Source organism: Papaver somniferum, chromosome 1, assembly GCF_003573695.1.
Source record: "Papaver somniferum cultivar HN1 chromosome 1, ASM357369v1, whole genome shotgun sequence".
NCBI classification, from domain to species: Eukaryota; Viridiplantae; Streptophyta; class Magnoliopsida; order Ranunculales; family Papaveraceae; genus Papaver; species Papaver somniferum.
The window spans coordinates 97872074-97944162 of NC_039358.1; the positions used below are offsets into that span (position 1 = coordinate 97872074).

The 72089-nt window shown below is 37.1% G+C and overlaps 2 protein-coding genes, 2 long non-coding RNA genes and 2 other non-coding genes across 25 annotated transcripts; 5 read left to right on the top strand and 1 right to left on the bottom strand.

Annotated features, from left to right (window-relative positions):
- The first annotated feature begins 13829 nt into the window (after positions 1 to 13829).
- On the top strand, positions 13830 to 23764 carry LOC113295032. Of its 19 annotated transcripts, none has more exons than XR_003332777.1 (7): positions 13830 to 13966; positions 14133 to 14214; positions 14523 to 14592; positions 15597 to 21041; positions 21318 to 22259; positions 22443 to 22548; positions 23669 to 23764. It is a non-coding gene; the product is annotated as an uncharacterized LOC113295032 (long non-coding RNA). The 19 variants fall into 19 exon arrangements; XR_003332776.1 differs by lacking the exon at positions 23669 to 23764 and adding an exon at positions 22729 to 23020; XR_003332772.1 differs by lacking the exon at positions 23669 to 23764 and having other exon boundaries at positions 21318 to 21759; positions 22199 to 22259; positions 22443 to 23020.
- Positions 18065 to 18154, top strand: LOC113342209. Its single transcript, XR_003356511.1, has one exon. It is a non-coding gene; the product is annotated as a small nucleolar RNA Z101 (small nucleolar RNA).
- On the top strand, positions 19310 to 19382 carry TRNAQ-UUG. The gene has a single exon. It is a non-coding gene; the product is annotated as a tRNA-Gln (tRNA).
- Positions 23765 to 31624: 7860 nt separating the features above from the next.
- LOC113331513 lies at positions 31625 to 33148 on the top strand. Its single transcript, XR_003350998.1, has 2 exons — positions 31625 to 31763; positions 32645 to 33148. It is a non-coding gene; the product is annotated as an uncharacterized LOC113331513 (long non-coding RNA).
- A 7209-nt stretch (positions 33149 to 40357) lies between these two features.
- On the top strand, positions 40358 to 42072 carry LOC113295073 (mitotic-spindle organizing protein 1A-like). Of its 2 annotated transcripts, none has more exons than XM_026543434.1 (3): positions 40358 to 40500; positions 40931 to 41178; positions 41617 to 42072. In XM_026543434.1, exon 2 carries the CDS (start codon positions 40956 to 40958, stop codon positions 41172 to 41174), a length of 219 nt encoding a protein of 72 aa, XP_026399219.1. In that variant the 5' UTR covers positions 40358 to 40500; positions 40931 to 40955; the 3' UTR covers positions 41175 to 41178; positions 41617 to 42072. The 2 variants fall into 2 exon arrangements, with proteins under 2 accessions (XP_026399219.1, XP_026399217.1); XM_026543432.1 differs by having other exon boundaries at positions 41815 to 42072.
- A 328-nt stretch (positions 42073 to 42400) lies between these two features.
- On the bottom strand, positions 42401 to 47810 carry LOC113295070 (bifunctional aspartokinase/homoserine dehydrogenase-like). Its single transcript, XM_026543428.1, has 12 exons — positions 47625 to 47810; positions 47334 to 47496; positions 46771 to 46848; positions 46405 to 46520; positions 46161 to 46214; positions 44783 to 44870; positions 44571 to 44663; positions 44427 to 44467; positions 44138 to 44191; positions 43858 to 44021; positions 43012 to 43081; positions 42401 to 42777 (listed from the first exon to the last, which is right to left on the bottom strand). The coding sequence occupies exons 1-12, from the start codon at positions 47757 to 47759 to the stop codon at positions 42652 to 42654; spliced, it is 1182 nt and encodes a 393-aa protein (XP_026399213.1). The 5' UTR covers positions 47760 to 47810; the 3' UTR covers positions 42401 to 42651.
- Positions 47811 to 72089: the final 24279 nt, after the last annotated feature.

Genomic DNA, 72089 nt, shown 5'->3' on the forward strand with positions numbered 1-72089 from the left:
TAGTTTTGTTTTACTTAAGGACAAGTAAAATTCAGGTTTGGGGGTATTTGATGAGTGCTAAAAAGTGCATATTTCTATATATTTTTCTTGGCATTTAACTCATCTTTTGTGCATTAATTCTACATTTTATCCCATATTCTGTATTTTCATTGTTTTCAAGAATAAATATTTTTATTAATTAATTTTGCATTTTTAGGTAATAAATAAAGTTTGGATGAATAGCGGAGCGAAAAGAGCAGAAAAGTAGTGAAAAGCCGGGAGGAATTACACAAGGAAGCCGCGAAGAATGTTGTGCACAAGACCAAAAGGCTAGAAGTGGGCTTGAAGAGGAAGAATTGTTCTTAAAGAAGATATGGGCTTGGCATACCCAATATCCAAAACCCTCACCCAAGTCCATTTCCTATATCCATACCCGTTTCCCTTTCTAGCCGTCAGATTGGATCATCTCAGCATCCTACGGTCGCAGCATCGCCATTACATCAAAGTCTGAAGCTCCTGTCTAACACTACAGCACCTAACTCCATCTTGAGCCGTCAGTTTCGTTGTATCAGGCATCCAACGGTCGCTCATGATCTGTCTCCATCTCGCCGTTAGATCCGTCCCAGGAGATATTATCCCACGGCTCAGCTTCGCAAGACATCAAGATTTGTTGTACCCGCCTCACACTCGAACAACCTAACCCTATACCCAAAACAAACACACCCTAGCCAAAACCCATCGAGCCATCTCCTTCTTCCCCTCTTCTGCAACAGCGACGCTGTCTCCATCACCACCATCTTCTCCCCCAAATCACTCAATCACCACCATCTTCTCCCCCCAAATCACTCAACCACCACCACTCGAGCCATCATCACTTCTAACAACCAAGACCTACTTTTCTAGCCACTTATTACATCACCTCCTAATCGTTTCATCTCACAGGAACCCTAGGTTAGGAGTTGATGAAATAGGTAAGGTTAGAGGATAAATCGAAGGCATGGGTAGCATCAGCAGACGACAAGGAAGCATGGGTGAGAGCTATCAATCGTTTTCAGAGATTAGGTAAGGATTTTTTGTAAAACCCTAATTTCACTGATTTGGGGATTTTGGGAATTTTTTTGTTGTAACTATAAAAGGGTGTTAGGGGTTGTAAAATTCGGCATCTCTGGGCTAGCCAGTGAGCAATATTTGCAGTTCAATATTAATTTCGAAATTCATTTTCAATTCATCCATGTTGAATCTCTCTTATGCATAAAGGTTTAATGTGAATTGTATGTTGTGTAATGTGGAGCATGTTTATACCTGTTAGTATCATGATTACAAGCATGTCCATGTTCTAATTCACTTGCTAGGGTTTAGAGGAAGCTCTTGATCATATGCTAGGAATGTTAATGTATTTGTATGTTCTTTATTGAGCTGAATTGCCTTAGGATGAATGCTTAACCATTTGGGCTACCTGCTTGTGATCACCTGTGCTGTTAGAAGACAGCTGATACTAGGAGTGGAGCTAGGTCTTTGGCCAAGAATTCAATCCACTAGAGAGATTTCCTTAAGCTAAACTAGCTAGAGAAGCTAAATTCCTGTGATTAGTTGTGATGATTAAAGACAACTTATGCTAGGGGTAATTTGGTTAGGATAGTTAGTAGAATCCTCATTGTAGTCTTTCATGAAAGAACAAGACATACATTGCATCATAATTTCCTTAGCCTAGGGTCAAGTAGTGGAATCAAAAACCTTAGTACCTTCTTTTGAATTCAGATAACTTTAGAAATTTAGAAAACTTTAGCAAATCCTCCAAGCCCCTGTGGACAAACCTCTATTTACATTCTATCTTCATCAAGACCCTGTATACTTGTAGGTAAAACATAGGTTGTAGTTTTTAGGTCTCATTCCTTGAGCTACCACTAGCCGATTTGAACTTAAAAGCTTAACACTCGTTTTCATGTTCTAGACATTAATATTGAGTGACAATCACGTGATCAAATGAGTATAGTGTTAATTAGATAATTGATCAAATGTAAATCACTTCATAGAAATAAATTTGATTACACTTGAATCATAATTGACATAGTTTGTAAATGTAAAAAGTACAATTACTTGAAACTTCCCATGAATCGGCTGAGCCACAGTATGCGGACCAGTTTGCAAACTTATAGGCAATAACCGAGTTCCGGAGTCTACAGAACTTCTCAGTTCATAGAATGGTTTGCAAACTTATGCAATTACCGAGTTCCGGACTCTACAGAACTTTTCAGTTCACGTACCGGTTTGCAAACTTTGAAACAACTCAAAGTTCCGGAGTCTACAGAACTTTTTAGTTCACGTACCGATTTGCAAACTCAAGAATTTTGCCGGTTCCGGAGTTCACAGAATATTCAACTTGCGTACTAGTTTGGGTACTAAACTGGTTCTAGAACATATAACTGTTTTGGCTTGCATACCAGTTTGATTATTTTAACCTGGTTCCCTTACCACAGTACCACATGTAATACCGCTTCAGACATATAACAGTTTTTTCAGTTTGTAAGACTGGTAACACTGTCTTGTATTCTGAATATAGTAGTTTTATATTTCTCTAAATTGATTAAAAACATTCTTGAATAACATCAATGACACATATCACTGTTCTAGGCTATTTTCGAATGATAAATTTGAATCATGATTTGGTTCCGAACAATAAATTGCTCTCCACCGAATTTGATCAAGTATGAACAAATGTTCATTAAGCTTAGTCATTATATTTTGAGATAATTAGTTCTCGACTCGAAATTCTTGTCTATGCAAGCAAGTCTAATTAGTTATGCGACAATCGTCTCAAAGATAGAAAAGTGAATATAACTTGAGAAATAGGTGGTTCAGTCTTCACTTACCTTTTGTTGATGAAGTTCTCCAAAATCTTCGGTTGATCTTCGCCTTCAAATGGTAGAACGCAAATAATGTCTGGTTAGTTTCTCAACTCCACTACCGAGACTTAACTAAATGTAGACTAGAAATCAAGATATAGTTTTGACAACTAAATTTGACAACAAGCTTGATATAGCAACACTTGTGAGTTCGACCGAGCAATGCTCAAACAAGTTTCTCACTACTCAAAATATATAATGAAGTACCAAGTAAGAAATTATCGTTCCCATATAGATGACTTGGATTTTCGTTTATTTCAGTTTCCTATAAATAACAAGGGGGGTTTTCTGATTTCTATAAAAAGTAAACTAATATAAAAGCAAAACAAAGTAATAAAGCACACAAATCAAGGATGAGAAAATATTGGTCAAGGATTTCATCTTCATTCACAAACATGTTCTTGTCATAATAATTAGAATTGATATTTAATCTCTCATTATCAAAAGCCCTAGGATACCTTGATCGCAAGAATATCCCGCTAATTTCCTCTTGTCATCAAAAAACAAACTAAAAGATGTGAATATGAATTCTACCAAGGAAAAAACCAAACGTGTAAAAGCACTAATCAAGTTTAATTCCCGAGGAGCAATAAGATTGGTGAAATAAGGCTAATCAATGCAATTGAACGTGGAAATCGCACTAATTCAATTTAGCAAAGGTTATGATTCACATATGATTACAAGGATACATATCACTACAAGATATAACCATATTTGTGCTACTTGTATTCAAGGATTACACTTTTACGTATAATAAACCCTAAACTAGCATTAGATGTGATTACGAGTTCTACCAATTTGCAACTTGACAAAACAAACAAGCAATCATACATGCGATATTTGTTGTGAATCATAATCGATAATATGGAGACAAAACTAATATATCAATTAAAGAAACATATATTGTGTAATCAAACTATTCCATAACCAATAATAAAATTCTAGCTCATATTTATGGAGTTCATAACAAGAAGAAAGAGAAAGGTTTTCATGTTTCTAAACTTTAGAAAAGTAGTAGAAGAAGATATATCAAATTTGAGACAAGAGAGGTCCGCTTTTATATATTTCTCTTGGTCCACCAATTTCTAAGTCTCGGCCAAAGCTTAACCAAACGAACTCCGACACCCATATGGTCATAGACCAATACCACCATTTCCTCAAGCCCAATAGATTTTTGGCCTGTCAGTTCCGTAGAACTAACAGCCTATTCTCTTTGACCCAATCCACAAAAACAGTTATTCTTCCAACACCAGTTCAAGACTGATTTAGATCTCAACTATCTGCCATTGTCATCCAAAACTCAGCCACAACAATACCACCAGTGCGTTACTGGCTATTGCAGCTGCAACTCAGCCAACAAACCACATTCATCCATCGTGGTTCAATCCTGCAGATCAACATCAGGCCTAGCTCCAATTTCTGAGTCTTTTACGCACCAGTTATTCAACCGCAGTTGCTGCAGTCTATTTCCATCTTATCTCTAGCACCAACACCAAGCACAACCTATTCTTGCACTCATGTCTTCAATAACCTTTATTGCAGCTGCCTGCAACCATTTACCACTCACAACTTACTCTTCCCAACTCATTTCAACCTGATACTCAATCGAGCTCTTCAAGCTGAATTAAAACAAAACCGCTTATAAACACTTCCCACAGAACCTCTTCATTCATCTCTTGAGACCCATTAGAAACAAAAAATTCTTGTACTGCAGATGCACTTCAGGCCTGCCTGTTGTGCCACCAGCTAGATTCAAGACTTGATTCTGTATTCATTTATGTCTCAAGAACTGCAATTAGTCTCAATTTCAGACCACATCAAAACCCAGTTGTCCTATTCAATCTCACTAACTTCCATATCCTTCTTCTCTGCAAACCCTTGAACAACTCCATTGCAGCTTCACGATATAGCCATTTTTCCAGCGTCATTAACGACAGAAACACTCAATCGCCAAAACTCATCTCAAATCCAGCTCAACTTCTTAAAACCTCTTTTTAATTTCATCGATTTGTCGTTATTGACTCAACCCTAACATTAACTTCCTTCAAACCCATATCATCCAAATATGATGCCAGCCTCAGAAGCTTAGAAATCAACACAACCTTCTCATAAATCCTTGAGAAACAACAGTGAACTTGTTAGGGTACTGACCCCAACTTGTCATAAGCTCATGGGTAGAACTCAACTCTAAAACCGGTTTACAAGTTGAGGGATCCCATTGACTTATAAACTACCCAATTAAGCTCTATTTAAGCCATGTGGGACTAAGGTCCCAACATCCCACCACGCTTCCAAACCCAACGTCCTCGTTGGCCCACTCTATCGACACTGACCCGGCGATATCTTTTTTCTTATGGCGGCTCCAGTCGACTACCAGTATTCAATGTGCATGACAACCATGCACATACATAGCGCCCTCATACCTTAATCTAGCCTATAGGTCACCCCTTCCATGGAGCGGGCATGGGTCGTGGTGGTTGGCTCTGATACCAAATGTTAGGGTACCGACCCCAACTCGTCATAAGCCCATGCGTAGAACTTAACTCTAAAACCGGTCTACAAGTTAAGGGATCCCATTGACTTATAAACTATCCAATTAAGTTCCATCTAAGCCATGTGGGACTAAGGTCCCAACAGAACTGAGCTCGCCGACGTAATTTGATGGTGAAGGCACTGGTCGTAGATGAAGAGAAATGAAGAGAGAAATTGGTTTCTTCTCTTCCCAACCTAGATTTTAAGGTTAATGGAATTTGGAAATCTATTTAATATATACATCCATATTTTAGGATAAGGGAAGACCCCTGAATGGCCACCCTTTTGATAATTTCTACTTCTAATTAGGCAGTTGACACTTGCATGCTTGCTAGCTCCAGATACGTCAATGCCAAATGACTCCAAACAATGAATTGTGTATGTATTTCTTTTCTTTCGCATAAATGACTCTAAAACACCTATAAAACTCAAAACAAACGTAATAATACATAATTCTCCAGAAAACATAACAAAGAAAGCATAATCAATAGATAAATATCAAGGTGTTTTAGACACCTATCACCGCACCTGCTGAAAAACCTCGGTACTTCGTCCAGTTTTGAACACCAAACTATTTTAAACTGCTAGACACTAGTCTACTATCAGACTTTGGACCGGAATGTAGTTAAAACCGAATGAACCTCCAAGCATTTCAGGTACATCCGTGCTCCTTACGTCTCTTGAATCTCACAATCCTCTACGCAACGTCCTTTACCGCTTAAGAGTTTATTCAATCTAAGTGAAGACTTTTGACACCAATCTGCCTCTAACAGAATAAACCTATGTGATTTCCCTTTTGATCTTTCGATTCAGGTTTGGAAATATGTATGCAACAAATGAATTCCATCAAACCTCACGAATATGGAACACTTATACCCAGTCAGCTGAGAATCCTAGAAAAGAAATATGTATGCAACTCAGAAAGTGTTTGCTTGAGATTCAAGAAACCACTTTCTCAGTTTAGATGAAATTCTTATTAGGAATTCATGTAAGCATGTGAGAAGCTCGCCTTGAAACTACACATGAAAATATAAGAATATACATTATTGTACAGGGTTCTAGAACCATGTATAATGATAGTTCGTATTGGCAAATATGCCTTTTGAACTTTCAAGCAAAAGGCAAGATCATTAACTTTCAATACTTAAACCATGATTCATAAACACAATGTGATTTGGTAAACAAAGTTGTCTTAGAAATGTTTATGAGAATTAAAGCAATGTCAAACATTTTAGTGAATAGTTTATGAGTATTTGCTTGGTTTCATACTGGGTAGGTATGTGTAAGGATGCACATTCCTATGGACCAGTCCTGAACTCAGGCTGCTGGGGCACGCATACCGGGTATATGTACACATAGCCATTCACGAACTCATATCCCACAGGTAAGTGTACTGGGTATGCATACGTCCCTCACATTCACGAACTCAGAACCTTAGGGTACACATACTGGGTATGCGTACCTACACTATTCCGGAACTCGGATCACTAGGGTGTGTGTACTGGGTATGCGTACCTACCCCTTGTCCACAATTTTAGTAAGTTCTGAAAACTCTCTTTAAACATTTTGAAACATTCTCAATTGCCATAGACAATAAATATCATTGATTGAGCAATTTCCAAATGATCAACTTGAACTAAAAACAGTTCATGAACAATAAAATGTTCTTAACCAAGATTGCCAAGGATCTAGAACATTCATTGCTTGAATCGTATTTCGGGAGATTTATCAAGACAACATAGACTCAAAATATCTTCTTTCCAGTATTAAATATATCAAAATCATACGGCATAGTTTCATAAGAGAGAGTGGTAAATGCCATGAGTAAATAGGATGGTTCAGTTTTCACATATCTCTTTGTCGATGAAGTTCTCAAAATGTCTTCGTCTGATCTTCAGTCATCAATCTTCGAGGGTTACTCTGTGATATTTGATACTCAACTACCATACTTTATCCTAGTTCGAGACTTGACTTTAATAGACTAGAAATTAAGATATGGTTTTATGCAACTAACATTGACAATAAGCTTTAGACAACAAAGTTTACGAGTTCAACCGAGCAATGCTCTAACAATGCATGTATATATCCCAATCTAAGCCAAAACCATAAATCGTAAAGTTTCAGAGAAGCTTATCACCAAAATAAATATCAAGAAGAATAACTGTTAGAGCACTGCTCGGTCGAACTCACAAGCGTTGCTATCTCAAGCTTGTTTGTCAAGTTTAGTTGATCAAAACTATATACTTGATTTCTAGTATACTTATAGTTATATCTCGGATTAAGATAGAATGTGTAGTTGAGATTTAGACTTCACGACGTTCACCAACTGAAGAAGAAGATCTACTGAGGAGCTTGGAGGAACTTCATCAACAAAAGGTATGTGGAGAATAAAATTTATCTATCACTCATAAGTCTATTCTATTCTATCTTATAATGAGACTAATTCGTATAAAAATATACACTTTTACATTATACACATTTTATATTTCGAGCCAAGTTTATCTTGCGTATCTATTTCTCGAAATACGTGTTGGAAGTTTTTGCTTTAGTTATATTCATCGTATTCTTGACGAGTTTAGTTGGAAACAATTTATTTATTGGAAACTAAATATTAAGTCAAAAGATGATCATGTGAAAATTACCTTGAACATCTTATATGATTTGTGTGAGACAATCATTTGATGTTAGCCCGGGAAGTTTGTATTGATCATTCGATCACTTGAAAATTACTTGAAGCTAATGGTATGTGTAAGATTACCATTGTCGTCTTCCAAGGATGTTTCAATGATTGAAATGAGAGTTTAGAACAATTACCCATGTCTGGATACAACACGGTATGCATACCTAGTATGCGATCTGTATTGTGATGACTCAGCTCCATAACTCTTGATTGTGTACCTATTATGCTAACGGATTTACCTGAGAAGGTCCGGAACTCTTGTTTGCATAAAGGCTTGACTAGGCCAAGTTTCGGAGTTGTTGTTCGCGTACTTAGTTTTTGAACACAGTAGTGAAGTTATAAAATCGGTTATGTATGATTCTCATACTCACGAACTAAAATATTTATGATTTAAGGAATGAAAATTAACTTTGCAAACCGTGGCATAATGTTCATGAATTGATTCTTGTATAAGTAGTTTGTGCGATTTCGAATTAAGCCGACTTCGATTCAATTTGTTCATATATATTTGTATGAGGTAGTGAACAATTGAACAAATCTATTTGAAACACAATTAGATTCATTTGATTATGGGCTATTTTGCGTCCTCCCCTCCCAAGATTGCTAATTAGCGTTTCCTCCCCAAAAAGATTTAAATTAGTGTTTCCTCCTATCATTAAGTATTCCATCTATTACTCGGTTAGCTGAGTCAGCATCTGTGCACGCGTGGCATATCTTTTACACGTGTTTCTCTGTCATAAATTGTACGTAACTGACTCATCCATTAGTTTTCTCTGTTCTTCTTCTCCATTAAACCTGCAACCAGTATTCATTTTATTACTGAAAATAAACAAACTTGCGATTCATATTTCCTGTGGCTTATTCCATATGTGTAACCGACCCAATAACAACAACATTGGTACCGCCAACAATACCTACACCACCCAAAACCGCAGCACATATCAAATCTAGTTATATCTCAAATCAATTATAAGAAGTAATCAAAAAAATTAAGTAAATCATAATCAAGAACCTCTTTTACAGTATCAAAAATACTAAACTAGCCACTAGGAGAAACATATCGTCACTAGCAACACCGATTTCCATCACCAACAACATAAAACGTCACCACATACATCCATAAAATCACCACCAGTACCATCCCTACCAATTACTAATTCCATTACCAAATTTCATCGATAACGAACTTAAAAATCAAATTTAGTCCCCTTGTATCTTAATTGAACTCTAATTGAAACTCCAATTAAATCCTTAATTGAATTCAGCAAAAACCCTAAAATCTCATATGAACTATCTACACCACAATCACCGATTCTAACTGCCAACATGGTCAACATCAATACTTCCCACCGTTACCGGGAAAGTGTAAGGGTTGTCGTAGGCACAACAAATTAATAAATATATTTCTCACTAATTAATTGATAATATAGCGATGGTAAGAGATCTTTCCCACAGAGAGCTGTGTAATTGATAGGTTAATTGATCAGCAAAATAAAGTAAATAACAATGGGGGATTGGTTGTAAGGTGAATATGAAGACAATAATAAAGAAAAAAGATGATCAAGGAATCCTTCGTCGTTATCAAGTGTTAACATGATTAATATACTTATCTATCGTTCATAAGAAACATTCATCATCAACCGTAGAATAACAGCTAGATCAGTGTTATACCCAAAACTCCTCCAATCACTGGATACGGAAGTTCACGACTACCAGATTCTATCCAACGAACCACCAAGTAGTAAATTACTCAAGGTGTAATCCAATCGAACGCCTTAAGCTTTGTGAATTTAGGTTGATCCCAGTAGTTAAACTTTTAGATCAAGGTTTACTTTCTGGTGTTGTCTTCACACACGATTGCTCCACATAATCCATCTGTAAGGTCTCGCGATTTCTACTTGTGTAGAAAGTTAATCGACGATTACTTATCTCATAAATTATACTAGCGACAGAAAAATCAATAGACTAATCTAGTATGCATCCCAAATCAATCTAAGAATCACTCATAAACCCTATATATGGTAAAGACAAACGATGATGATAAAAACTCTCAATAACTTGTATTATTAATAAAGCTTCAAGCTTAGAACATTGAATTCATCCATAATCAACAAAGGATTTAACTACTCATATTACAAAGAAGATGAATAATTGTGGTTTCCCCCTAAAGGGGTAAATCCTAGGTTTTTATGTAGAACTTATGATATCAGATTGACCGATTCCATGACCTAATTCCTTTTTATAGGTTTACATTGCTTGACCATCAAGTATTTAGTTCGGTTCAAGAACCCGACCCGAAAATACGAAATAACAACTCCAAACGTGCCCTTAGGCCTTCCAAAATGTAAATACACGTTTTCCTACTTGCTAAGTACGCGTACCAAATTCCAGCAGAAAGTTTCGGAACTTAGGTATGTGTACCCGTACGCGTACCTTAGTGTCTTCGGTATTCAATAAAAGCTTGTTTTGGCCACAACTTCTTCATCCGAACTCGGGATGACCTCATTCTTTTTGCATTCTTTTTATATTTCAATTCTCTTCAATATGGTGATGAGAAATACTTAATTTGAATGAGTTAAGATCAGTATTTGGCCCGTCTCTTGATTTTGAGTGTTTTGCTCCTTTTCATCGCTTTTCTTTCACTTCTCTTGGACTTCGGCGCTTGGATACTTGGAATACTTTTCTTCTTAGATCTTTTCAGCACTTTGTAGCTCCTTTTTGGATGATTCACCTATTAAAGGCAAATAAGAGAAAACAATAGTAATAATACGAATACATGCAAGAATAATAACTAATACAAGTATGGAATGGATACTAAAATCATATGAATTATGCACTTATCAAATTCCCCCACACTTATCTCTTGCTAGTCCTCGAGCAATCTAAATAAAACTAATCCTGAATACAACAACTCCATGTCGTTGAGAAAACGGTTACATTTAACATGTATAACAAGCCTTTAAACCCCTAGGTGTCCCTAGTGGACGAGTTATAGTCTCGTGAGGGTTTACAAGAGGTATACCCACAAAAAATACTCCAATTTCTCGCCTTGGGAGAACTACTAAGGATAGACACAAAGTAGTAAGCCAAAATTAGCCTACATATGTTCTTTAGCTGCAAACATCCCACATACATTTCAATCATCACACACAAGCAATTACTTATGTGTGACATTAAACCTGATTGCAAAACTCTACTAAGATAGTCATCGTTCTTGTTGCAACGATTGTAACAACACTCGCACACTGAAATCACATAGATAGATAAGAAAATGGAAATAGAAAAGTGAAGTGTGCAACTGTTGACTGAAGTGAAAGATGTTACCCACAATACTTGTATGAATGTCTCCAAAGGATTCTTATTTATAGTGCAATAGTTGAGATAAACACCCATTTAACTCAACCACATGATTAGATACTCTAAGCGCATGTTCCTTTTCAGCAAGTATGTGATAGTTGTCTTGGATCCTGCATTCCACGCTTGTTTAGGCGACGGAGACAGGGACAACGTTTCACACATACTGCTATCCAAGTGTCGAGAACCTCATCAATAGTCTTTTTGACTTGCTATATAATGATGCTAGGGTTTTTGTTTCATCGACTACATGATTAGTTCGCAATTACAGACTTATCACTTATTAGTGCCGATAAATGAAGAGGAGCCTTATATAAATGTTTCTTTTTCTTTTTCTTTTTTTTTTCGGCTCACTCTTTTATGAGTGTAAGACAATTGAATATAGGGCTTTTATATAAAATCAACCAATGATTACCTTGTTACAACATCCATGGTAGTATCAGGATCCCACCAAATCACTTTAGAGAAACATATAACTGCAAAAATAAAAATAAAGTGATTCAATAATGATTAATTGCGAGGATGACTCTTTCAAATGACTACCATAGATGAGTTTCACATTCAATTATGAACGTATATATTTAAGGATTTTAGAACGATAAAGTGAAACTTAATCTATAGTCGTAAGAACTGTTTCAACCTAAAAAGGTGTAGAGTGTCACCCTAAATAGCTCATAATTAACTCCAAAAGATGAAGTCTCAAGAATGCAAGAAATCAAAGAGTATTATTATTATTTTTTATTTCTTTATGCAAGCCAAACATGCTTAACTACTCCCCCACACTTAAACTCAACATTGTCCTCAATGTTCAAAACTGAAAACTCTGATTTCTGATATAACAACCCTGAAAAACTCGAAAAATGTACTAATGGGTAAGGAACTAGGAAAAACATCCTAAACAAAGTTGTCCGCCTACGTATTTTCTATAAGGTGTCAAAAGGGCACAGTATTTCGATAAATGGTCTGACTTTTATGGCCTCCAGACTGACAGACATGCAATCTGAAAAAGTTCTGTAAAAATACCGAAACTCAAATGTCCAGGCCAATCGGTCCAACTTAACAGACTCCAAATTCAGATTTTCTTTTTGGAAAAGAAAAGTGAGTCTGTCCTCTTTAAAAGTTGGGATCAACCACTCAAATCAGACTCCGTACGAAGTCTCAAGAGCTGTTTTCGTGACAAGTGCGCAGTCAGAATTTTCTGACAAGAATAGCTTTGTCAAAACTTTCATTATAGGTATAGGACTTTGTAAAATCTAAGATGGGAATGCAAGATATGATATGAAAAACTAAGAAAACTAAAAACAAAAGGGATAGAGATACAAAACCGATGGGTTGCCTTCCATGTAGTGCTTGGTTTAACATCGTCAGCTCGACGTTATTGTTATCGTCCGTACACCAATAATCTGAAAATTTGGTAATCCTTTCAAATAACAATCTGTAGTTCAAATAATAATCATTGTTATAAAAACGTATGGCCTTTGTCTCCATGATGACAAAAGTTATCAGACGGACGACATTTAATATAGACCCGATCCAAAGGTCGGGAAGCTCCGGATGGAGTAGTCATTAGACGACCCAGAAAAGACTCACGGTATTCAAAAAGTAATACCAATTTTTTTTTTTAGAAACACGGGATTCTGTTACACAGATATATACAGTTCAAATCCTAGTTAGTAAGTTCGCGAATGATTCGCGAATCATTCGCGAATTTTTCCGTATCACGAATTTTACCGTCTTATTCGCGTACGTTTGCAACTCCGAACCCAAGTCGCGTATTATGTGGCATTCCCGGATTATTCGCGAATCGTTCACGAATTTTACGTATCCCGAATGGTACGTCCGCTTAATTCGCCATAAATTCTTTAACTTTTACTTTTCAAAGACTCCACTTTTTGGGCTTTACTGCCTCCCGAACATACACGACCGAATATTAGACGTGTTGTAATTTTTATGAAACAAAAACGACTGAAGAGATTTGAAGGTGAAGGTGAGAGAGATCTCAAACTCACTAACCAAGCATCTAAACCACTATACGACGTCCTTTTGGATAACTAATGTTGTATATATTATTAATATCATCATATTGAGTTTATTTTTTCCTTAAATAACTCACACATATGCATACAAATTGGTCTATGACCTTATAAATACAAATTATTTGTTATATATAGATACCGAATTTTCAGAGCCGAACTCACATTTATAAATCGAATTATACACGTACGTATGCCGTTCCGAATTAATGACGAATCACGTCCCGTTGACCGAATTTTGGACCGAATCTGGATTTTACAAAACCGTATAATACTCGTACGTTTGTCGTTCCGTACGTTTGCCGAATCCCGAATTGCTAACTAGGGTTCAAATCAATAAAAAATCTATGTTCATCGTTCCCGTTCCCGTTCCCCGAATCTCTTCCTTCCCTAAACCTCTCTCCGCTCTCCGTGTTCCCAAAGAAAATATCAACAGTTAGCATAGGTGCTATTATTGACCTCATGGATTTCAGAGTAATTTCAGAGTAAGTGAAGCATCGGTTTAGCTCGATTAGGATTCCGCTACTGTTGTTTCTCTTATTGTAGCTGATAATAGGACTATTTGATGATTGGGTTATCTAATTTTGTGCATTCACGTTCTTTTTACTTTTGGTTTGTAAAATTCCTAATTGGTCGATTGATATATGATAGGTAACTGATTTGGGATCTCTTTTGTTGTTTCTCACCAACATAAAAAGCAGAAGACGATCTCCATAGGTGACCCTTTCTAAAGGTAATATATTCTTATCATTATTTTTGATGGATAAGGTTTAAGCACATTTGATTCTTAGAGGTACTAAATTTGGTTTATTTTTCATCATAGAAAGAGTTTATTATCGAGGAATAAGGTTCACATCTTTATATTTTGATTTTCGCAGCGAGGGACTAAGTCATTCTGATTATTTTATTCTGCTATTTTTTCTTCTTTGGGTATCAAATACCTTGGTGAGACAGATCAATTTCAAATTGAAGTTTGATGAATAAACAAAGAAAATAGTTAGAGAAATAAATTAATTTGTTAATTTTTGATCTTTTTGATAGGAACTTGAAGGTCTTATATGATGAGTGAGTGAATCCAATACACCTGCTGGTGTAACTTCGACGGAAATTGGTAATTTTATCAATTTATATAGAAATCTCTTGGAGAATCTAACATATATCAGTTCATTTTCTTTTAATGTAATACCTAATATAATACCTAGACTTAATACTAATTGACATGTGTTCTTTGCTTACCATAGATTTATGTTTCCGTCCTCTGACAATATGTCTAATAACTTCAAGTTCCAGTCATGTTGATTATGATTACTAATACCCTTGGTGTGATTATTAATATTTAGAACTTCCTCCGGTACTAATTTAGTGTATCCAAGTTCTCTGAGTTATATTATAACTTGATATTGTGTGAAAAAGTTCGCTTGCTTATGTTTCAAGAGCTAAGGGAGATGAGCTCACTCCTATAATTGGTGCAAATGTGCCTCGGGTATTTTTATTTCCTCATTTCTCTTACCTGTAAGCAAGAGCTTGGAGATATTAGGTGTTTAGCATTGGAAAAAGTAGTCGAAGTCCTTTAGCTTCCCTATAGGTATGGATACCTGGGATGCCCCTAGATAGTAACCCGGTGATAAATCAAGTTGGTGAGTAGATATGGACATTTCCTATACCCACCACATCTGGATGCAACATCAACAATATGGGTATGGTTTTGGTGTTTGTGTTTGTTTTTTCCTTTAATAAAGCTTTTGTAGGAGTTTGTCAAACAATTACTGTAAAAGTAAATTTTGGAAATAAGCATCGACTAGCATGTTATAGTTTTTTTTCCAAAATTCACAATATAAAGTAGATTTGGGCATCAAATGTTGTATATATTAAGCTTTTTTGTATTCATGGGAGACCGAATTATGGAACTGCAGTATTCTCTTGGTCATATACCCGGCTTGACACAACTGCATGACTTTATGCGTCTTCCAGTAATCCCTTTGATCATAAAGTCATCAGTCTCAGAATTTCCCACCTGCCATCGTGTAGTTTACTATTGACCTTTCTCAACCATCTCTTGCTAACCTCTCACTTTTTTTATTCTTTGTTTGCTTTTCATCCTCCATTATACTAAAGGTACCAACAACAACCGAAAGAATGGGAAAGGGTTATGAGCAAACTTGACAGGTTCACAAATGGCTGCAATTTGCAGGCTGTCCTGGAAGCCATCAGCGTTCGCGCTTTCTGTTTAGGTATATCACCTCTACCCCTCTAATTGGAGACATAAACCAAGAAATAAAAATAAAATAAGGCTCCTAGATGAGTATAAAATAATGGTCCATTGTAAATAGTAGTTAAATAAAAAATCACTGATTAATAGTCAATAGTTTATCTTTGCATTTTTCATTGCATCAGGTAGAAAATCTAATGGGTGTGAAGAGAGGGGTATTCTCCTTGGCTAGAACTAGAACTTACAAGATACTCGATTAGTGTTACTTTTGCACTACATAAAAGCCAACCATTTCGCTTTAAGATATTGCAGCTGCAGGGGTCTAGCATTAAACACTTACAATTTGTTTGATCAGGAAAAAAGGATTTTATTCTTGCGCAAATGCATAAAGGAGTACCTAAAAATGTTATTTGTACATGTGATGCACTCCTCTACGAGAGTGACATCAATTGTGTTGACAGGTTCAATGTCTCTGATGCCAAGTTTGAATCCAGTCTGCAAACAATGAACAACGGTTAGATCAAGTGGGATACCTTGGTTACAATATACTAATTCTATTCCAAGCCAGGCGTTACTCTGAGTAGTTCAGGTATAGTTATCCGAGCAGTTCAGGTACTTACAATAGACGTCTTAGCTGAACTACTCTGCTTTTGGGAACCTAAACAACTGCTATATTCAATTACAGGCAACTATATTGAGGACTTGCGTATATTTATACTGCTATATTTAAAACTTTTCTTTTTTTCGCCAAAATAAACTGAAAGAGGATATTGGCATTTACGATTTTGATAAAGAGATCATTTGAACATGAATATGGATACTTCCTTCCCATATGATTGTAGATACTTTGTGATTATGAAATTTTGTTACTCTCCTGCAACATAAGTATGGATACTTTAACTTGACATTGGCATCTATAATTTTGATGTTTTCACCATTAGTTCATACATCCGGTTGAGGATTAACACGAAAAATAATTGGAGATCACAGAACCAGTAGTGAAGAAGAACTCTTCCTTGAAAACAAAGAGAAAAAAAATGAAATTTCTCCTTGAATTTGTAATGTGTTCCCCTGTTTTTACGCTGATTTCAAGTTCGAAAGTATGAATTTTGGATTGTGTTGATTTCATGTCTTCTCCATTCTTTTGTTGGGAAAAAATGAACTGTATTAAGCATACAACGGTTGTGGAAATGGCTTGAGAGAACTAGATTATGTGGTTGCACTCTCCCTTCTTTTCTGTTCATCAAATCTGTCTTACGGCGCCTGGCAAGTCGGGTATCTATGGGAAACAATACAGCGCGAAGAAGCCAGCCATATTCTATGCCTATCTTGCCGTTTGGCCTCTTCCTTTACTGTTCTACTAACAATGACCAAGATTCATAAGTATCCGCATTTACAGGACCGATACTATGGACCATCTATGGGAAACAATACAGCGCGAAGAAGCCAGCCATATTCTATGCCTATCTTGCCGTTTGGCCTCTTCCTTTACTGTTCTACTAACAATGACCAAGATTCATAAGTATCCGCATTTACAGGACCGATACTATGGACCATCTTTGGGGTAAAGCTCAGTTTATTTGACAGAAGTCCTTCCGGGGTGTCAAAATCCTGCAACCTTGCTAGCATCAAGGGGGTGAACACGAATGCCGACGATTATGGTATTCAGTCGGTAAAAAATAATTAGCATGCCACATATTTTAAGTTCTTCTATAATAGTTTAACACCTCATCTGCAGCTGCAATTTGCTTGGTTGGCAAACCATTTAATGTTTCTCCAAATAGCACATAGGCAGGAGAACTTAAATTGGAATCTAATTGTTTTACACTTTTACTTCACGTGTTGTGCTCTGGAGTTATAGAATGGCTGAATAAAACAATATCAGAAGAGGCATCGTGGCCCACAAGGATATGGTGCTCGATGTGTATTTGCGTGAAAATAGAAATGAGTTGGAATCCTTGGCTGAAAAAATAAGTTTACAGGCACAACAACATTGCAATGTATTGTTGGTGGTGTTTGGTATCTTCTGTGAATTCACACTGCCATAGGGTACTTGCATGTTTTTGCATGTCGAAATTAATTCTTTTCGGTTATGTCAGGATATTGCCACTGCTAATCATATAACCTTTACGCTCATGTTATTCAGTCAGAGAGGAGTGGTGTACCAATTACTCATGTTATTTGATTCTATGTTCTCATATATTCATCCTTGCATTTTATTGAATTTGCACCTCAGCTGTCAGACAAGTCCTTCGAGCAAGGTCAGTTTTTCCACCTCTATTGTTATTTACACGAACTTTCTTTACTCTTTGCATAGCTTTTATTAGCCTTTTCTGAATGATAGTTGTGGTTTTCTTTAACTGTTGAATGTAAAAGTGCGCAAATGAGGAAATTCTATTGGTAAATGGTAATGTGCGTCTAAATACTTCGTTGATGTTAACACCATGGAGATCTGGTGCCCAGAAGAAATCCTTTTTTGTTTGATTTTGTTATTGTTTTCCCTCATTTTATTTGTATCAATATTCAAAATAATGAGGAGATGATTAGGTAAATTCCTTATGTGTTTGGTCGTCAAACTAATGGCACAATAGTATTAGCTCTAGGAACGCCAGTATCTATCATGATATGAACTTTCGAATGTGTACGACAAACCCATGAAGAATCTTACAGGGCCTTTCATAACGAGCAAATCGGTTCATGTTTTAGCAAATGTTTGTGTCACACTTCTTCGACTTGAACCAAAATTAGCCAACCGAATTGCAAACGTAGTTGATATAATAGTATGTTAAAAAGAAATATATGTATCACATATAGCAGTTTGATGATACTCACCAACTGCCAAAGGATATTGAATAACTGATTTGGGTCTCTTTGCTGGAGCATCAAGTTTCTTCTCATGGAATTTCATATTTGAGCTCAACAAATTGGCCTTAATTTTCTCCATTTATCGTAACCAATGTGCTCAATGGTTGAAGCAGGTGAATCAGACAGCGGAGCCCCTGCATCAACGTATCTGGATCAAATGATGGTTTTCAACCAAGGACTAATCCGTGGAAGGCTTGGTAACATATCTGCATCAACGTATCTGGATCAGATGATGGTTTTCAACCAAGGACTAATCCGTGGAAGGCTTGGTAACATATGTCTTGCATTTGCTTCGTTGTTGACTTTTTCTTACCAAAATTATACTCTCAATAGCCAAGGTATGCCAAATTGCCTTTTACAAGTGTGGTTGTCGGGTATAGTTAACTCCCCATAGATGATTTTTTCTTTGCATCTTTTAGATATAGGGAACCTGTTTCCTTATAAATTTATTTTTGTATCAAATATGTTCAACTTCCAAGACCATCCATAAAGCCACGTCATTTTATTCATTGTAATGGATCAAAATTGCTCGATTGGTATGAACTGTTGATTGTGAACTTAATTTTCCTAAATGAAATTGCCAAGTATCGATAAGTTTATTGTGATGCGAAGACTGATTTTTTGATGTTGAATATTAAAGTCATAATGAATTTTTGTTATGTGAAAATTCTACAATATAGTGACCCAAGATGATGTATGATTATAAATCTCATCTCTTTATCGGAGCTCATTCAGTTTCCATGTATTGCCACTTGCCATCTTAGCTCAGCTGGAAGAGCACGTGGTTTTGAACCATGTAGTTGTGGATTCGATTCCCACAGATGGCGGAGGGACCCTGTGGTTGTACGCATATTTTGGTGCAACTAATCTAACGTGGTTCTTTTTGCAGTACCAAATCTTATTACTTATCGCACTTATATTGAAGTAGACTTCACTGGAGATTAACAGGTCTCTAGGTAGCCAACTGAGGTAGTTCACTGTCTCTGCAGATCAATTATGGTATTTTTATTCCTTTTACCAAGACACTTATACTTCTTATTTATCAAGGTTCACGGGTGCTTCATTACACGTCTAAGGTTCGAATTGAGGCATCTTGGATTGTTTTCATAGGTACTCAAATGTTTTCGTAGGTACTCAAATGTTTTTGTTTTTAATCCTTTAGAGGTAAAAATTTCTATGTTGGGTTCTCAAAGACCGTGGGCATGACTGCCCATTAGGAACCTATTATCAGCAGAAATTCTGCAAACTCTATGCATTAAGACTGAATATTACTCCCTCCGTTTCTGAAAAAGAGATTCTTTCACTTTTTTATTTTAGCCTAAAAATAGGCCAAATTGAAAAAGTGAAAGTATCTCTTTTCCAAAAACAGAGAGAGTACTTTTTTGCAAGGTTTTCAAGGTATTACCGAGTGTAAGCTTTTTAAACTGTTTGCGCAATAAGTAAATGATTAACCTAACCTGGAATTAAGACTCATGCATGGACATAGTATGCTATGGTGGTCATTGATAGTAATTGTTCATAACTTTTTCAGATTGAAAATTTTGTTATGTGTATATTATGCATAAACTTTTGATACATAATTCATAAAACTCCAGTTAGGAGAACTTTACTCGCAGGTACTATCTGTTTTTTTAGCCAAGTCTACATGTTTCTAGCCTATGCTTCTTTGTGGTATTTGGTTGTTTGTTGACAAGAGCATTTAGCTAATGGTAATTGTTGTCTCCGTTGTATATATATTTCATATGTACAATATTGCACATAGGACAGTATCTACGTTCAAAATCGACGCAGTAGTCTCTTGGTTGGTAATTTCCAAAAAAAAATCAAAAATCTAGCCTAACTTAATACTAACAATTCTCGTGATTCCAATTCAAGGAAGCAACATACTTCAATGTTTAAATTGTGAATTGTTGTTCCTCATATATTATACCAGATCAGTATTGCTGAGAAATCTTCTTCCATGTCTTAACTTGATCAGCGAGACTAGCCATATTTACATCTTTGTTTTTGCTGGACTATGAATCATAAAAAACGAACAGGGAGTTTCGTAGAAAACAATACTTCCTTGATGTTTTTAGGTATGCTTAAGAAGTAACCCGACCAACTATAGATATAATTGCTCTTTGTTACTATACAGTTATGCTTAGTCTTGCATTCTATATACTACCATTCTGAATTTGGTGGCAGACAAACTGTTTACTTCCTTATTGTCCCGAAGTTTGTGTTTGTATTCACATTTTTTGTGATATTTGAGGTTTATTCACAGCTTTAACCGACGTTGTTTTAAAGCCAGAGTAGCGATCACGAAGAGGCAACTGCCACTATCATGGTTTACATGGAATATATGATTTACAACTTTGATCTTAAGAACCTAAAAGAATGAGAAAAAGAGTTTTCTAACACATCGATTGTTCCTTCCATATTTGTTAATGGACTGTGAAATTGGGCTAAATGATGGAGATGAAGCTTTTTTGTCAATTTTCTAGGTTAGTTTCTGTTTGTATTTAAGATTTTCATCAATTTTTAAACGGTCTTAATGATTTTTATTATTTTCGAGATACGAGCCAACGATATTATATGAGCTATGATTATTATAATTTCTTGATAATGATCGTGGGTTTTCTGGCTAAATTTTCTTTAGAATATATTCATAACACAAACATGACTCACAATATCTTTCAAGTAATGGGACGCATATGAAAACTACAATGCACTTTATTAATCTTTGCATACAAATGCTGATTCGTATTTTTTAATGGCAGAGCTTTGATACAACAGTGGAATAACACGATAGTTTCAGTTGGTGGGGTAATTTGATTAATTTTGGAGAGTTATTAATGATTATGGATGTGGTAAATCTGAAACTGCATGGTGTGAAGGTGGTGCAACCTCTAGATTAACATTATGAGAACAAAAACTCTAATTTTGTGGGGCTCATTTGATTGTCAGAAAACATTGGAGCTAGCTGGAATTTCCTAAGCTTTAGAAAGGGTTAAAAGTTTACATCAAACTCGAGAAATACTTTTGTACCAGTATTAATGGCAAGCTGATTTTCTTCTTCATCCTATCTTGCAGCTAAAGATGGAAAATCTTCTTACTTACTGAAAGGAGAGGAACAAGAAAGTAATGAGTTGATAGTAAATCAAGTGACCTGGGTTCGTACCAAGACAGTAAAAGGTACCAAAACCCCTCATCCTTTAAAAGGTACCATAACTTTTATTTTTCTATATTTTTTTTGTCAGTGTTTCGGGTCTTGGTGATGGTAGTGGTAGTGGTGGATATGAAGGGAACAATTGTTATTCTTCATCAAGTTAAAGAGAAAAAGTTAGGATGGTTCACCAAATAAGTTCGATTCAGATAAAATTAAACCCATTTTGAGAACAAAGTTTATGTTGAATCTCCTTTTGTGGCATCAATGAAAGAAAATGAAGTTGAAGAATATGTCTTAAGAGACTACAGTCAGAAGCAAAGATGTTACTAAGAGAGAAGCTAAATCATATTGCAGTTCATGTATATAAATACATTTGTAAAAATTGATCTTTATCCTGTCTTATGTAGGCGCGGCTTGCCTATTAGTAAGCGGATGATAACACAACCAATGTAGGTTGTGGAAGCTCACTAATGTGCTCTTTCTTTTGTGCAGGACCCAAGTCATACAACATCGATTGGTTTAATTTAAGACTGGATGCTCTAATGGTTATTAGGTCAAACCAAGTTTCTCGAGCTGAACTGAATATCATTTATATACTATATCATGCTGATTAAGTAAAATAAATAGTCCTCTATGGTGAACTGAGCATCTTAGAATCGATTCAACTATAAGTAGACGTGCAACACTGTCCTCCTTCTCTGTTTTCTAATTATTTATTCTATTGATTTCATTACAGAAAGGTTGTTGAGAATCAAATCGGAAAAAAGATGGTTATTGATGACTGCAATGCTAACAACCTGTTTATGTATTTGGATGCAAAGATTCAGTTTTGCAAATCCAAGGTTTGTGTTGCTTTAAAACCTTTATATTACTTCCCTTATAGGCTAGAATATATATTTAGTAAGGTTTTGACAGTCATAATATGCAACACATCTTTACTGAATGGCTTGACAGAGTCCTTTTTGTTAACCGAGTTTTGACAGTCATAATATGCAACACATCTTTACTGAATGGCTTGACAGAGTCCTTTTCGTTAACCGAGTTTTAGATTCCAATAACAAAGAGTCTACAAACGAAATTCATGAAGCGCATTGAGCTTTGAACTAAAGTTGTCTATGCATACAAATCTGAACTTGATTTTCCGTACCTGGCTTATCCATGGACTCGAATAAGTTTCCAGGTGACAAAATTTGGTTCCAAGTACAAGTACTTTCCTCTAAGGTTACGATGTATTAAAATGCGTAACTGCTTTTCTATCCCTAACATTTGTTTCGATAACTCTATTTGTTTCGATGTGGTACTCTTTGATTGGAATTTAAGCCTATAGAATAACGCCTTTAACTTTATTTGTAAATTATCTGTAAGTAAACTAACTCAAAATAATCAGTAAAGAAGCATTGTGCTGTTACTGTTTGTATAATGACTTTTTGTCTTATTTTCAACATCGGAAATTAAGATAATATGCTTATTTTCGTGCGTAAAATAAAATTAAGACTATCTAAAACTACAAAATTAATTTATGCAAGCTTAGATCAGGAGACAATGGAATCACAATGGTTGGCTCGCCACAGCCGGATGACCCCAACTAATATAGAAAGACCATATAGGATTCAACTGACAGTGAAATATGGTAAGTGCATATTTTGTTGACTTTTTTACATGCTAGAATAAAACATAATTAAATCCGTGATGTTTCGAGTAAATGACATGGTAAAACATTCACCAACGAGGCGACGAGGCTTGCTTGAGAACAGAGAATGGTTCTACATGTCTTGCAAGCAGATGTAATAAAAAGGCTGAGTAAGATAAAAGCGAGGAACCTTGGTGTAGCAAGTGCAAAACTAAATTTGAAAATGATATACCATGAATGAACGACATTTTTAAATAAATGAATGGAAAATACACCGAGGCTTACTAACACCTTAGAATATATGCATGTACAAATTGAATTTGGATGTAAAGGATGACAGAGATGCAACAACGTTCACAGTGCTGGGAAAGACTGCAGAAAAGTTGATAAGATACATTGCCAAAAAAATATGTAGGATGACCTGGAACAACACAATGAGGTAACGACATATTAGTAAGAATATTTAACTTGAGTATAGATAGATGTACTATAACGCTTTCTCACCATGTTATTTATTTCCAAAATCAAATTAACAAGGGAGAAAAGACACACAAGGTGGTTCAACCGAATCAGATATTGGTAATCTAAGAATACAATATAAACATCCAATCTGATAATTTTAAGTTCCAAAAAGCACTCAAGCCAGAAGGCTTTTAGAGGATTCAGATGCTGCTGATACAAAATACCAGGTAGCTTTGCAAGTAATTGGTATTAAAGTACTTTCCATTTTCACATATGAATCATCGTTTACACATAAAGCTCCTATTCTCTACAGGGTTCTGGTCGTGAAAAATATGTTACACATACTACCAAAGATAAGGATTAGGAGGGGTTGGAAACGTGTATTAAAAAACAACAAGGAAGCAAAGCAGCCAAACATATTCGGTGAAAACTAAAAAGGAAAGTAGACTCTGATAATGACGAGTAGGCAACCAATGGTTGAGAAAGTAAGATCAAGTGATTGATATATTTTTTCAAGATATTTTTTTTGATGGAATTGTGTGCCTAAATATTTTATTAGTACCGACTACGTTGTAGTGTTTTTTAATGTACTGTTGAAAGTATGTGCCTTAAAAATTAAATATGTACCTTTGGAATAAAGTATGTATATTTACGAAGAAAAGAAAAATGAAAGGTTGAGCCATACCTAGTAGCTTCACAAAAACATTAGCACAAAACATAAATATTGAAGCTATCACTTTATTGAAGTTTCACCCATACTCGGTCCTTTATACACTCGGAAGTGGATAGAGAACATAGAATTCGGGAACTTCAAAAGGTTCCTCAGCTTGGTGAACCTGCACAATACTCAAATGAAACACATCAAGTGGTGGATACTTGGAAGCAAAATAATCCGTTAAAACTTTGGAAGCACACAACTCCAATCCTAAGTGAGCTATTTTCTTAAAAGTTGGGTTAACAACTCTTTGAGAAGCTACTTCGATTGGATGGAAAGGATCAATAGATATAGAATTATGCAAAGGATTAGACAAACCTTGTATCTGATCCTCCAATGAGTTATTTACCTCAAGTATATCGTGGTCCTCTATCAAACTATTGTTATCTAGCTCAATTGGGTCTTCCACGACTTCAATCAATTTGGTTTCATTCTCAATCTCCATCTCCTCAACACTCTCGTCATCTGAATCAAATTCCGCTCTCATGAACTCTTCTTCAGTATAAATTTTAGGGTATTCTGTATGAGTCTCCGTTGAGGGAATAATCGGGTCTACTTCTTGCAAATCAATGATCGCTGTCGCAGGCGTCAAAAATAATTACACTTTCTTACTACTCAAAATATATAATGAAGCAAGGGCAAGAAATGATCGTTCCCACAGAGAGGACTTAGGTTGTCAATATATTATGGCTTCTTATAAGTAACGAGGGGAATTTTCTGATTTTTATATAAACTAAAATAAAATAAAATCAAAAGAATGAAAAGTAAACACGCAAATCAAGGATGTGAAAGTATTGGTCAAGGATTTCGTTTTCATTCACTAACACATTCTTGTTTTAATAACTAGAATTGATATTTAATCTCTCATTATCAAAGACCCTAGGATACCTTGATCGCAAGTTTATCCCGCAAATCTCCTCTTATCATCAACAAACACATTAAAAGATGCGAATATGAATTTTATCTAAGAGAACAACCTAACGTGTAAAAGTACTAATCAAGTTTAATTCCCTAGATGCATTAAGTTCTATGAAACCAGGTCAATCAAAGCAATCGAACGTGTAAAAGCATTAATCCGATTTAACAAAGGTTATGATTCACTTGTGACTACTAGGATGTATCACTACAAGCAATATCCACAATTATGCTACTTGAAATCAGAAATTTATCACTTTTGCGTATAATAAACTCTAATCTAGCAATAAAGATGAAAGCAAACTCAATCGATTCGCGACTCGACTAAACACGCATTCAAATCATGCAACAATATTAATTGTGAATCATAAACGATAATACTGAGACAAAACTAATATATCAAACAAGGATTCATGTTATGTGAAATCAACTTTATCCATAAACAAAAATAATAATCTAGCTCATGCTCATGGAGTTCATAACAAGAAGAAAAAAAAAAGCTTTCATGTTGTAAAACCCTAAAACAAAAGTAGAAGTAAAGATAAGATCTCTGTAGAGAGATAAAGCCTCTCCTTTAATACTTTCTTTGCCTTCCCAACTCTAATTCTCGGCTAAACCTCCAGCCCATCATCTCAACTTCCATTCGGGCCTCAAACCATAAGCCCATTAAAATATTTAGCCTTTTGCCTGTCAGTTTTAGAGAACTGTCAGCCTATTTTAAGCCACATCCTCCAGCTGCCGGCCATCTCCTCTATTTGACACCAACTCACCAACTGCTCGTCTGCACAGTCCCATTGCAGTAAGTAGCTTGGCTAACACAACATCCAGCACCAACCAAACACACCAGTACCAACCCATTTCAACTCAAATACCTAACTGCAACTTCAAACCAAAACTAGCACCTGCAATCTGTACCACTTCAGTCACCTCCATTGCAATCAACATCCTTCTCCGAAATCCATGCCTGCAATGCCTTCTGCAATGCCTATAATTAAACCTCATACATAGCATCAGTGTCGGCTCCTTTCTTGCATTCTACCATGACAATTCCCATCTCAGTTCACTTGCAATTGAAACCTAAACATACATCTGACTCCCTGTAGCTTAACTGCAACTGGCACAGCAGCTTAACCCTTTGTAACAACCAGCTCGCAGCCGCACCTGTAAACCATTCAAATCTGAATCATACCACTGCCAATTTCCTGCAATAACTGCACAACATCTCAGCTTCACATACTGCAACTGCAACATCAGCTTGCAATTCATTTCACCTCAGGCATTCGCCAGCCTTCTAAATTCAAGCAATTTCAGTTCACCATTTCCTTGAGTTTTGCACTGCAACATCAACTGCACCACCTGCTCCATCATCTCCAGCTTCTATAATCTTCTCAATATCAACAGCAGAACCTGCTCCATCCACAGAGTCCCACCATTCTTCAAGCATTAGTTACATGACCAGAACCCATCACAATTCATCTCTTAACAACTCCAGATGAACTTCAATTCTCATCACAACTCTCAAATTCATATTCAAATCTTCCTCCCTGAGTTCTCTCGGCTTCAATCCCGTAATTCTCTCAACTCCAATACCTTGTCCACCAGCAAACCCATTTCTGCAGCTGCAACTCCAATTCAAGAACCCATTACAAATCAGCACCAGATCTACTTTCTCATTCACACGGACCCAGCTTCATATCTTCATTTCTTCTCAGCTCTGTTTCATAATTCCACCAACTCAAATTCAGCTTTAGATCTCCTCCACTGATCCCTGTAATCCTTCTGCAATCGATCTGCTTATCACCATTATTCTTCAATTGAATCAACCATTAACCCTTGATTTCAGAACCTAATTATCAGAACAATCAACACATCCCCATGAAAATCTTCTCTTCAGTTCATGAACCAGCAGCAACTTTTAATCTTCCATCACCTGATTGTCCAATTGATTTACTGCGCCATTTCGATTTCAGCTTTATCGCCATGAAATTCAGCAGCCGAACTGCTGCCTCTCCTTCCTCTCTTTCTCAGACAAACCAAATGATTAAGAAGAGAGTGTTTCTCGATTTAGGGTTATAAGGGGAATGGGTGGATAATTGACACCCACTCATCAGGATAAGGGCCACCAACAAAAGTAACAACCCCTTAGTGATTTCATTTCCACGGTCAGTCCTGCGAGACTGACAGTTCAACTCAATTCAGTTAACAAATTCCGCAACTCTGCTATACTTCAAAAGCTCGCAGCTTCTTCATATGAAGTCGGAATGGTCTCATTCTTTCACCGGTGGCTTCGTCTTTTCGTCCTCTTCAAGTTGGTGAGAAGAAATCCTGGATTTGAGCTAGTTCCACTACCTTTTTGCTCGAATGACTCCAAAGTACCTAAATAACTCAAACGCACACATAAGATACATAATTTACACAACAATAGCAAAGAAAGCATAAATACTATGTATAAATTTAGGTGTTTTAGACACCTATCAATCAACCGGCCTAAAAACATTGTAATCTAGATGTTCATTTTAACATTGATATGCATTTGAGTATGTCACACCGTTCATAACAATGGTTCGGTCATACCAAGGCTCCTCCTTTTGAATAGGCGAATGATCATTATTAAGATACGGAGCTTGAATAACTTCATTACTGTTACAAAGGCTTTCCAAAGGTTGCTCATCTCCAAAGTATTTGTTTTCGTCCTCAGAAATTTCAGAATTAGTTTGGTTTTGAGGCCAAACTTCTTCCCCATCCCTATTTTTACTGAGTTGAGCAATTTGCTCGTATAATTTCTCTGAATTCCTTTGAATTTCTCGATATGATTCTTCCCAATCTTGGCGTTGTAGATTCTCAGCCATCATTTGGATCAGTTGATCAAGACGTTCTTCACAACCTACTGTTTTACTCACCACACTATTTTCAAACCAAGTTTCCCCTTTTTGAATAGGTGAATGATCATAAAAACGATCATGAGTTTGGTTAGTTATATTGTAGTAAGATTCAATTGTTGTATTGTTCTCCGCGCTTTGTTTCTCATTAATTGGTTCAGGCGTGGATACACTGGCCTTTAACTGAAGAATCAACCAATCAGGCAACTGCTCACATCTAGAAGATAAATGATTAGAAGCACAACTATCCTCCCATCCTTGTGATTGTTCACTTACATGCCCGTCATAAGGTTGTTGACATGTATGAAAGGTTCAGTGGGATATTGATCATAGCCAATAGGATGGTTGGTAATTGTTATAAGAATGAGATTGAAAACCATATTGATTACCACTGTTGTATGTGTAATCTTGTGCTCTGTACATGTTATTTCCGTAAGGAAACATGACGACTCACAAGAACAAAAGAGAAAATAAAAGCAAAAACCTAAAAAAAAAAACAAAAACAAGGTAAACAAATAACAAATCAATTAGCAAATGCTCCCCAGCAGCGGCGCCAAAATTTGTATGGGTTGTCGTAGGCACAACAAATTAATAAATATATTTCCCACTAATTAACTGGTAATATAGCCGTAGTAAGAGATCGTTCCTACAGAGAGCTGTGTAATTGATAGGTTATTTGATCATCAAAATAAAGTAAATAACAATGGGGGATTGGTTGTAAGATGAATATGAAGATAATAGTAAAGAAAAGAGATGCTCAAGGAATCCTTCGCCATTAGCAAGCGTTAACATGATTAATATACTTATCTATCGTTCGTAAGAAACATTCATCACCAACCGTAGAATAACAACTAGATCAGTGTTATCACCAAAACTCCTCCAATCACTGGATACGGAAGTTCACGACTACCAGATTCTATCCAACGAACCACCAAGTAGTAGATCACTCAAGGTGTAATCCAATCGAACGCCTTAAGCTTTATGAATTTAGGTTGATCCCAGTAGTTAAACTTTTAGATCAAAGTTTACTTTCTGGTGTTGTCTTCACACACAATTGCTCCACAGAATCCCTCTGTAAGGTCTCGCGATTTCTACTTGTGTAGAGAGTTAATCGACGATTACTTATCTCATAACTTCTACTAGCGACAGAACAATCAATAGACTAATCTAGTATGCATCCCAAATCAATCTAAGAATCACTCATAAACCCTAGATATAGTAAAGACAAACGATGATGATAAAAACTCTCAATAGACTTGTATTATTAATAAAGCTTCAAGCTTAGAACATTGAATTCATCATTAATCAACAAAGGATTTAGCTACTCATATTACAAAGAAGATGAATAATTGTGGTTTCCCCCTAAAGGGATAAACCCTAGGTTTTGATGTAGAACTTCTGATACCAGATTGATCGATTCCATGACCTAATACCTTTTTATAGGTTTACATTGCTTGGTCATCAAGTATTTAGTTCGGTTCAAGAACCCGACCCGAAAATACGAAATAACAACTCCAAACGTGCCCTTAGGCCTTCCAAAATGTAAATACACGTTTTCCTACTTGCTAAGTACACGGACCTCAAATTCCAGCAGAAAATTTCGGAACTTAGGTGTGCGTACCCGTACGCGTACCTTAGTGTCTTCGGTATTCAATAAAAGCTTGTTTTGGCCACAACTTCTTCATCCGAACTCGGAATAACCTTTTATCTTTCAATTCTCTTCAAGATGGTGATGAAAAGTACTTAATTTTAATGAGTTAAGATCGTTCTTTGGCCCGTCTCTTGATTTTGAGTGTTTTGCTCCTTTTCGTCGCTTTTCTTCCACTTCTTTTGGACTTCGGCGCTTGGATACTTTGAATACTTCTCTTCTTAAATATTTTCAGCACTTTGTAGCTCCTTTTGGATGATTCACCTATTAGAGGAAAATAAGAGAAAACAATAGCAATAGTACAAATACATGCAAGGATAATAGCTAAAACAAGTATGAAATGGATACTAAAATCATATGAATTATGCACTTATCAGAAAGCATTACTCTTCATAATTATTTCTCTCTTCATAATTAATTTCTGTTGAAATACCTACCCTAAACCCAATCGTTCTTCCCTAATATTTAATAAATTTTAAAAATTAATTTTGGGGGTATATGACCGATGCATCAGTGGTAACAACAGATGGAAAAAGAAGTAGTGAGAATGGGTGATAGTGTGATAGGATAGAGGGGTTGTAGCAGAGAAATTTCAAAGATACTTGATGCAGCCGGAGAAGAAGAAGAAGTAAAGGATATCTCGCTCTCTGTCTCTTATTTTCGTTGCAACACGTATTGGTTAGAGAGTGAAGTTTCTTCAGATTTCAACAGGTGTCCCGGATTAGTTTTCATTGAGAGGGAATTTTAGATATTTTCATAAATTATAGCCACGTGTACACATTTACTCAGCTACGTGTACAATCCATGCCACGCGTTTACAGGTGCTGACTCGTCTAACTGTGCAATGGACGGAATACTTGATGACAGGAGGAAACACTAGTTTGAATCTTTTTGGGGAGGAAACGCTAATTAACGATCTTGGGAGGGTAGGAAACGCAAAATAGCCCTTTGATTATCTATCATGATTGATTGATCCTCATTTTTAATATAGAAGTGTTAGGTGAATACGGCTAATGATAGGTGTCTAAAACACCTTGATATTTACCTATTGTTTATGCTTTATTTGCTAAGTTTTCTTGTAAATTATGTATCTTATGTTTAATTTTGAGTTTTAGGTACTTTGGAGCAAAAGAAGAAGAAACGTCGCTTAAAAAAGCTAAAGTGTCATTTCATGTGCAACTGCTGATGGGGGCGAATTATTTCTCATTATTTGCTTTTATTTCTTCATCTCTATCTGAAAAGCACATCGGCTTTAGTGATGCAAATTATGTCTGAAAAGCATGGCAGCTTTAGTGATGTAGAAAAATTAAGGAGAAGAAGTGGATCTGAGAGGTAAGAGATGGATGTTGTTGGTGGAAGAATTTGAATAAGTGGTGTATTTTTGGCATTTGAACCCTCGGGAGAAAGTATTGGAGGCACGCCATAAATGCACTAAGGGGCACCCTGATTACTACGGGGATCCCTACTTTCGACACCCAGCAGGCTGGTTAAGGGGTAACCTTCTTCAAGCTTTTGAAATAAAAAAAATTGGCGGGAAAATGGGTTTTGAAGAAACAGATTTAGGATTCGGATTTTGGAGAGGTTTTATGGAGATGTGAAAACTACTACTAGGCCTATTTTTTTAGATTTTTCCACTGTCAAACCCACTGGCGCAAAACTTCATGTGCGCCCCCATTTTAGTTAGAAAAATTGTTCTCAAACTCATAATTCATGATTCTGTTTTGCTCTTTTCTAAAGAAAACTACTTTTTCAATTCGTTTTCTTCTTCCTCCCAACTCAAGCACCTGCTCCTGCTCCAATCAGTGATGGTATGATTACCTATCTCCATTTATAGATTTCATTTTAATCTTCCCCCAAACTCAAGCACCTACTCGTGCTTCAATTAGTGATGGTATGGTTACCTATCTCCATTTATAGATCTCGTTATAATCTGGCCGACCTTTTATTTTCAGCATTTTGCAATTAAAATCTGCTTAGATTGTTTATGACTTATTAATTTTGGTTATAAAGATTTGATTTTTAAGATACCCACGAAGGAAATATTTGAATTTGAAGCAACCCTATGAGAAATAGGTTCGATTTTGAAGCAATTAACGAAAAAGGTTTTAACTTTTGTTCCACCATTATTTTAATTGGAATTATTTTGTCTGTAATTGGTGAAATGTGAAATGGGTTTTCATTAGATTACCCAATATGTATCATATTTCGATGGATCTAGATCCTGAACTTGTAATGATAACTGGTGTATGAAATAGTTAATGGTATTCACATTAGAAATGCCGCTCATATCATGTTGACCTGAGATGTAGCCAGCTCTGGGCAGGCGAAAGGCTTGTTATTCACGTCCAAGAATGGCCAACACATTCGTTTGACCTGAGCTGTAGCTTGTTCTGTGCAAACGAAAGGTTTGTTATTCACGTTGGAGAATGCCTGCATATCCACTTGATCTTATTAGCTGTAACCATCTCTAGGCACAAATGCTGAGATTGAACATAATGTGCCAAGATACTTGTTCAATTAGGATATTTTCATCCTTCATTTGCTTAGCATTAGCATGAATGGGTACAGAACATACTGTCTGTTCACATTCTTTTTGTTCTTGAGTCCTTACGGTTCTTTGTCTAATTGTTATTTACGTTTCAGTTTTTTGTTTAATTAATTCTAAGGGTTTGCGAATGGTTGTGTTTAGTTGTAGGAACAACAATCGACCAAGGAATTGCATACGTGTTAATGCTAGTTGTTCTTGTGCTAACCTATATTATTCATGAGACAAATTAAGAAGTGAAATTATGAATTAGGTATTTGTTAGTGAATGAAGAACGACGACGATGATAACTTTCTTATATATAAAAAATAAACTTACAAGGTTATGTGGATGAATGAGGAGGGAGGATGGGATTGTTTGAGCTTTGAGAAATGGCGTGGTGTTGATTTTGTGCGAGCGACTGGCTGCAGCAGGGGGATGAAATGAGGATTAAGAGATAGCCAGTGTCCGAGAAAGTTCAAGTCCAATCCTGACACCGTAACGGAGTTTTGTATATAGGTATTATCACAGTATTTTGTTATGTTTTGTAGAATTTGGTTATATATATTTATTGTTTTTTGTACACAAGTATGTTCCTTGTAGAAGGGATATACTATACAAATCTACCTTTGTTACACGACGTTTCATCAAGTTCAGTTTATCTTTTCATCCTTTGCATTTCAGTTGACTAATCCATACGAAATTTTTCATTCAACACGCACTCTCGGTTAAGTCTGAAATAGCTGAACGGATAAGAATACAGAATGCTAGTCAGATACTCTAATTTGTATTGAGACTGTTAGGTGCTTGCAGGCTTTGGGTCAATATTTTTATTTTTTACACTTCTCAAAGATGAAGAGGGTTATTTGGATTGTCATTTGTTTGTGTTGTTACAGTTTGCATCATCAAACAATTAAATACTACTTTATTGTGATCCATTGGTATGTCAATATTGGTTTTACTTTACATACTTGTCTTGTGTTCTCGTTTTTAATGTTTAATTTTAGTATCTGTTAGTGCATACCTGTTATGCATAATTTGTTATGCAGGTATGAAAATGGATGCATAACCTATTACGCAACAACTTTTTTATTACTATTGAAACTAATAAAAATAAAAAGAGTGCATAATTTTTCATGCATCTACAATAATATCTGCATAACATGTTATTCAGTCGTGAAAATGGATGCATAAAGCATTATGCAACCACTTTTTTGCAAGTATTAATATAAAAAAAAATGGATGCATAACATGATATGCATCTAAAATATGGCTGCGTAACGCATTATGCATCAACTTTTTTGGTAAGCCCTGAAATTAACCAAAACAATGGATGCATAACTTGTTATGTAGTCGAGAAGGCGTCTTTTGTTTTTTGTGATATTATTTTGTAGGCGTATATATTGTTTTAGTGGTTGCATAACTAAATTAGTAAATGCATGAACAAAAATATAGTTGCATAACGTTTTATGCATCTTTTTGTTGTGTATGCATAATGTGTTATGCATCTTTTTTGGTGGCTACATAATGGCTATGTATCAAGTTTTTGAAAAATTTTCCTTAAGCGATGATCACCTCCGATTCTTTTCGTGAAAAACAAAAATTTGATATTGTTGTTTGTACTCGTTGTGTAGTTCTCTTAAAAAGATTTCCAATGATATAAATTTTGTAAAATTCCAAGACGCGGTTTTTTAGATATGTTATATCCAAGTTGCGTTGTCAATTACACCCCTGAAAAATTAGGATGCATAACCCTTTATGCAGACACTTTTCAAAATTTCATATAATTATGGGTGTCATGGAAACAAAAAATAATCTTGGGTCTGACAATAAGAATATTTTTTTTCGGCCTGCGCCTAATTTTCCCTATGGAGATTCGATCGCTCAAACTTCTTGGATGGGCCTGTTTGGTTGAAACAGGCTTGGTAAGGTGATTGGATTCAACAGAGTTGGGCTACATGATTGATTGGAAGAAAACATAGGTCGTATTATCTCTGGAAGCTTTCAGATTAATATGAAAGGTTGCGTGTGCTGTAGAGATCCCGAGTCGTGTATTGAACGTGTTTGAAGGACTCGGGCTACCAATAGAAGCGTGAAGGAGAGAGTTGTACTGCTGCAAGAGATAAAAGAAGGAAGTTTCCATATTTGTCTCGGTACAACAGGGAAGTGAAGAAGTTACAGGAAGATTGTGTTACGTGGAAAATAGGGTTCATATGATTCGTATCTGTTAATGAAAGAAGAGTTTGATAAGTTTGGAAACAATTGAAACAAGCAAGGAAGTTTAGAAGAGAATAATCTCGTAACTTGGACGTGAAGAACAAAAAAAATATTTTCGAAGATTTTCGAGAGATTTGAGGGCCTTTGGATATATATATATATATTTGTGTGTGTTTCGAGTCACAGAGGGATACAGAGAGTCTGGAAGAAAGTATAGTCTTAGAATCGTAAAAATTAAGTGTTTCAGAAAGTTTACCTGCTGCTGCAACTCAAGAACACGAAGAACATAGCCTGTCAGACACAGTCGCAGAAGATATCGTTAATCAACAACAGAAGGCTTATCGTACTTTGTTCTGTAGAGAAAGAGCTTTAGCAACAGAAGTAGCTGAGCAGTTTTTGTTGCTGAATACGTTTAGCGACTAAAAATCGTCGTAAGCAGAATTTTTCATTATTTTTAATATAATGATTAATCAAGTACTCTCCATTTTTCGATTCATGAGTAGCTAAGTTTCTTTTCTAGGGTTTTGGAAGAAGCTATTTTCGATGAGTGAATTTTAGTAATTATTTTCTTTGATTTATTACTCCAATATTGTGCTTTTAATTTGTCTAATTTTTTTTTTCTTTATATTAAGAGAGAAAGAAGTGGTCCCTTTTTATATTAAGAGAGAAAAAGAAGAAAATAAAGTGGTCCCTCTATGGATAAATTAGTAAACTAATAACATTTGACTTTTCACAAAAATAAACAAGTCTATTTTTTTGAAACATCCAGATAAAGAAACAAGCCTATTTTTTTGAAAGGGAGAGAGTATTTAAAAAACAAACAAATTATAAGCCAGCAGCAGCGTAAACTTTAGTTTTTGAGACCGATGAAAGAGAGAATATTAGACAAGTCTCCCAAACTCGAGCGAAAATGTTTTGTCTTATTTCGAGACTTTACTTTTGGTAGTCGAAAGATGGTGAGACTGAACAAGAGAAAGAAAAAGGACTACGGTCTTAGCTGTACTTCTAGAACGAAGATGCAAAATGGGCGACAGATTTCTTAATCTAAACTTGGAGTAACATGACTAGGGGGGGGGGGGGGGGGGGGGGGAAAGGGAAGATGATATCAAATCATACTCGATATACATTATCTTTATAGGTAAAAATGGATTTGGATGGTCTATTCTAACTTCTGAGATTGAAGAATTCCCCAGGTTTTTTTATTCGTAACGACATCAAATATCTTCATCAACTGATGTTGCAATTCAAGCTAAAGCTAATTATTTTAACATGCTAACCAACTTAAAATCAGTGGGAATATCTAGTTAGACTAGATGGGGGCACAGTAGTGGAGATGATGGATTTTATTTTTCTTATCATGGTACAAATTTATTGCTCTGAATCAAGTTAATTCTTATAGAGCCACATTTGATGTTAACGATGATCAATTGATTGAGACATGGAAGTCGGAATCATGGACATAAAAGGAATATCCATTATAATTTCAAGATGGTTAGTGGGCGTGAATATCTGTTTGGAAAAAAGTTCACATTCTTTAATTCCTTTGGAAGTAGTCGATGAGATTAACCATTGGATCTGGATAAGAAGTGTCCTCGCTATGCTTAAGTCTTATGATCTCTTAAAATTAGCAGGAGAAGAACTAGGAGACCTATTTTAAATGTTGATGAGTTAACTATGCATCAACATGATCGTTCTTTCTTCAAAATTGCAGTCAAAGGAGATGAGACTAAAATTCCGGCAATTCGACTATCATTTTTAACATACGACCGGAGAAATGAACCAGAAACTGCATATGCCCTCATTTGTGTGATGTTAAACTCTTGTGAGGGGAAATGGTGGGTCCTACTCAAAGTAAAAGGCAAATTTACGAGTGGGTTGTTTTGGAGTGGGTTCGCTGGTTGGACAGGAGCTGGTGGAAAAGGGCAAGCGACACTTCGTTTGCCGCTTAACAAAATAATCGGACACTCCGAGTTTGGAAAACTTTAGGGCATGTTTGGTACCATTTCAGAAATAGATTTCAAAAATGATTTTCTATCGTTTTTAAACTATATATTTTTTCTTTATTTTCATTTTCTATTAAACTTTAAATAGGTGTTTGATAGGAAATTTAGAAAACCGTTTTTAAAAACATAATTACAAAAATTAGTTATAAGCTATAACAGTTCATACTATTATTTTGGACATTGAAGTTAACAGGAGATTCAATGTTTGAGCAGAGAAAAATTAACCATGAAAGAGAGGTTTCAAGAGATCATATCATGTTTGTCCTGAGATACCTTTATTCGAAGAGAAGAAAAAGAAAAAGAAAACAATGAAAACAACAATTTGTCATTTTCATTTTTATTGTTTTCAAAAGAAACCTATTATAAGGGCTCCAAGAAAAGAGTTTTGAGGGCTCCTAAGAATTCAAATATCCTATAATGAAGATAATCGGACCTAATTCATAAGAAAAGTACTAAAATATCCTTAACATATTAAATATTGAAACCTATAACTAATTTGTTTTCATTCCTCTCCTGTTGACTCTTCCATTTTCTTCTTCCCCATCACCTCCATCGCCTATTTCTGCGACTAATCGTCAATTCCCAAAATAATTCATTATCGATTAACACCACTCAATGCACCCGCAATGACTTCAATAAGGTAAAAATAAAAAAAAAACCCATCTCATTTCATTGGTTTTAATGCGTGGATAGGTTTTTGAAAAAACAGTTTCAGAACTGTCTACGGTTTGGAAGTATGAATTTTCCCAACCGTAAGTCATCTATGGTTTGGAGTTCTTAACTTCTAAAACGTATATATTGGGTTCATAAATCCTATCGTTTGAAAAAATCATACTTCCATACCGTAACTTCTACCTACAGTTGGTTCGATTGATGTTTCCTCACCGTAGGTTAGCTTACGGTTCGAATTTGGGGTTTTCAAAAGCAAAAATAAGTGATGGATTTTTTTAGTTTTTCTTTTTGTGATCGTCATCTTCATCGCGACGGAGAAGAATAAGAAGAGAGAAAGAAGAATGATAGGGTTTTTCTATGATCATTATCTTCATCATGATTTATGAATGAAAAGAGAATGAGAAGATAATAGATTTAGTTTTTTGTATATGATCATCATCATGATTTATGAATGAAAAGAGAATGAGAAGATAATAAATTTAATTTTATAATTCATGGAGGGTGTTTTAGCCATTACAAAAAATAGTTGGATACGAGGTTTTGTTGATTACTATTTCAAAACCCGATCTTGTGATCCCTCAAAACCCAATGTTTGAAGCCCTTATAATAGGTTTCTTTCGAAAACAGAAAACATTGGAAAAATATTTTTAGGAAACATGTCTACCAAACGTGTTATTTAGTGTTTTCTGTTTTTAGAAACAGAAAATGGTTTTTAAAAACTACACCAATCACAACCTTAGTCTTTTTTATGCTACGCCAATGTAATTAATTCTGAATTCTAGTCCATGTCTGTAGGGATCGAGACACTGGGACAACTTTATCTCAGGGAGATTTTCGGTGAAAATCTCGGAATAACGTTTTCGAGTTTCATACATATAGTATGTTATATCAAAAAATTTCACACATATTGTGTATGATATATATATAATTAAATACCATCAATTTTTAAAACTAGAATCAATTCTTCATTCAAAATTGTAGAAAACTTAAAATCCGCAGAAATTTCAAAAAATTCAACCAAATATTCCGGCCAAGTCAACCGAGATTCAACCAAAATTTCCTCCCGATTTCGGTCAATTCCGGATGAATTCCGCCTCAGCGAAATCAAACATTCCGCTACCTTGAATGCTGAAAGAGAAATTTCCACGGCGAGATGTGGGCCATCTCGGCGGAGATTGACTACATAGTGCTACGCTACATTTTGACGTAGAATTCTAGTGCCCATAGTCCATGCTCTAAAACAAAAGTGGGTCTGGTTCAACAACCAATGGTTTGTAAAGAACGATTTTTTGGGGACCGTGGTTTTTTTGGGGGGACCATGGTTTTATTTTGGGTAAAGGCATTAGAAGTAATTTTAGGTCACCCCATATCTAGTTATTTATTTAATACCTAATCTACCCTCTTAATTAATTTTAGGTTATGATTAGTGAATGATTTAGTTAAAAACAATTAGTGAGATTAAATTAAAAGATGGGTTTATTACTAGTTGAGTAGAATTATTGAGAGAGTAGAATTAGAGAAGATGGAGAAAAACATGGAAAATATTTTTTTTTTCCAATTCACTAAGTTTGAGTATTCAAATGATGAAAACTCATCTGATTCTTCATCTTCATCCTCTCATAAATATTTGTTAATCTTCAAAATGATCCGGATTTGAACTGGATTTTGAACAGTTCTGTTACTTTATATGAAGAACAAGTAACCGAACTCATCTGAAGCTGTAGTTCGGTTGCCCCGTGAGATGAACAAGTAACCGAACTCATCTAAAAGTGTAGTTCGGTTACTTTTTCCAAACACGCAGGATACCGAACTCTCAAATAATAGAATTTCTAGGAGTTACAACGTTATGTTTGGTTGGTTCTCAACTAACCGAACTTTGGTGTACAAAGTTCGGTTGGTTCGCAAACTGCATGCACTTTTGATCTAACCGAATTTTATGTAATATAAGAGTATATAAGTTTACAAAGTTCGGTTCTTTCGCAAACTTGAACCTAACAGCTAACCAACCGAACTCTGAGTTCGGTTTCTGCGATAAAATTGTGAAGTTGCCGAACTTAACAAACAAAAAAAATGTGAAGTTCCAGCATCTATTGGCTAAGTTCGGTAACTTTGTAGTTTTAAAAGTTTTTGGGAACAAACCGAACTCTATTGGCTAAGTTCGATTATTTTGGAACTCAACATAGTGGCCACAACAACACAGTTCGGTTAGACTGGATTTGTTTTTTTTTCGGTTCTAAGGGTGGAGTTCGGTTACTTTGTAGTTTTAAAATATTTTGCGAAACAACCGAACAGAGAGTTCGGTGACTTAGTTTTAAATCCAATAGAACCGAATTGTTCTTCGTGTTCTTCATTTTCAAGAAGTTCGGTCAGTAAACTAGGGTTTTTTGGAAAATCGGCTTAACCGAACATGGCTCTGTAACTCCTATTAAAACCATATTTTGATGATTTCTATTCGATTGAAGCAATCAAAATCAAATTAAAGTGAAGGGTTTGTTGGAAAATACCTCCGGAGTGGTCCCATGGCAGAATCAGGTTGCGGCTGGCGTTTTATACTCGATAAAATTATTATGTAACCGAACTTAATTGTGATTGCATTGATGTTGTTACATTTCTTAAATAGGCGGTGCTGGTGGTGAAAGGAGGTGGTGGTGGTAATCGGTGGTTGGTGGTGGTGATAATCGGAGGTGGTGGTGGTGGTAATCGGCGGTGGTGGGCGGTGGTGGTGTTGGTGGTTGGTGGTGGTGGTAATCGGCGGTGGTGGGAGGAGGTAGTGGTTATATATATAGGTGGTTATTAGGTTGGTTTTAAATTAAATTAGGTTAAGGGTAGGTTAGTCATTTCAACGTTTTAGGACACCCTTATCACTATAGAGAAGGTGGCTCAATAAAACGATGGTGCCCTCAAAAAAAAAAACCATGATCCCTGAAAAATCATTCTTTGTAAAGAACTTTTCTTGTTTTAAACATTTACAGGGAGTGCACATGCATTTTGGACTCTCATAGAGGCTGCTCAAAGGTATAAAGATAAAGACTCCGAGAAGAAGTCGAACCCATAAAAGTTGAAAACCTAACTATCGAGGTTACTCTGAACTTGTATTGAAGATCTTTCTGCTACTGTGTATGTTATTAGGTAAGGTTTTTTATTAGTTACATATTGATTCAAATTTTAAGAGGGGGAACGAAAAAAAAATGATATCAAGCGTTTGATTAAATTCTTCATTGAGTTTTAAGTTTTGTCTTATAGGGTAGGTTGTAAGTTAGATATTGTTTAGTTGTTTGAAAATTGGTAATGGGGAATTCGTTATTTGTGTGGAAATGATTGGAGTAGGAATAAACCCTAGCTGTGTTAAGAATTAACGTTTTATGTCTTATTTCTACTTAATTTACCACACTTAATTGAATTTTTAAGGCGTTGGCACAGGAATAATAGTAGCTTAATTCAGCAGAACTCGAAGCAATTGGAACGAATTCTAATAGGAGCATGGAATGGAATAAGTTCTTGACTTGTTATTCTACTAGTTATTACTTCTAAACAGGCTTTAATTTGTCATTTCCTTCAGATTTTTATCAGTCTACTACGTTAATATGGATCCAGAGGCTTCAAGAAATGCTCGAGAATCGTTGGAACTAGCTTTTCAAATGTCGAACATTCTAGAAACAGGGTTGGATCGCCACACACTTTCAGTCCTCGTTGCTCTTTGTGAAAAGGGTTTGAATCCTGAGTCACTTGCTGCACTTGTCAAGGAGCTCAGAAGGGAACCACAAACTAATTCTACTACATCTACGGTTCCTACTCTTCCCTGATCAGGTCTACCTTCTTAAACCCTCTCTTGATTCTTGGTTTGATTTTTTCTAAAACAAGTTACAGGCAAAATTAAATTTGCCAACAACTAAATAAAAAATGATAGCAACAGATTTGAAATTTCTATCGATTATCTCGGACCATCTTCGTCTGCATTACAATCACTTTCTCTAAATTGAAGAGTAAGTACCTATTTATTGGGATTAACCTCTTTAACCTGACACTGGTAGAAACTGCAATGAACAGTATCCGTCAAACACTGTTTGATATTTGTCTGCTTGGTAGACTGCTGCAGTTACTCTTTAAAGAAGTTCGACTACCCAATTGTATAATGAGTAGGTGCAGATTATCGACTTGCGATACCGCAGTACTTTATCAGAATTTATCTTATTTTTCCATTTACAGAAGTATTTGGTTTTTAAAATGTAAGATGGTTAGTTGCAGGTTACGGTTCATAACTGGTCTGCAGAAAATCAAAGTTAGTTTTGAAGATTGTGCAGTGGAGCTACGGATGAGAGAATACAATTGCCCAGACTATGTGCCATTTAGTTTCCCATATATATTCTCCTGTTATCAGTTTCTGTCTAACAGCATAATGAGCATAACTATCAATTGACTTACACTTGCTATTTGCTGTTTCAGGAAGAGGATCGACCAGTTGGCATGGCCGTGTGTAGTGTGCACTGGATAGAATCAATTCACCATTCTCAATCTTCACCGTGTACATATTTTGTTGTTTGCCTGCTGCTCTAGTGTTGTTAGAACAGAGAGCTTCAAGATGGAGTTTAACAAAAGCGTCCAAGTACAACATTTTCTTGTAATTCTTTTCTCTTAATTTGAAAAGATTTAAGATACTGCTATGAAGAAAATAGAAGGGTGTGCCTGCTGCCCTTGCTCTGATTTTGTGTGGCGTTTTTGCTTGTTCTATTCCAAGTCTGCAACCCTACACTGTTGGTTTGTTACCATTGCAACCGATTAAGGTCTGAAAGAGCTCAATCATAAGGCAGAAATACTGAATGCCAAAAAACCAAATCCATGGACCTTTGGTTCGCCCAACTTCCATTCCCGTTATATCGGGTAATGTTTCTTGGGTTTTCCCGTAAAATTAGTGTGAAAATCTCATAGTGCATACTCATGGATGTTACAGACGTCACTTCAGATGATCATCTGGTTAAGGCATAATGTGGACGCCGGAATGGCTTAACAATTCAACTGTGAGAGAACTTCATCCAAATAAAACCAGAAAAACATAATTAACTGACGATGGCTTCTGGGATTCCTCAGAAATAATTTTTAAGCAATTCAGTAACTTTAAACCAAACCATATCGTAATTGATAACAGCCTAAATGTTTAAACCTCCGCAGTTTTTACATATCCAAGCATAAAACATCCCTAATCAGAGTACCAGGCTTGCATGATACAATTAAAATTTGTGACCATGAAATAGTCCTAGTTTCTAGTTAAAGAGATTTTCTTGGTCAAGGAAAGAGGTCCTGAAGATCAAGAATATCGGCCAGGACGCCGGCTGCTGTTGTGTCATTGCCTGCTCCTGCACCTTGAATGACCAAGGGCAACTCATTGTAGCACCTGCTGTATACCTCCAACTGCAAGTGCACCAACCAAAATAAGGTTATTTACTCTTTCACGTGTGTATATCAGTCTGTTTGTTTCGAGTGCATTAAAGAGAAATATAACACCTATCCTTTTTGAATCCTCTAATTTAGTTTCATATATTAGAAACATTTTGATGACATTTAAGCCCGAGGGCTTCACAGTCCACACATTTATTCTGACTATCAACAGAAGTACAAGATGAACATATACAATGAGAAGTTTACCACATTATCGCTTCCTTTCAATCTGCCCAGAGGAGAATCTTTTGGAAGTTCTTTGATCCCAACCTGACAACTGACAAGGAAAGAGTACTGCTTGTCAAAACAAAATGGGGTTCAGTAAAGTTTAGACAAAACAAAACATAACGCGAAGTATCTCTACTTGGAAATAGCACATCGTCTCTGCTTGAAGTATATTTTACGGTTTATTACCATAACAACTTGCTATGCAATCCAAAGACAAGAGGGAAACCAAAAAGGGAAAGAACCCTATAATGATTTTTTACAAAAATATCCTACAACATAAGGAATTCCTCTTTGTTATAGATCAAGAGAAACGTTGCATGTATATTAAATAATCAGTTAATATAGCACAAGAAAAACCAGATGATAACTGAAACTGTACTATTCCCCCACATTAACTTCCTGTCATGGATCTGTAGACAAGTAGCCCAGATAGCTTAAACCTTATTTCAGTACCTGAACTTTTCACCAGAAGGTGTAAATAGAAAAAGAGTTTAGCCATCTGGCCTATCTCACTTTCAATGAGGACTACCAGATATCGGTCCCAGGATTAGTTGAGTGCACAAAGAACCACAATAGCTTGACAAGTTCCAGGGGGGGGGGGGGGGGGGGGGGGGGTTGCTTTACTCTGCTTTTCCCTTAAAGAATTGATCTTCTTGCTCCAATTTTTTGAAAAAAACACTCACTAAGATATTTTGTGCTAAGTTAATGCAGATCTTGATTTAATTGTTGCAAATAATTATCCATAACTCACCATGTCAATTGAAGATTTCAGAAACAGGATAACATAAATCTGGTTATGTGGCAAAACAAAACCTTAATAACTACCTTGATCCCTCAATGGAACAGACATATCGGAGCACATTCCCATTTGAAGATGCTACTCCAAATCTCTTTCTGATATCATCATCCAGTGATGGAAGACCACTGGACAAGAAGTCCTCCACAGACATTTTATCAGGATCCATTTCATCCGGATATAAGCTTTCAACCTGCAAATTGGAAATAAAAATATCTTCCTCATTTGTTAAAATATAAGCTTCTTTCTGTATTGACAGAAAATCAACACAAACACATGGTTGGGCACAGAAAAATTAGTATGCCTAACCTTTATACTATCTAAATTGATCCGCCAACCGAGAAGCCGAGCAAGGATCAAAGCCTGTTTCAATATCATGAAAATTGACATTTCCAAACATAAGTAAAGCTTCTTGTGAGCCCGCTGTGAGCTTGATTTAACACAACTGTAACCAGATTTTTGATATGAATAATTTTTGGTATCATTATAAAATACATGATAGGGTTGCTCTATGATGCAATTCAACGCTATGCCCATGTTGATAAACGACGAAGGCTAACAAGTATTTAGGATATCAATTAACAGGAAATATGCACACCTTTCTAGCGACATCCATCCCGCCAAGGTCATCACGTGGATCTGTAGACAAAATACCAATCAGATTACACCAGAATTACATTTAGAATAAAGTTTCATATCGTTAAGTACAACAAGAAACCAAGACTTAAATATATTAGCAAACCTGGTTCGGTATATCCAAGGCCTTTAGCTGCTCTGACAACTTCGCTAAGTGGCTTTCCTCCTTCGACTTCACTCATTACATATCCTAGTGTCCCTGTTAGGAAAAATACCAAAAAACCATCAGAAAGCGTAAGAATATTAAACATAAATAAAACATTAAGTAGCAAACAATAGGCAAAGATTATGAAACAGATTCCTTCAACAAGTTGGTACCACTTAAACTTCCGATAACCCGATGGATGGGGTCTCCAGATGTAAGTATGCGATTTATCGATGCTATCACCGGAAGACCAGCACCAACCTACCATGATAAACAAAGCTACCAGTTAAGGTATAAGTTATGACCAAATTTTAACAATTTTGAAGAAGCATTTGTTAGGTATAATGTTTTAAAAGACACAATTTTGTGGATGCATAATAGACATTAGAAACAGCGATCAAGCCATTCAGCTCTGAAGAAATTAATCTAAGTTCAATTCATGTATCTCTGGAATGCTTGTCTTCTAAACCCCTCATAGTGATACTCACTTTGTTTACATTCCAGTAAAATGGGAACTAATGAAAAGCCGGAAAATGATTCACGATGTAGTGGAAGCCCTAGACTAGAAAGTATTACAACTCCAGGGACTGGATCATATGTTTAGTTTTCTACATCAAAGAACGGATATTTGAAACTTTAATTTAACTTTAAGTAAATCGACAGGATAACAAGGAAATCAACCGTCATACCTGATTTTAAAATTACAGTCACAGCTGCCACATCAAAGCTGATAAAGGGGTTTCTAACAAGCACCACATTGTCAAACTAGGAGCGCAGAATATATCTAATGCAAGTTACACACACACAATATTACAAGTTGTCATAGGGGAAGCTTCATCAACCAAGAAAAAGGCAGAAGCAAATCATGTGAATCGGTATTGGGATGAAACATGCTACTTCCCGTTGACTGCAGGATGCTACTTTCGAGGCATCAACTTTCAAAAGGAAAACTTTTTAAATACCCCTCAAAATCTACCTTTTAAAGTATACCCTTAATCAACTTAAATAACACTCCAAATTCTAAAAGCGGAAGCCACTAGCACGAGTTGTTTCCAGAAGTGGACGCAACTTTATACAAGTTGCTTCCAAAAGTGGAAGCAACTTTCTCAAGTTGACTCAAAAAAAAAAAAAAGGTCAACCAAAATGGAGGGCATTTATAATATTCCCAGTTTCCCACCTTTCAAAATTCTCCATATATATGGCATACTCTTCCTCAAATGGTGGCAACACTGACAGAGACTAAGACCACGCATCAAGGAATTTCAAGATAAGCACAAGATGTCAAGATCAAGAAAAGCGCGGCTTTGTACATTATAAACATGACAAGAGACATTGTTCTCTAATACTAGAGACATGTAGTTGATTTTCTAATGTCCAAGCAACTTAGAATGATGATATACTAGGGACTAGGAACCAGAGTACACCGCATCACAATCTTTCCTTTAGTAGTTAGGTCTTGCTATAACACCAGCAAAAAAATTAACCAATTCTAAGTAACAAAATACTACTGCAAGACTTAACCTTCAAGTAGAAAGAGATAGTGTTACTTACAGTTGATTCATGTCGAATGCGCCGTGGGTGTGAGAACAACTTCTCATAATCCTCCTGCATGCATGACAAACAACAACATGAATATTAGACAGGAGATCCTCCAATGTACCCCTTCTTTAAACAAATATGACAAAGCCAAAAACTGCATGGTCAAAGAGGACCTTTTATGGCTAATTAAAAGTCCATTCTGTTTTAAATTGGTTACAAATGTAATTTCATTGATGAACATAGTTAGACAAGTTACCAGTGAAGATGTAAGAGGCTTCTTGTTTGCTAGCACAGCACAGCAACCAAAGTCAACAACTTTGGTTAGGATTCCAATGGTCTCAGAACTGGCAGAGCAATCAATAAATGCCAAACCTATTTGGAAGAAAAGAGGGTTTAGCAAATCAACGACAGCTGTAAAAGCTGCTACAGGCTGATTGCAGGTGAACCTCTACAGCTACTAAAATACTTTCACTCACAGTAAAAGGTGAACTTCACAGTACAGTCATAAAATTTTCAGAAATGAGAGTCTAATGCTCAAAATTCCACATGTGGCGTAACACTAAACATTCGATATAAACAAATCCACATCAAAACAACACCTTAACCTGGATATGCTACGAACCAGTTGATCTTCCGAGAAGTTTAGCAGTATCCAAAATTTTATCTGTAGATTCCTTTTTTGTGAATATTTGGCATTCACCTAGTACAAGTACAAAAAAAAAAAGAAAAAACAGTATTAATTGCTTAGTTACTTCGGTTAGTCAGATGAAGAATCCCAAGATGCTCAGGACATCAACATCACTGTTCAAAAACCTTAATCATAAAAACAAGCAAGCTAATTCATTACCACTTGATCCAAACAGAAAAATAAAAACACTGAACGAACATTGAAAGTGAAGTACTCAATAAGATATGACTAACTCTGAAATCACAATTGCTGAGGCTAAATATAGTGTCAGGAGTAACATGTTTTTCCTTCTTTATTTGTTTTTCCTGTTTGAAACTCTATTTCACACTTTCTCTAAAGTCAAATTCAGAATACAGTGAAAGTAATCAAGAAAAGATGAAATCTGCATTGACAGCAGAGGGTCATAATTCTTCTCTACTTGTATCCATAACGCAATCAACCTACTACTCATTTGTACCAATAAAAGAAAGACAGCAGCAGGATTCACTTTTTTTTACCTGAACGGGCATTACTGATAGTGGAGAGAGATAAGCCAGATGATTTAACCCGACAAATTTCCAAGAGCAATGAATCATTGAACTCCGATTTACTATCAGATACATGAGGTAAAACCAGAAATGATGTACTATCACATACACCCACAACTCGCAAGTGCAATCCCTATATATAGAGAAAGAAACAAGACAAGGTATCAGTTTTAGAACCCTAGATTTTTTTCTGCTTAGTCTAGATTACGAGACCTTCAGAATAAGCCTGAAAAAGAAATGCTAGAGAATCAAGTGTTTTACCAGTTTAGAGTGAAGGGATCTAGAGTTGATTATGTGTTGAATAAGCTGTTTTCCAACACCACCACACCCCATTAGAACCACATTTATGTTCTTCGTCATATTGTCTTCACTAGGCTTCCGTCTGTCAGCGCTCATTTGATTAATAAGAAACGGGAACTGATAGACCTACCGAGCTGAGAAACCCGCAGAATCGGTGGCCTCTCACATATCTGCGGGCACGCATCCACTGAAGCTGAGCAATGGGTCACTGTTTTATTGGTGGGACCCACAGATTTGTGACCTAGTTAGTAATTCTCCGAATCATTCCTAAATGATTCGTGAACGTATCTGAACTGATCCAACAATGATACTTACGAACTATTTGAACTCCAAACCTAATTTGCGGATTATATGGACCACACGAATGATTCGCGAACGTATCCGAACTGATCGAATCCGAATGATATTTCCGAACTAGAACTCCGAACCTAGTTCGCGCCCAACCTCGCTCTCCCATAGGGTAACTCTCTGACCAGAGTTCTGTTCATTGGTTTTTGTTTGATTTTGTATATACTTTATATTTAAATTCAATTATTTAGTTAAAATTTTCTATTGGTAGTTGTTTAACCAGTGTTTTATGTGTTATTTTTTGTCTAAAAGTATATAAATTCGTTTTATAATACATTTATGCGATTAAATTGTTTACTTCTTATTAAATAATCACGCTAAAATATCTTTTTCCATCTTATAAATCATATATAAATAAAATTAGCCTCGTAATAAGGTCATAATACTTATAAATTTATCGTATATATAAGCCGAATTTTAAGTGTCGAACTCACATTTGTAAAACGAATATGTACGTATGTATGCCGTTCCGAACTACTGTCCGAGCAACGAACCGTTGACCGGATTTTGAATGAATCCAACCAATCTGAATCCGTATAATTCTCGTACGTATGTCGTCCCGAACTACTACCTGTATCCCGAATTGCTAACTAGGGCCACGGATTCTACGGGTTTCTCTGCTCGGTAAGTTTATCATTTTCCAATAAGAGAAACATGTTCTTCTGGTTTATATCTAGGGTATATTAATTATATGTCTCTACTTTTAACACCCAACAAATATAGCCTTATACAACAATAAATATGTCTCTCCTTTTAATAACCTTATCTATTTAAAAGTAGATTAACTTAATACCCTCATTCATATGATATTTTTCTTTATTTCAAAATGGAACAAATTTCTTCCTCTCCCACTTCACCACCACCACCGATCCACCACCACCACCAACATTCAACTACCATTCCACCACCACCGTTCAACGACCACCACCTACCAACCGCCACAACCACTAATATTCCACCACCACTCCATCATCACCACCACCAGTCCTCCACCACCACTAGTCCGCCTCTGCCACCACCACTAGTCCGCCACCACCACCAACTCTAGTCCGCCTCCGCCACCACTAGTCCGCCACCGCCACCATTGGTTCAGATATTTTTGTATCAATAACAGTAGTTGATCCAAATAAAAATAGAATAAACAGTAGAAGTTGATCCAATTTAGGGGATCAACAACAGTAGTTGATCCAAAAAAATAAGGATCAACAGTAGATGTTTATCCAATTTAAGGGATCAACAACAGTAGTTGATCCCCTAAATTGGATCAACAATGAAAGTTGATCCATGTAAATGGAGTGAACTTGGCGTGAGTCGAACACGCATCATCTGACATGGAGTCAGTCATGCTACCATTACACCACAAATTCAACATTTGAAGAATTTTACATGATTTAAACTACAAGCATGATTATACTAATCCAAAAAAATGCTGTCAACAATAGGAGTTGATCCCATAAAAAATTGGGTCAAAAACGAGAATTGATCCCATAAAAACCGAAATCCAGAGATAACATGAACAAAGGGTAATGTTTGATCTTTGTTTCTGATACGTCTATATTGATCCCATAAATGGGGTCGATAACAACAGTTGATCTCATAAAAAATTGGATCAACAACAATTTAGGAATATCTTTCTCTAAAACATACCATGAGTAGACTACCTTCTTGCTCCGCCACCACCACTACTAATTAAGGTAAATGAACGTCGAAACATGAATTCAATTCCATACCATTTCTATCAGAATAGTGAAAATTGATTAGACCAGTCACTAAAATGTGCAATACAAAAAAAATGAATAAATCATATTTAAAAACATAATAGGTGTGACATAATTGCAGGCTAAATCATGCATTCATCTCTCAGGTTTAGAAATAAAAACTCCATTACAACCTTAAAAAGCTAATCCATAGTGTGTATTTGAGAGACCAGTGATGGAGTTCCCATTTGTCTGTTGAAACCTCAATTCGTACTACGATTGAAACATTCATGGATTAAAATGCATACCTTCTCCGTCGCCACCGTCACCACCATCATTATAAACATCCTCCACCACCACCATCGTCATCATCTAATATAATAGAGATTTTATATCTTCCTCCACCACCGCCACGACCATCACCTCTCTCATCATCGTCATCATCAACAACACCTGGCAGAACAAAGAACTGATATCCTCCTCCACTACCACCATTGCCGCCACCACCATCATCATAATCAACTAATAAAATAGATATTTATGAAATCCAATAAGAAAATAGATCAGATATCCTCCACCACCAGCATCATCACCATTAACGGCAGCAAAGAAAAGAGGGAGAAACGACGGTGATGGTGACGACTGTTTTTGGAAGAGAAAGCAAAGTGAAACTTTAGATCTGAAAATAAAAATAAAGAAACGATGTTTTTGTAAGCCTAATCATGGGTATTTTTGGTATTACTAATAAATTGATTTCCTTCTAGAAGGGGAAGGGATATAATTATTGTTAGTAGGGATAATTATGAAGGCCCATCAAAAACAAGGATAATTATCTAATTTCCACTTATATCTGACCCGACTAAAGCGTGGTAAAAAGCTTTGTCCAAATGTAGGAAAGAAAGTGGTGCCCATGGGAGTCTGGGACCATAGATTAGCAGGGGTGCTTTTATGGAAGCCACAGATGGGTGCTATATCACTTTTCTTTAACCTTTATCTCAGTCCCACATTTGGGCAAAAAAAAATTCATTTGCTTCACGGTAAGCATTTTCGGTTTATATCACTTCGGGATTTATTTTTGTTCTACATCGGGCTATCTTACTCGCGATCTTGATCTGAGTCGGTCGCGGACTCGTCAATCGTCACAAGTCAAACGTTAGATCGTTTGTTTTTTTTTTTTTTTTGTAACCCCTGACTCTCTTCCTGATTCAGTCCTAACCCCTGTTCTGATTCGTTTGATCGGAACAAATTGTCCCTGATTCATGGGACCAAACAATTGATTCGCGTGTAATGACAAAAATATTTTCCGTTTCTAAAATACATATTTCTTTTTTTTCTTCGATTTCATTCTGGACTATTAATTTTCATAAAAACGAAAACGGGAAAATCATAAAGATGAGGATGACGAAGGATGAAGAAGACATGGATTTAAGATCAACATATGTATTCATGTTATTCTCCTCTTTTTCTCATTCTGATTTTTTTTTATGTTTAGAAGTTTTTTCTTATGGTTTTAAGACAAAAAAACAATAAAAATTGGATTTTTTTCCGAAAAATTTCGTACAAACAGCTGTTATTACTATCAATTCCAATTTTTTGGTTTTTGTCATTGTTTTAGTATTGGATTTTGATTGGATTGAAAAAATGTGTTTGCTTCTCAAAGTAGTGGAGTTGTAGATGACCAAATGTTTATCCCCACTGCTTCTCCATCAAAATAGATTCTTTGGGGTTTAAATCGTTTTTGAACTTTGATGGACTTATTGATGAGTGTTTACAAAGATGGTTTATTAATTGAAATGATGAGGAACCTAAGTACATAACAATCTTTTCGACATCAACCTATATGACACGCACATTGTGTGATCTAATATATGACAGAGATTGTCAAGAAAATAACAACCACAAAGTGTACATTTGGTATATAAAATATGTGTCTAAACTGAATCTAACTGTGGGGATCAACCCAAGTATTTTGATTAACGTACAAGTGCAATAACTTTATTATAACTAAAATAATAATAATTATAGTACGAAAAGTAACATAAAGTAAAAGCACACAACAAGATTTTGTTAACGAGGAAACAACAAATGCAGAAAAATCCCGGGACCTAATTCAATTTTGAATACTCTCATAATTAAGCCGTTATACAAAGACTACTACTAATTTCCCATAGTTCAGACCAAGTAAACTAACCCTAGTTACTTAGTTTCCTCAATATCCTTGCGCCTACAACAAATATGGCCGACGCATATGAATCCTAAGATAAAATCCATTATCTAAAGTTGCTTCGCCTGCTTGTGAAAACTTCAAGCACTCAACTCAGTTGGATCATTTTCCCAAACAGTAAAGGATAATCTATATTTGGTAACCGCTATATCAATCTCAAGAAATAAATCAGAGATTTAGTTGAGTTAAACAAATGATCTTGTGTTTAATCTAATAAACTCTTTTGTTCGGTTTAGATCAATTAAGATCTAGATTATCAAGATAATCAAATCTAGGTTTACAACCTATCATATTTGGATCCTGAAGAAGACTACCAGATGATAGATTGTCTGCCTATAAGACTAGCAATAAAATGTTTATCAAAAGATAAACAAAGCTAAGTCGGATCCCGGCTGATTAAGTGTGTACACGAAGTGAATCACAAAAATCCAAAATAATAAAAAATCTTTTTGTTTATAAAGTCTTCGACTTTGGGTCGTAACAACTCTTAGTTGTGGTTGAGATCAGCTAAGGGAATCAAGTGCGTAGAGTCCTGCTAGGATTCAGAGGCGTAAGGAACGTGACTGTACCTTAGTCGGTGTGAGACTTGGTTAGGGATCAACTAAATTCCAGTCCGAAGTTAACTTGTAATAGGCTAGTGTCTGTAGCGGCTTAACACAGTGTGGTGTTCAAATCTGGACTCGGTCCCTGGGCTTTCCTACACTTGCGGGGTTTCCTCGTTAACAAAAATTTGTTTATATAATTGAAATATCACAGGTTGTGCGTAGTTCAATCAATTACTAAATCCAACCTTTGGTTGTTGATTGAAATTGATTAACACTTGAGCATCGGTCTTTGGTACCGTTCAAGTTATTTCTCATATCAATCAGGCTCACAGATCTCTACCTGTTCGATTGCAAATTATATTGAGAAATTGAGATATAATTCTTGGATATATTTTATTGATTGAGTCTGAATGTCTAGTTGATTCTCTTGGAATTATATTGGAGTTAGTCCATTCAGATTGTCGAACGAAATATTGGGTGTGGTTTTTAGACCCCCGCTTTTTCAATTGGTATTAGAGCATGCAAACACGTTAAAGACCTCATAAGTCTGTGTTTGTAGCAGTATGATTCTATGGACAAAAGTGTTATCTCTGTAAACATACCGCTAGTCTTCAATGGCTCGAATTACTTATTGTGGAAAATTGATATGCGTGCCTTTCTTCAAGCGCGTGATTTTCAATCATGGGTCGTGTGGTTAATGGCTATGATCCTCCAATGGTTACAGTAGACGGTGTAACTGTTGCAAAGGATATTGGTAGGTATGAGCCTGCGAGATTCTCGCTGCAAAGCAAAATTCTGATGGCGTAAATGCTATCATACATGCCATCACCTAGATCTTCAACACCATGTGACTACGTGCACTCGGTTTAAAGATGCTTGGGATATTTTAGAAACCGTATTTGAAGGGAATACCTCTGAAAAGGAAGCTAGGCATCAAAACCTAAATTATGATTGGGAAAACCTTCGTATGGATGATGAAGATTCATTTGATGAATTTAATCACAAATTGTCTGAAATTGTTAATGCATCTTTTGCATTAGGTAAGACTATTCCTGAAAAGGATATTGTGATGAAAATTTTTAGATCGTTGTCAGTTAGATACGATTCTAAGAAACATGTCATTGTTGAAGGAAATAACCTTGAAACTCTTTTCAGAAATACTCTTGTTGGGAAACTAAAGATTTTTTATCTTAAACTGAGTAAAAGAGAAAACTCCACATGTCTTGCAATCATGTTGCTACATCTGATGTAAAGTCTCTATGTCCTGAATTGATTGATACAAAGGATGAGAATTGCTTTAATTCAACTCTTTCATTGTTTGTTCAACAATTGAAGAAAACTCTTAGATAGAGGAAAAAAAAGTCTCAAAAAAAAAAATTCGACGTCAATCAATAAGAAGGATGAAAAATTTCACAAAGACTATGATAATGGAACTTGTTCCAAGTGCTATAAAAGTATTCACAATATCTATGGTTATCCTAATAAGGAGGTTAGTGAGTTAACCAAGGCATGGATGGCGACTCTTGACTACTGTCATGAGGAAGAAGTTTGTGAAAGTTATCTCACCTACTTTGCTGATTATCACACTTGTCTTTCTAACAGCTCTTATTGTTCCACGATAAACGATCTAACTTCCTGAGAAAACAAAATTGATCTTTTGACCAGAGATTTATACTCAATGAAGAGTATGTTTCAACTGGAAAAGGAAACATGGATTAAAAGGATTGATGATGTGGAATGTCAACTGAAAAACTAAGACAAGAAAATGCGACATCTGGCAACCGTGATTTTAAGAAGAAGAATCGATTATCTTCGACAAACTCTTTTAAACCCAATTAGCATATTACTCCTAAAATCATGTCTTTTTCAAACCTCTCTTGTAACGTTAAAGACATGATAAAATACAATGACATAATAAATCGTTTGTCACCCTTTGATACATGTGTATCTTCGTCTCTATGGGAACTAGTGATCCTCAAGACGGATTGAGGGAAGAATCCTATATTAGGAAGGAATCCTTATTTAGGAAGAATTCCTAGTAAGGAAATAGTTTTGTTCTAAGCAACACTCTTAGTTTAGGAAATAGATTCCCAAGAGGTTTGGGAAACCAAACCAAATTAAGGAAGTATACCTAGATAAGGAAATACTTCGTAGACAAGGTAATATACCTAGATAAGGAAATATACCTAGAAAAGGTATTATTCCTGGATAAGGAAATAGATTCCTAGAAGGTTCTGGGAAACCGTTAAAGCTATAAATAGAGATGTTTATCTCATAGCTAAGGCAATCTAGAGAGTGTTGTTTTACCCCTAAAAAAGGAGGTTTAACACGCACCTAGAGAGAAGTTTGTGAGGCAATTGATTATTGCAAAAGCAAGCTTAGCAAACAGTTTAAGGTTGATCCACTGTTTAAAGAGATTGTGAGCGTAATAGAGAGAAAATTGTAATCGTTTTCTTTTTCATAATATAGAGAAGATATATTTCTTCAAATTATCTTTTGTGTTCTATTTTCTAGTTTTCATCTATTATTATTTTGAATTTATCCGTTATAATAGTAGTCACCAAGGTACAGAGATCAATACGTATCAAGTTAATATCAGAGAAGGTTCGTCTCTTTTATGGTATCATAGAAGATTCCTGTGGTTTATGGTCTTCACTAGATCTCTCTACAAATAACTTGGTGAGTTACTCGAAAATTGGAATACGTTAGAAGAACAAGATGACCATGGTACGGTCGAAGTTAGATAAGGAACGATCGAATGGGAAAAGAATGCTCTCGGTTATTAATGCCGAACACTTGAAGTTGTTTGATCCACCGCTACAAGATGATGGTGAGGATGACAAGATGATTTTTCCACGTGTAGGAGACTTGTGGTTTGATCGAGAAGAACCAATCGAAGAAGATTGCATTATGGAGCGAAGATGACTAAGACAAGAGGAGGGGATATGGACGCTTTCCAAATTAGACATCGAGGTCAAGTTTCCAGCAAAGAGAGATAGTTCAGCAGGGCGAAAGGAACTCTCGGGTTCCCTAACCTCCAAATATAACTTTCACAGGAGTTCAAGTTCTTGAGGGGAGGCGCATGATACATGTGTATCTTCATCTCTCCGGGAACTAGTGATCCTCAAGACGGATTGAGGTAAGAATCCTATATTAGGAAGGAATCCTTATTTAGGAAGAATTCCTAGTTAGGAAAGAGTTTTGTTCTAAGAAAATACTTCCTAAACAAGGTAATATACCTAAATAAACAAATATACCTCGAAAAGGTATTATTCCTAGATAAGGAAATAGATTCCTAGGAGGTTTTGGGAAACCGTTAAAGCTATAAATAGAGATGTTTATCTCATAGCTAAGGAAATCTAGAGAGTGTGGTTTTACCCCTAGAAAATGAGGTTTAACACGCACACCTAGAGAGAAGTTTGTGAGGCAAATGATTATTTCAAAAACAATCTTAGCAAACATTTTAAGGTTGATCCACTGTTTAGAGAGATTGTGAGCGTAACAAAGAGCAAATTGTAATAGTTTTCTTGTTCATAATCTAGAGAAGATATTTCCTTCGAATCTGGTTTCTAGTGTGTTCTGTTTTCTTGCTTTCGTCTATTATTATTCTGAATTCCGTCTCTATAATAATAGTCACCAATATACAGAGATCATACGTATCACCCTTGTATAATAAATCCAGGATCACCCAGAGATGGTTCGCACAAAGGTTCTTGAAAAATCTTCTTCTATTAATTTACGTTACCAGAAGGAGAAAAGATAATCTCGTAAGAAATCTACATAATTTTCGAAAGAGATATTCAGAACCATTCACAGTTTGCGAAAATCGATAAACAAGGTTTTCGGAACATTGCAGGAAAGGAAGACGTTTACTCCTGATCTTTCCTCCATAAAGAGGAATCGGAAACAAGGAATAACGAAATCATCCTCTTCTCATAAAAATCCACCCGATCATTTATTGGATGGGAAAAATTACATTTTGTAATAGGATTTAAGAGTGTTTTTGTTTTTTTCCCTTGGACAGGAACCATAATCTTCAAAGAGGGCTGTGAAAAGATTTTTGTTACTTCTCCGCTGACTTGTTTCTGCCTTTCCTTCTTGTGCTCTAATTTTTGTTATTGAGCTAAGAACCGTTCCTATGTATAAACGGTTTACCTAATAATGTCCATTTTGGGATATCCAAAATTATGTTAGGGTTTTTGAAAAAGCGGGGGTCTAACAACCACACCCAATATTTCGCTTAGCAATCCATATGGACTAACTCCAATATACTTTTGTAGATGGTGAAATTTGGATAAGGGGCAAAAATGTCATTTCAACCCTATAGACAAAATTCAACTCTTATGGGAGAGATTAAATCCTTGGCCCTTAAGGCATCCTTAGCCACGATTTCTAGTATACATCCCCGCGAGACACTACTGGTCGTGATGCCGTGATTCCTAGCGCACATCCTCGACGAGATACTGCTGGTCACGTAGGTTATGTAGAGCGTAAAACGTCCCCGACAGACTTATGAACCAGAACAGCCACAATTCCAGCATGTCTTCGAGAGACGCAGCTGATTGTGATGCCATGATTCCTAGTATACATCCTCAACGAGATGTTGCTGGTCATGTAGGCTCTGTAGATGCGTAAATACATCCCCGGCGGACTTATGACCCAGAGCGGAGATTTTCATATCTCCTGTAAGCACGACTTACCCTATTTGAGATCAAGGACTGATTCCTAGTATATCATCGCGAGATACACTGGTCATGTATGCTCTAGGCTATGACTCGACTTACTGAGGTTTCCGAATAACTCTTAGGATATCCCAGCGAGATAGAATGGTTATTCTTCCTCCGGACCTTTTCGACAGACTCCTACAACATCCTTTCAGGATACACTGGTCTTGTTGGCCCATCATATGGACACATAGTTAATTCCTAGCACATCTCTGCAAGATACGCTGGTCAAAGACAAGTGAACCAAAGTCTCCAAGAGACATTAATTGGGCGTACAAAGACTTTTTCTCTCTCAGTACGAGTCCCAGCTGACCATAGAGAGATTCGTATTCGTTAAGAAAATCTTCGGAGAGATTTTGATTCATCTCCAAAATCTCAGAGAGATCCAAATCTCTCTGCAAAATCTCTGAGAGATTCAAATCTCCCCTCAAAATCTTGGAGAGATTCACATGATAGGCATACGCCTTACCTAGTGCTCAATCATATTTCTCAGCCTCTCAAACACACTCACGACTAGTAAATTGAGCCTGAACTATACATGTCTATCCAAAAACGTGGATAAGCTCTCTTGAGCTCCGCATGATCAACAAAGGGACCCACAAACAATAATACGATCTTCACATGACATATGTGACCGGCCATGGAGAAGGAGATCAGCCTCAGCTCCTCTCGCACTTTGTACACGATTCCTGGGGAATTCCATGCCTTTTCACGTGACTCATCCTAGTCATTCTCACAAATCAGAAAATATCTCTCTATCTTGGCCAACTCGGCTAAAGAGAATATTTATATCTCAACACATCATCACAAAGCCTGACTCAGCTTTACACAAATGGGGGGATAATAATTAGGGTTTTGGTCTGGTGGTCTACGACACGTGCGAGAAATACCATGCTTATTTCTCACTGCAGAAGAGAGTAAAGGAAGTGGAATAATGAGATAAACTCAACCTAGTTTATCCCTATCCTGAAGAGACGGGAGAATTGTTCTGCACGGCATGCAAAGAAATCCTTATCTTCGCCGACTTGAGATTAGAGAATTCAGCTATAAATAGGTCATCTATTTTTCCAAGCTACGATCATCTTTCTCATAACCTCTCAGAGAAATAACTTGTTCTCTGATCTCTCTCTTCATCTGCTTCCCTCCCTAAGACCAGCGCTAATCCTTCTTCCCTGTGACTGAAGCAGCCTTTGAACGGCCACTGTGCGTGTTTTAGGCGAAGATTGTTCGTGCTTAACCTCCCGTAACTCACTTTAAGAAACCCTAGAATCCCACTTCTAACCTCTCTCAAATTTTATGTAACTACATTTTGGCGACCACAGTGGGAGGTTATTCACTCAATTACAGATATCAATCATGGTCTCTTAGGAAGGAATACGATTCCACCTATCCAAAAACAAGAACGTTTAATTGATTCAGTCTATGTAAATCCATTATAGACTAAGCCGAGAGAGTTATCTCTACTAGCACTTTCTCTCTCTTTCGAGTTTGACCTTAGTGAATAGTTAGTGCGTCCCCGATCACATGGATCTCTTCCTGCATAAAAAAACGCCCTACTAACCTACTTTCATAGAAATCTACTACTAATCCTTGAAAACGGTGGATACGGACCAAGGAGAACTCCCGGACACTCAACAGAATCTTGCAAAATCTCATATCGACATCCAGACTTATCTGAAGACGCATTTAGAGTTACCAGTAGGGATAGATCCAACAAATCTAGATCGAGTACGAGTTTCCTAAAGAAGGAGTACTAAAACTGCTGAGAATAACACTGACGGGATCTTGCCTACAATCGACCTCACCGGAGAAGATAAATCTCATTACGAACGCGACAGAGCAAAGGAGCAACCATCCAGCCGACCTTATCACTCTTAAGGACCTTAAGGACCAGATGACGCTCTAAACTTGGAAATTCTGACGAATATTTTCTCCAAAATTCGTTTAGGTCAAGGGCCCTCAACCTGATCACAGGGGACTCGGGAAGTTTACTTCATTTACTATTTTACTTATAACTCTTTTATTCTGTATCAGATTGACCTAGTTCTTTTTCTGTCGAATTTGTCTGTTCGTCGTTTATAGGATAAACTTAGCGAAAACTTGGAAAGGTTCCAAAAAATTCGTGACCTAGACAAAAGCTTTGCAGAGCCACTTAAGGTCATAAATCGCCAGCCGAGATACATCTTGTCGTTTTCGTGTTTCAGAGGATCATGACCTGAACGCGACAAAGTATAAGATGAGACTAGCTTCCAAGACATTGTTTGGACAAAGCTCATGCTTATCTAAAGATTCAAAGCCACCGGTCGATATGCTATCTCAACACCCGTCCCGTCAGAAAGAAAATGAGTCCTAACGATTGTACGACTAAGTCTCGATGAGCCTCCATCTCGGCTACACAACGATTATCCAGTATCATTTTCCAATGGGACATCAGTTCACCCAAGAAGGAGAATATCTTCCCACCTGAACCTACCAATGGAAAAGAAATTTGAAGTGCCAACAATTCAGATAAAACTCCGTTACTCGACATACAACTACAACCAACTACCGTTATTGAAGTAAAGAAAGAGAAGGATCCGAGACCGTAGCTTTAGGATACATGTTACTCATTCAGGCGCATATTAGCAGTTCTCTCAATCAAAGTCTCTTCTGTCGAGAAAATCCAATTGACAGGTTATTCCATGAGTCAGGCTCAGACGCGGTGAGCGAAGGACAAGATATGACGATCACATACAATTTCCTCATGTCAAAAAACGACTCCTCCACGTGAAGAATTACCTAACAGATTCCCAGAGAACTCTTCCATCAATAAAACAAACAAAAAGTGATTGCGCAATTGAACCTAAATGTATCTATTACCCTAATTGTACAAGAAGGCATATACTACTCTCAAGTTCGGTTGAACATCCTCCCCAAAGAAGAATAAATCTCAACGGGTAATTTTACTACAGAAGTTCACATGAATCCCTGTCAAGACACCTTGTAGAGGCGGAATAACAACTTCATTTTGTCCACAAAGACACATGCGGAAGTATCTCGACATGACTCTCCAAAGACTCTCCAGACCACAGATTATCGCTTGCCCGCCTTGAAGATTCAATCTCGTACGCTACAAAGGCCTTATTTAATTTTCCAAATGTCCTGAGTCAATGAGAATCCCTAGTCTTATATCAAACTGGGGACTAACGGAGAATCGTGCGTCACATACTTGCATGGCCAACATGAGGTGGCCCAGACATCCAATTTTCATATAACAGATTTAGAAACGATCAGCGCAGGAGTCTCAAAAGATCGGGACACATCAAGACCATTCAACACCCCAAACCCACAACACAACATGTTATTACTTGGGATTAGGTGACTAGAGATCGGCCTTTAAAATTGTGAAGGGGACTTCTCTCGAGAAATCTCACATCTCTCTCTGGTCTTGTCGAATTCTTTTCCTTCAGCATCGGTACCCAGCAATTGCAACCATTTCCCAGATCCTGACCGAAGATAAGACGTTTTAGGGTTTTATACGCATGCATCAGAAATATATCAAGTAGAAGAAGCATTCAAATTATCCCTCAATAATAAATGCATGCAAGTGCAAACTAGGGTTCACAATCGGTTTGAAGAGGAGTCTATAGTCTCCACTATACTCAGACGCGACTCATACTTTAGTCACATGACTCGACGAACTAATACAAATGGGTAGAGAATTCTACAACGCGCCATTGATAAAATTATCCATCCATGTCTCTCCCACCATGTGTTAAAAGGGCATAATGTTTCAATACACGATCCAAGAGATATCATCAAAACACTTGAAGGAATTATTGCTAAATAGATCTGGATTCCGAGTTCAACTTCATATGGACATATCACCGGAAAAACAAGCTCCAAATCCTAATGTTTTTTTCCTCCAATAGATGAAGGTTGGTTCTTTTTTGTTCGATGGTTGGGGTCAACCACTGAAATCAGACGTAAAACGAAGTTTTTACAACATCTGGAGTCAGGATCACACAAGGAAGGAACTTCTATTACGAATTTAACTTAGGGTTTTCACCTACTCGCATACCCGACGGCTAAATCTAGGGTTGCATCAAGTTCGAACTCATGAGGGTCCCATTCCTTTACCAGATGCATATGGAAAAGGTTCAGAGAGAGAAAATATCAACCCTGGAGAAATTTTCCGACAGAGCCCCTAAATAAAATCTCTTGCTCCACGATCAGATGCTTTACTTTGGCCTTCACATCTCGATTCACATGCACACTGTTCATTTACCATATGCTCTTCCAGATTAAGAACCTCTCTAAAAACGAGGACCTTAATTCAACTCACTCCAACAGACTCTGATAGAGTTGAGTCATTCTAGCAGCCGTGTCACATTGAAGCGAAGATTCTCAGCAAGTTCCCTAGAAAGAAGACCAGGAGGGGTGATTTTTAAAAGTTTTATTTACTTCACTGAGAAACGATCACAAGTCATTAACTGGAGGGAAGAATGACATAATTTATCTCCTTCATTGTAGCAACATGATCGTACCTTTGTCGTATAGCCTTATACAACTCTGCAGATCCAGCATGAATACGGAGTTCCTCTACGAGTATGTCATCCGAGTCTAGGATTTATTTAGGACCAATGAAAACAAGACCACCAATAGGATATTCCATGACATTCAGCGACAGTGCTTCATCTCTTCGAGTTTCTTCAATGTGAGGAGTACTAATAACTGGGGATTGATAGACGCCTGAGTCATCATTGAAGGAAGATCTTTCTGTTCCATTCTCAATAGGCATATCTTGAGGTAATTCCATATCTTAAGTATACAAAAGTGGAAGTCAAATGAATTTCACGGAATATGAAGGTTTGAAGACATATATACGAAGCAAATTAGGGTTTTCTTTTAACGAATATATATATCAAGCCTCACAAGCAAAAAACAAAATATATCCCCATACTTAGAGATCCTACCCTTATTTAAATCCTAAGAAATCTAATCCATGTCCCTAAGGATACTCATAGGTTTTATTCAAACCCATATTCTTCAAAGAGCCACAGAAAATACGTTTTGTATAACAAAGGGTAAAACGTATAAGCACGCCACAGACACGTTTTGCCTCAAGAGGATCAAATTCACGACCTTTGACAATATAAGGAAGGTTAATTATGTTGTAACACTCCAAGGGGTAGTTTCTTAAGAGTCTCAATGCATCAAGGGTTCAAACGCAACAAAGACTCCTTTAGAAAGGGGATATCCGCACATTCCATCGTAAATACTAGAAAACTTATGACAATGCATAAGGAGTTTCAGGGTGCTTCCTAAGGAAAATATGTTCCCATATGTCTTCTAAACAACATATCAAAAGGGCGCCTTAAATGGACAAACGAGCTAGGAGATGTGGTCCCAACACCGAAGTAAGTGCAATATGAAAAACTCCTGAAATTTTATACGGGATTTCTAAAGTCAAAAGTATACATGGATTTGATTGGACAAACAAACTCGAAACTGAATCATTCTTTTTGCATTAGAAAGCTTATCCTCTTCTATTTCAAAGTTGGTGCCGGGAACTCAAATCGGAGTCCGTGTGAATATTTTACATTCATTTTCCCTAAGTGTCTCAAATCTGAAGTTTTATGACACTTAAACGAAGAGAATCCTTGACAAATACGACTACTTCTATTCATTCAATGGTCGAATAAGTATGCATCAGAAATGATTAAAGAGATATAAATTTCAAGACTTACCAAGGATGCTTCAATGAAAAATGGACGATGGGTATCTACATCAACAAACTCAAGATCATTAACTATTATTAGCTTCTACATCATCAATTTGAAGATTAATATGGTTTTGAAAGACAAACAAAGCTATCATCTAAGCAAGAGAAATATGTTCAGCACATTCATGCCACGATTATAATTCATTGGTAAAGAATTAAACTCAAACATTAAGTATACTAATACGGTTTCTTGCAATACCAGTTATACTTCGAACAGAAATAGGAATTCTGCTTAAACAAGGAATTTCAGTGCAAGTAGAATTCATGGGAGGAGGTGGACCGGTTTCTATACATTACCACATACAAAAATACTTCTCTTTTCAAAAAAAATTCAAAAAGGAAGCCTTGAAACAAAAGGAAAAGGAATTAGAGGAAATTAAGAGGAATTTGGATCAAATAAGGAAACTGAGGGTTTTTCTTTCTTTTAAAATCCCTCCAAGCCGTGTCCAAGCTCTCCCCATGCATTTGAATTCTCTCATACTCCAGTGGGACGTCACTTATTCTCTTGTAATTTTTTTAGAGGGATCAAAGTCGAAGAGAATTAAGGTTTTGAGGAAAATAGCCCTAATTTGGCTCAAATAAGGAAACTAAGGTCTTTTCTTCTTCTAAAAATCCCCCCAAGCCGTGGCCAACCCCTTATCATGCACGAGGATGCTCTCCTAGTCCATTGGGACGTGTTTTGTTCTCTCGGAATTTTTGCAGAGGGATCAAAGTTGAAGAGAATTAGGATTTTGACGAAAATACCCCTAATTTCAAAAATTTAATGAAAAAGGATTTATTCTAAAAAGAGGGGACCGAGCCTCTCCCACTCTCTTGGAAGGTTCTATAAGACTCTCTCAATTCCTTTTAGCTCATTATTCTTCAACAAAAATGAGCTCATAAGGGATTTTGACCAAAATACCCTTATATTGCGATCTTGAGTATTTTCAAAGAAGAAAGCCTTAATACATCTAGGGACCGACCAATCTCTCATATACTCATTCCAAAGGCATCATACACGTGAATATTGAGTTATCTAAGTTTTCGAAGAAGAACGGGATTGACACGGAATCCAGAAAAGCAGAATTTCAGGGAAAATAAAGGGAATCTGGCTCAAAACAGGGAATTCGGGTTCATGATTTCCAAAAGCAGAACCAGAAGCGCTAATCTCTCTTTGAAGACGAGACTATGCCTAGGGAAGTTCCATGCCTTTGTCATGCTAAATAAAATTCAAGCTCACAGTGGATTTTGATGAAAATACCCTTAGTTTCAAAAAGTAAAAATGAGCCTGATTGGTACAAGGGATTAAACAAGCTCTCATCACACAAGGTCCTGACCTCAAAAGATATTTGCGCACCTTCCAAGCCTCGTTAAGCCTCTCCAGAGTGTCTGAAGGAGTCAGACGCGAAGAAAAGAGAAATTAGGGTTTAGGTACAATACAAGCCTGAATTCAGAATTTACATGGGATATGGACTCCGTAACCTCAAAAGTAAGTACCTATCTTTTTTCACGGCTCTTCACCAACATCAAGGCCATCTATAGACCGTTCAAAAATTCTATCTTCCCCAAATACTCGCCTATACAAACTCAGAAGCTTAAGGATGCACAAAGAGAGAAAATTAGGGTTTTGACCATGTAACCCTAATTAAAAAATTCCATACGATCAAGACACAAATTTTGTCTCATCAAGACTTCATTATCATGTCATTAACGTCAAACACCAAGTCTCAGGAAATTCCAAGGTCCGGGATCGATTCCAAGATCAGAGTCACAACAATGGAAGGCTAAACATCAATTCAGGGATTCTGCAAGTCTAAAAGGACGATCGAATTGTAATTGCGTACGAATGATTTGTTACTGTGAATACCAATATTTTGCAGAGCACATGTCACGATCTTAGTGGCCGCATATGTGTCTAAAACTGTATAGCCTTCACTAGACAGAGGAGCCTGAGTAGCAAGGCATACCTCTGCAGATCTGCTTTATATCATCCCAAGAGAAAGGACGTGAACGGTCAATATAAAGGAAGAAAAAGGCTAGTCTACATAGGGTCAGCTGGCAGAGGGACACAGGTAGATGACGCATCCAATCATCATTAAATGCTCTGATTCTTATCTACACGCATGAGTCAAAGCACGTGGAGATAGGAAGCATGTCAGAACCCGATTGGCGGAATCAAGCGGTGAACAAAAGTACAACGCGCACTGAGGCTGGGTAGTTCCCAAATGAACGTGGGTCAGCTGAGGTGGCGAGATACAACTGGAGAAGCATGCGGTGGACGAAGGTACCACTGGTACGGAAGGTATATCAACAGATGATGGACCCAGAGGCAGCAAAGATATACCAGGAGCAGAAGGGTCTATAAATACCAAGCTTCACCAACAAATTAAGGGCATTCAATATCTAGGAGAGAAGATCTAGTCTTAAGCTTATACCTCTTTAATGTTTAGAACTTCAGTAGTTACTTCAACTTGATTTCTCTCTATTACTTTGGGAAGCATTTAAGATCTTTGTAACCACCACATACTTAATACGATTCTATCACTCATTACCCCGTGGACGTAGACAAATGTCGAACCACGTTACATCTTGTGTCTCATGATAACTTAGAGGCTTTTACATTAATCTTATGTTCTTTGTTATTATTGTGATATTAGATACCATTTATTAATTAGCTTAATCAGTTCAACTGAGGTATCGATACTCCTTAGTATCAGATCCTTTGAGCTGTACACATCACGTAGGCTACGGGAAATCGAGTAGTCACAGTTTGGCGCCCACCGTGTTTTTCTCAAGCACCGGAGTTTAGACACAGTTTATATTTTTATTATATATCTTCTGAAACGAAGGGGTCAGTGTTTCAGCGGTGAATTTCACTCTCTAGTGATTCATTCATCCATTTCTTATGTATGTTTTTGGAGTTCATAGCCTTTAAAACCGTGCCACACTACAGATCCAAAAAAAACTTTCAAAAAACACACTCACAAAACGCCAAAATGTTTGTTTTTTACTAAAACAGCACACCACGTTTCAGATCTGAGAACCTTTGACTGACAGAGGAATCTCAATAATATTTTAAGGATAAAAGATCTTTTAACGCATTTAATAGCCCTGTTTTTTCGCAAGATCTGACACCCCTTTTTCATTGGTTTTCGACGTTTTAAAGGTTTTTTTCCCAAGGGTGTCATAAGCATTTAATACCCGTCTTTCAAAAGCTTTATTTCGGTCCTTTTCTGAAAAAGATGCTTAACAGTCTTTGTGTGTCAGAGCATTAATTGCTACTTTTAACGAAGGCACCCAAGTAGCAGAAATTTTTCGTCTTTTCTGTCACCGCAGGTTACCAAGAACCAAAGGTATGCAGAAACCAACTGATGCACCAACAAGCTCACGACCAGCTATCACAAGAGGGAGATCCCAAAATCCATCTCAAGCAAACCAAAGAAACGAAAGGGAGGACAGCCAAAGTGAAATAACAAGAAGAACAGTTGCTAACAAATCACCTATTCCTGCTGAAGGGATGGGGCAAACATCAGGAGCTCAACCAATCTACGACATGTCGTTACCGGAGCATGCAACTACGACAAAGCCACATGCGGCCAACGCAGGGTTTTCCAGAACCTTAGCCCCTAGGGGACGAGGGTTGGGAAACCTAACTCCAAATCAGATAGATCCAAACGCGCCAATATAGAAGGAGTGGAAAACTCCGAAAATCCAGACAACAGCACTCCTCAGGGAGGTGGAGCCCACAATGAAGATCAAATGGCGGCACAAATATCAGTTTTGTTACTCCGTAACAAGGAAAACGAAGATTCCATGCACAACATGGCTCAGGAGAATCAGAACCTCAAAGGTATGTTAAACACACAGATCGAAGGTTCCCAAACTCACCCCCCGCAACGGAGGCGTGACGACGGAGCTATCTCAGGAAGACGAAGGGTGGATACCAACCCACCAAAGGCGACTCAACCTAGAGGAGCAAACAAAGCACATCACGATCCATACGAGACTGATTCAACATACAAGCCCTCCCAAAGCTACTACGACGAAGCATTTTCTAAAGATGCTCACAATGTGAACATGGTCATGAAACAAATGGAGAAAATGCGGAAGGAGATCCAAGGCTTAAAAACTGGTCACGCAGGCGCGCGATTGGAAGAGGTACTACAGGAAGCAACTACGTCTCCGCTATCCTTTTGCATTTTGAGGGAGTCTTTCCCTCCGAAATGCTCGGTACCTACGTTCCAAGCATACAATGGTACCTCCGATCCCGCAGCACACCTACGGTATTACACTTGTGTTCTTGCCTATTGGGAGAAAAACGAGGTAGTAATTTGCAGATACTTCCAAGCAAGCTTAACAGGATCATCACTAGCATGATATGACAACTTACCAGCAAACTCAATTGACTCCTTCGAGCAATTGTCCACGGTGTTATTTGGAGACGTACATGTATAACAAATCAACAAAGGCTGGGTTAGATAGGTTATTTGCTTTAGCCATAAGACCCCGCGAAATACTAATGCAGTACACAGACAGATGGAAAAAGACATGCCAAGCAATTGGGAAAGTCAATCCAGAAATTAACATAAACTGCTATAAGTACGGACTTGACATAACCTCAGCCATCTTCGTGGAGCTCCACAACAAAGCCTTAGATTCTGAAGGCGAGCTCAGAGTTGTCCAATACCGATACATCAGACTCGAAGAAATCCAGAAGGACAACCCCAGGGCACAAACAAAGACAGTAGCAGCTCCACAAATGACCAACTCTCTGGAACCAATTTCGGAGATACCTAAGCGACACAACGAAGCAGGGGGCAGAGCCAGATCTCGAGACAAGCGATCCAAACACGGAGATGGAAAAAGGGGCAAAGGAAGAGAAGGATTTGCAGATAAAGTGTACACGAAGCTGAATACAACTTTTTTACACATCCTCAGCAAGGGGGGAGCAAAGCCGGGCTTTCCTAACCCTAATACTAAGGGGAAGCAGCCTGACATAACGAAGGAATCTAAGGAGTACTGCGCATACCACCAATACTATGGGCATACCACTGATTCATGCTACCACCTCCGCAATGTGATTCAAATATTCATTGATGAAGGTAAATTCATGGAGTACGTACAACTGCAGCCAACAGAGACGGAGGACATCCCAAAGAAAAGGGTTGAACTACCCCAGGATGGGAAATACATCAACATGATCACCTTCTCCAATGGAGGTCAAGAAGAGATGCTCGAAGATATCCTAGAATTAGCTCGAAACAGAAAGAAGGTCGAAGCCCACGAAGTATTCAAGCTAAGCGAACCACCTTCTAGCACTTGGGAGGACTGAATGGATACACCATTGACCTTTTCAACAAAAGATGTCAACCAATAAGTGGAAATGCACAACGATCCACTGGTAATCACCCTCCCAATACATGAATGGAATGTTACGAAGGTCTTCGTCGACGGAGGCAGTTCGTTAAATGTGTTATTTTACGAACCATTCCTACGTATGGGACTGACAGCAGAGCAGACGGATTCTTCCACTTACACGATATATGGGTTTAACGGAGCAGTCTCTAGACCAAAAGGAGAAATTGTTTTGCAGGTACACGCAGGACCCTTAGTAACCAGCACACGCTTCTGCGTGGTAGAAGCACCTTCGCTCTACAATGTGATCATGGGCAGACTATGTGTCCATAGATTACGAGGAACAGCTTCAACGTATCATCAGTACCTACGCTTCCCCACACCTATGGGAGAAATGAATATCAAAAGTGTCCAGCAAGACGCGAGGCTATGCAATTTAACAGAAATCTGACTCAACGAAGAAAGAGCTGCTGCTCAGCAGCATGAAAGAAAGAGGCGTAAAGCAAATACTAAGGAAGTGCAGAACGCAGCACCCTCCGCACACAAGGACGCCTCCGTACACAAGGATGTCTCAGCACCAGAAGCAAACACCGCCACCAATCCAGGTGCAGACATCTCCACCAAATAACAATTACAGAAAAGCACTCCTTACATCTCCTCGCCAATTGAACCAACAAAGAAAATCAACATCGGAACGGAAGCAGAACCAAAGATGTTAAGCATCGGAACGTTGCTTGAAGATGAAGAGGAAGTTCAGATACAAAGGTTACTAAAAGAATACCCAGATGTCTTTGCATGGTCAATGGAAGACATGCCAGGAATTGATCCGAACTTGGTCTCACACCACCTTCGGCTCAAACCGGAGATACCACCATTCAAGCAACGCATACGTAAGGTGGCGGACATCTACCATGAAGGGGTAGAAAAGTAATTACAAAAGTTACTTAAAGCAGGATTTATACGAGAAGTCAAATATCCCACGTGGATATCCAACATAGTCATCGTTCCAAAAAAGAACGGAGGCGCACGCATTTGCATCGATTTCAGCAATTTTAAAAAAGCGTGCCCAAAGACAGTTACCCACAATATTGACCAACTGGTCAATGCAACAGATGGTCATCAAAGATTATCCTTCATGGATGGATACTCAGGATATAACCAAATAGCCCTTGCAGAAGAAGATCAGGAGCACACTACGTTCTTTACACCACGAGGCTTGTATTGCTATACAAGGATGCCTTTTGGACTAAAAAACGCGGGGGCAACATACCAGCGATTAGTAGACAAAATCTTCAAGCCATGGATAGGCAAGATACTGAAGGTCTACGTAGACGACATGCTTGTCAAAAACAAAGAAGCAAAAAACCATCTCTCAGACCTAAGGGAGATATTTGAAGCTATGAGAAAATTTCACATGAAGGTAAACCCGGACAAATGTACGTTCAGAGTTACCTCAGGAAAATTCTTAGGCTACTTGGTCACCAAACGAGGAATCGAAGTAGATCCTGAAAGGGTCAGAGCAATAATGGAGATGTCATCCCCGCAAACGCTAAAAAGAGTACAAAAGCTAAACGGAATTTTAGCTTCCATGGGAATATTCATATCCAGGTCGTCAGATAAGTGCACAGCGTTCTTCGATACGCTAAGGAAAGGAAGCAGGTTTGCATGGACCAAATAGTGTGAGCAAGCTCTTCACAAGATCAAGGAATACTTAGCATCAATACCCATCCTGCAAAATCCGGAGCCTGGTGAGATACTCACCCTATACCTAGCAGCAACGAGCTACGCTGTAAGCGCACTATTGGTAAGAGACCAAGGCAAAGAAAAGCCCATATACTATGTTAGCAAGACACTCAGTTCGGCGGAGCGTAACTACACCAAGGTGGAGCAAATCATATATGCCTTAGTAGTAGCAACAAAAAAGCTAAGTATATATTTCGATGCGCACACCATCAGAGTTTTTACAAAAGCTCAGATAAGCCAAATCCTTGACAGCACGGAGAAGATCGGAAGATTCGCAAAATGGAATGCCATGATCAAACAGTTCCATATAATCTTCGAAACCAGGAAAGCGGAGAAATCACAAATCTTGGCATACTTCTTGGCGGACTTACCTCTAAACGACGAAGCGGAGATAAACGACATTCCAGGAATGGAGGAAAAAAAGTCGGAACCAGAAGAACTCTTGGAACCGCAGAACGCACGAAGGTGGGAAATATTCGTAGACGGCTCCTCAAACGGAGAAGGAGCAGGCATAGGGATCGTGATAAAGACCCCTACTGGAGACCGACTCATCTATGCATTCAGGTTAGAATTCGAGCAATACACCAATAACATCACGGAGTATGAGGCAGTCATACATGGCCTACGATTGGCACAGGAGTTGGGCTTGTCATATGTTCGTTTAACTAGTGACTCGTAGCTGGTCATTAGACAAATAGAACTCAAGTATCAAACTTTGGATCCAATATTATCTTCGTACCTAAAGCTGGCATAGGAGCATGCGGCGAAGATCAACGTCGTGTTTAGGCACGTCTGCCGAAAAGACAACAGACACGCAGATGCCTTAGCATTCATATCATCAATGTTGAAGGACAAAAATACTACCTCAATCCAAATTGGGAGAATTTATGAACCTTCGATAGATGGATTAACCTCCGCTACCGAAGGCACCTTAGTTGTCCAAACCAGGGCTATGAGGGAAGCAGAAAAAGAAAAAGAAGACGAAAGAATGGAGGAACCAGACAATGAAGCCGAGGAGTCTGACGAAGATAAACCCATGTCAGGTGAAAATAATAAAGATGAATCTGAGGATGATTGAAGAATTCCAATTCACGAATACCTCGACAAAGGTACTTTACCAGCAGATGTCAAGGAGGCACGAAAACTCACGTCAAAAGCAGCAATGTACAGCCTGCGAGACGGGGTATTGTATAGAAGGTCATTTCTTGGACCTTTGATGCGATGCCTCTCACAAACCGAAGGTAAAAGGATATTGCATGATATACACAGCGGAAGAAGATCACTAGCAATCAAAGCTAAAATGCAAGGGTACTATTGGCTGAGCATGGACGAAGATGCGAAGAATGTAGCAAGGCGTTGTGAAAGATGCCAATGCTACGCAAGAAAAATCAGAGCGCCAGCAACGGAGCTTAAATCAGTCATCAGCCCTTGGCCATTCGCCAAATGGGGTGTTGATATCGTTGGACCTTTGATTAGAAGGGTCGTCAAAAAGAGATATCTTATTGTAGCTACGGATACTTCACCAATGGTGGAAGCAAGGGATTTGAAAGAATTAGGGACACAGATGTCTTCAGTCTTGTTCGAGCAAATCATCCGCCGGTTCGAATACCAGCAGCCATAGTTCTGACAATGGCAAACAATTGGAGGGAAGAACAGAGATATGCTCTTTAACGCCTTCAACATCAGAAAAAAAATCCACTGATAACCCTATGAGCAATGGACAAGCGGAGGCCACTAACAAGACGATAACGAGGAACTTAAAAAGAAAAGTTGGGGCATACAAGAAGAGATGGTGCGAAAGCTACACCAATGTCCTATGGCCTACCTCACTACAAGAAGGGCATCCACGGGAGAATCTTCATTCTTACTAACCCTACGGAGCCGAAGCAGTCACCAACGGAGATTACTGCCAACGACAAACAGAGCGTGGAAAAGACCTAACACACTGACCTCATTGCTGGAAAAGCTCGACACCTCGAAGAAAGGCGGGAAATAGATTTGCAAAGGATGGTGAATATCAGCGAAGGCTAGCTCGTGAATACACAAG

Coding starts and splice junctions, on each gene's coding strand:
- LOC113295073 (XM_026543434.1), top strand. CDS start 40,956: ATGGATCCAGAGGCTTCAAGAAATGCTCGAGAATCGTTGGAACTAGCT.
- LOC113295070 (XM_026543428.1), bottom strand. CDS start 47,759: ATGAGCGCTGACAGACGGAAGCCTAGTGAAGACAATATGACGAAGAAC. Junction 44,192..44,426: donor GGATGGATGTCGCTAGAAAG/GTGTGCATATTT, acceptor ATATTGAAACAG/GCTTTGATCCTTGCTCGGCT. Junction 42,778..43,011: donor TGAAAGGAAGCGATAATGTG/GTAAACTTCTCA, acceptor GTGCACTTGCAG/TTGGAGGTATACAGCAGGTG.